The sequence below is a fragment of the Macaca mulatta genome, chromosome 8 (assembly GCF_049350105.2).
Source record: "Macaca mulatta isolate MMU2019108-1 chromosome 8, T2T-MMU8v2.0, whole genome shotgun sequence".
In the NCBI taxonomy this organism is placed as follows: domain Eukaryota; kingdom Metazoa; phylum Chordata; class Mammalia; order Primates; family Cercopithecidae; genus Macaca; species Macaca mulatta.
Genome location: NC_133413.1, coordinates 129583744 through 129655832, shown reverse-complemented (window position 1 = coordinate 129655832; position 72089 = coordinate 129583744). Strand labels below are relative to the sequence as shown.

The 72089-nt window shown below is 39.8% G+C and overlaps 1 protein-coding gene across 2 annotated transcripts; it reads right to left on the bottom strand.

Annotated features, from left to right (window-relative positions):
* Positions 1 to 36033: 36033 nt before the first annotated feature.
* MAL2 (mal, T cell differentiation protein 2) lies at positions 36034 to 71135 on the bottom strand. 2 transcript variants are annotated; one of them, XM_015145917.3, is made up of 4 exons: positions 70954 to 71135; positions 57442 to 57612; positions 41253 to 41408; positions 36034 to 38188 (listed from the first exon to the last, which is right to left on the bottom strand). In XM_015145917.3, exons 1-4 carry the CDS (start codon positions 71083 to 71085, stop codon positions 38117 to 38119), a joined length of 531 nt encoding a protein of 176 aa, XP_015001403.1. In that variant the 5' UTR covers positions 71086 to 71135; the 3' UTR covers positions 36034 to 38116. The 2 variants fall into 2 exon arrangements, with proteins under 2 accessions (XP_015001403.1, XP_077798999.1); XM_077942873.1 differs by having other exon boundaries at positions 70353 to 71016.
* Positions 71136 to 72089: the final 954 nt, after the last annotated feature.

Genomic DNA, 72089 nt, shown 5'->3' with positions numbered 1-72089 from the left:
CCTAGCTACTTGGGAGGCTGAGGCAGGAGAATGGCGTGAACCTGGGAGGCAGAGCTTGCAGTGAGCCTAGATTGTGCCACTGCACTCCAGCCTGGGCAACAGAGCAGGACTCCCTCTCAAATACGAAACAAAAGAAAAAAGAAAACAACAACAAAAAAAACTGATCAGAAGTAACCATTCAGTTCTGCAGCATGACATGAAAAAGTGGAGAAGAGGTAGACTTGTGGGGAAAAAAGAAGAAACAAGTTACACTGGTGGGAGAGAAGAGTGAGATATTCTCTTCTTTACGACATTGTCTTTTTGTTTTGTTCCCTTCTCAGACAACTTTGCTTCTCTAGCACTCCTTCTCAGACAACTTTGCTCCCCAACATTCCCTGTGGCATATTTCCAAGTGGGATTCCCCCAGGTTTATGTGACTGGCCTCTTTTCTTCTCAACCTACACACCTTTAATAAGCAACCCAGTCTCTCCTGTGGTTTGAAATCGTATCTGTATGGTTATAAGTTCAAAATGCACATCTTCAACATCAGCTATTTCCTGAGCTGTAGACACATGCATCCAGTTCCCCACTTGACATTTACATTGCTTCTTTCTCAATTATTTACGTCCAAAATGAAAGTTATGAGCTTCCCTTGCAAACTTCATCCTCTTCTACTTCCTCTATCTCAGTGAATGCTCTGTTGCGCACTCAGTTGTCCAAGCCAGAACTCTGGAGACTATCTTTCACACATCTGTTTTCAACTTTCATATCTAATTAATTACCATGTCTGAATTTATTCTACCTTCTAGCATCTCCTGAATCCTTTCTTCATTTCCACTATTATTAGCCAAATCTCAAATATTTTTATCTTTTGCCTGTTCTGTCACAGGAATCTCCTAAATTGTGTTTTCATATCCCCTATCGTCACATTTGTAAACTGGCCTGCACATGGACTGCCAGTATAGTGTTTGAAAATTACAAATATGAATATGTTTTATCCCCTTTAAAAGCCCTGAAGTAACTTTTCATTGTGTGTCTGGTAATTCTTAGCATTTCTAACTGTCTAAAATGGTCTTCAACATTTTCCCTGATTAACACTTTAGCCTCATTGTTCCCCAATTCTTCCTATTCCTTATTTATCTCTATACATTAGCAACCTTTCAGTTCTTTTATGGCCTGAAATACCCCTCTAGATGAGGCCAGTTAGTGAATCCAAAGGCACTAGGATAGGTGCCTTTATTTGTTTACAATGTCCTTTCTTCTCCACCTGTGAACACATTGTCACTTTAATTATATTATTTGCTTTCTCTGCTAGACTGATAAGGGCCAGGAACATGTCTGTATCAGTCTCCACTGGATCTCCAGTGCTTAGTATAATACTGAGCACTGAAAATAAAATCAAAGATTAATTGCTGAATTATTAAATCAACAAGGATCTAAAATACTGAGAATTTAAATTTCTTCATCAAGCTGTGATTTCAAGCTGTAGGGGAATTTGTATGCTCTTTTAAATGAAAATTCTAGTTATGTCCTCAATGGACATGGTGACTTCTATTTATAGTAAATATTATAGGAGTTTGAAAATACCATCTTTGGTGGAAAGAACACATACAAAGATGGGAAGCTTCTTTCTGTGGGGCTAGATTAAGGCTTTGCTACAAAGCACAAGCTCTTTGTCTCAGAAAGTCCTTTCTTTAAGCTTCATTAAAATAATTTGTCACTGTGTGGGCAAAAAAATAAACATAAAACAATGAAGAGATGGAAACAGATACAAAGCTATTTATGGCCTGAAATACTCTTGTAGATCAGGCCAGTTAGTTAGTCCAACTAGGATAGGAGCCTTTATTCATCTTCAATGTTCTTTCTTTCCCACCTATGAACCCATTGTCGCTAAACCAGTTCAAAACTATTGAGATACTACAAGTAAGGGATGGCGATGTCTTGGATAGGGTTAGTAGTGACAGTGGTGAGATGAGGCCTTATTGTGAATGAACTTAGAAAGTAGACCCAATGGACACAAGGTTGTTTATAAGAAGAAGAGAAGAGTCAAACAGCTTCAAGGATTTTGGCTTGGGTAACTAGGATTGAATTGCCATTTATTGTGTTATCTTTCTCTGAGAAGCATCTCTGAGTTTAGACACCACCAACATCATAGGTTTTCTTACTGTGAATTGTAATTTTTGGTTTCTTTATCTATTATAGGCCTAGTCTTTATGTAAGGGAGTACAGGCCTTGGTCTTATTTATCACTGTACTTCTAGTACCTAACATATTATCTTGCAAAAGTATGTAGTAGCATCACATTAGAATTCATAAAATAAAATAAATATCTGAATTCATACTTATAAGTAATTGAATAAATAAATGATTGATTGATAAGGGAGAGCTTTTAAAAAGGCATAGCAATTAATAAATATCTAAGGGATGAGAGAAGTGGAAAAATTATTGTTAGGCAGAAATGACAGTAATAATTTTATAGGCAAGTGTCATTGATAACACTAAAATTAGTGAAAAAAATATTAATATAGAAACTTGCCCTACTGTTTTTGCAACTGTTCTTCAGTCCAAAATTATTTCAAAATAAGAAGTTTAAAAACATATGTGCTTAATACATATTTGTTAACTGGACTGATGAATAAGATATTTTTGCCTGACATCTTCAAATACCTAGAATCTCTTTCAGACTGTCTACAACAGGTTTTTCCTTTGTTAACCTACATTTCTCACTTAACTACACTTACCTTTTTTTTCTAATTCTGCTGTTCCCCACCTTGATGTATAGCTAGCTACTCATTTTTCAATTGCCTTCTAATTAATATTTTCCAGATTGGCCCTCCTGCTTTATTTACCACCAATTTGCTGCTACATGGAGATACAAAGCCTAATGTTATTCTCATTCATGACACACCCAAATGCCTATGGGCTACATCACGAAAGCCTTAGATATTTATCTATCTTTACCTTTATATGTGAGGTTATTTTTTTTAAAGTAAAGCCAAAAAAAAAAAAAAAAGTAAAGCCAAAATATTAATCTTTACAACAAAGTTCCCAAGAACAAAACAAGCCTAGATGGTACCCTGACCTTTTATATGGCAGCTTTCACCAAGGAACACAACACATTTTATGGAGATGAATTGTGGTAACAAGGGTTGGCACTTAGGACAAATCCTGTAAGGCTTGTTTTTATGAAGGGATAAAATGCTGAGCCCTGAATTTGGGTTTTTGATCCAACACTTACAATAAACTGGCAGCAGCATAGGTGGTGGAGTCTGTCTTCTGACCTCCATTTCCCTTCCCTCATTAAGAGTTCAAACCACTCTCCCTTTTTTGAGATTCTTAATCTATAGATTGATGGTCCAGGGTGACCGATTCTGAGAAGTCATCAGAGAAGTCTTTGCCTCGTCTTGCCTCCCAGACACAGTTAAATGAGATGTGGAGGAGATTACAGATTTGCTGGTCACTCAACTCTGAGCAGCTCAGTTCTTCTACTCAGAAAGTGGCCTACAATTCATGTTTGCAGTCCGTTTGTTCTTGTTCTCAAGGAGACAGACTGTTTTTCTTTTCTCTTCGTTGGTGAAGTGCACTCTATTATAGGCACTACTTCAAAGGGAATAGTTGGATCAGGCTACCCTGAAAAATCTCTAGTAACCTGTCATAAATTTAAAACCTTTCAGTACAGTCAATATTTTTCAAATGCTAAAGATAGGAAATGTGGCAATTTTTTAAAAATCAGCAAATGTGTTCCCTAAGGAGAACTAGTGACTTCTCCCTGCTGCCAGCCCTGGCTTAGTCTAAAGAATCTTTTTCATCTTAAAAATGTTGACCATAGGAGTGAGCCAATAGGAGCTAGCTCCAGATAGACAAGATAGATATCTAGACTATGGACCCTCAGATACATACCTAAATAAACCTACTTTTGTTCATTTTATATCACTGAACCTTTCTAGGAGCAGTAGTGTACCAAGGATTCTTCCTGTTTTGTTTTTTTCAGACTGCAAATACTGCAACCTAACAATTCCAAAGCAAATCCCTTCTTATTTTCTCATAGAAAGGTAACATTTATCTCCACCAGAACAAAGTGTATAGAAATGAAGAAAATCTGTAAGATGGCCACTACAAATATGTTCTTTGTGAAATTTAGACAAACCAGACTGGGGTTTTATAAGAATCACCCAACAATCTTGCTAATAATACAGATTCCTTGTCTCTAATATCTGATATTCCAATTCATGGATTCAAATGCATAGCAAGGCTAGGAAATTATTACCTTGAAGAAGAGAAGGACTAAATCATATTAGTGGTTTATGAACCTGGAAAATATCTTTTGTTTGTTTTTCCTTTCATCTACCCCACCAGTCTAATCAATTTATATCTGTTAAAGGTTTCCGTATAAACTCTTGATATATGTTAGGAATAAAACTATGTGCTAGGTGCTACATAATTATATATTACTATGTGCTCAATGTTGCATGAGCATATATTGCATTAATATATAATGATGACCTAAAGGGGCATTCAATCAGAAGGGAAGATGTACTGGAAAATACGCAATTATGGTATGGTCCATTAAAATTAGTGATAGGGGCATGCACATAGTGAAATGGAAGCCATAACAACAGCATTGAACCTAGCCTTGAGAAGTTGTACAACATTTCTAGGAGTCAGTAAACTCTGCTCTGGGTTCCAAAGAAACTGATCAGTTCAAATTAGTAAAGAAAACTTGGTGAAGAGGAGTAAGATGATGACAAAGTGTGCACTAAGGCCCCAGAAGTGAAAAGAATGTGATGTGAGATTTCTCATAGCTCAGCATTAAAGCAAGAGTACTGGAAGGCAATAGGTGAAGTGGTGAAGGGTGGGGTTAAAAAGTTGGAGCAGTCTCATAATCACATATCCCTATTTGCCTGTGACAGTCCTGGTTCAGGCTTGTTGTCTAGATCAGTTTTAACAGCCTCTTCTTTCACTCTCAAAATATGATACATTTTACAACTGGACGATGCATTGTGTGATTGGCCACTTATAGCCAGTCCCAAGGAGTCTAGCTTTTTGGCCAGAGGAAACTGTCTTGGCTTTCAAGGGTTTTGGCAGGATTGTGAATTAATCTGTTTCCTGGTGTGACTATCTCACTTTGTTTGCAGTATAGAAAACAGATTGTAGAGGGATAGGATTGAGCTCAGTGATGGGATTGATATATGTTGGATCTGTGTCCCTGCCCAAATCTCATGTCGAATTTTAATCCCCAGTGTTGGAGGTGGGTTCTGGTTGAAGGTGATTGGATCATGGGGCTTGTTTCTAATGGTTTAGCACTATCCCTTTGGTGCTATTCTCATGATAGAGTTCTCATGAGATCTGGTCACTTAAAAGTGTGTGGCAACTCCCCTCCCTCTCTCTTTCTCCTGCTACAGCCATGATTCCCCTGCATATTTTTCCATGAGTGTGAGTGTGAGTTTTCTGAGGCTTACAACTAGAAGAAGAAGTAAAAGCTGCTATGCTTCCTGTACAGCCTGCAGAACTATAAGTCAATTCAACCTCTTTTCTTTACAAATTACCCAGTCTCAGGTATTTTTTATAGCAATGTGAGAATGGAGAATACAGAAAATTGGTATTGATGAGTGGGGCATTGCCCTAAAGATACCTGAAAATGTGGAAGCAGCTTTCAAACTGTCTAAGGGACAGAGGTTATAAGAGGAGTGTGGCAGGCTCAGAAGAAGATAGGAAAATGAGGGAAAGTTTGGAACTTCCTAGACACTTGTCAAATTGCTGTAACCAAAATACTGATAGTGATATGGACTATGAAGTCCAAGTTGAGGAGGTCTCAGATAGAAATGAGGAACTTACTGGAAACTGGGGCAAAGGTCACTTTTGTTATACTTTAGCAAATAATTTGGAGGCATTGTGCTCCTGCCCTAGGGATCTTTGGAACTTTGAACTTGAGAGTGATGATTTAGGGTATCTGGCAGAAGAACTTTCTAAGCAGCAAAATATTTAAGATGTGGCCGGGCTGCTTCTAAAAACCTATGCTCATATGTGTGAGCAAAGAAATGACCTGAAACTGGAACTTCCATTTAAAAGGGAAGCAGAGCATAAAAGTTTGGAAAACTTGCAGGCTGACCATGTGTTAGAAAAGAAAATCCCATTTTCAGGGAATCAATTCAAGCTAACTATAGAAATTTGCGTAGGTAAAAAGGAGCCAAGTGCTAATAATCAAGACAATGGGGAAATGTCCTTGAAAGCATTTCAGAGAACTTTGTGGCAGCACTTCCCATTACAGGCCCAGAGACTTAGGAGGAAAGAATGGTTTGGTGGGCCACGCCCAGGGCCCTTCCATCCTGCACAGCCTTGGGACACTGCTCCCAAAATCCCAGTTGCTCCAGCACCAGCCATGGCTCAAAAGTACAGCTAGCTGCTGCTTTCTAGGGTGCAAATCATAAGCCTTGGTAGCTTCCACATGGTGTTAAGCCAGTGGGTATAAAAAGTGCAAGATATGAGGCTTAGAAGCCTTTGCCTAGATTTCAGAGGATGTATGGGAAGGCCTTGATGTCTAGGCAGAAGCCTGCTGCAGTGGTGGAGCCTGCATGGAGAACCTCTCCTAAGGCAGTGTATAGGGGGAAATGTGGGGTTGGAGACTTGTTGAACTGTTGCAAAACAAAATGCTGATAGTGATATGGACAGTGAAGTCCTGGCTGAAGAGGTCTCAGATGGAGATGAGAAACTTATTGGGAACTGGACAAAGGCCACTCTTGCTATTCTTTAGCAAAGAGACTGGCGTCATTGTGCTCCTGCTTTAGAGATATGTGGAAGTTTGAACTTGAGGGAGATGATTAGGGTATCTGGCAGAAAAAATGTCTAAACAGCAAAGTATTCTATATATGGCTTAGCTGTTTCTGAAAGCCTATGGTCATTTACATAAACAAATAAATGACTTAAAACTAGACCTTATATTTAAAAGTGAAGCAGAGCATAGAAGTTTGGAAAATTTGCAGCCCAACCATGGGGTAGAAAAGAAAACCCATTTTCTGGGGAGGAATTCAAAGCTGCTTAAATTTGCATAAGTAAAGAAGAGCCAAATGTTAATAGCCAAGTCAATGGGGAAAATTCATTCAGGGCATTTCAGAGACCTTTGCGGTAGCCCCTCCCATCACAGGCCTGGAGGCCTATGAGGAAAGAATGGATTCTAGGGCGGGCCCAGGGCACCGTTGCTCTCTGCAGCCTTGGGACATGGCACCATGTGTCCCAGTCACTCCAGCTCTGGCCATAGCTAAAAGGGCCATTGCTTAGGCCATAGATTCAGAGGCTGCAAGTCCCAGGCTTTGGCAGCTTCCATGTGGTATTGGGCCTGCCAGATGTGCAGAAGGCAAGAGTTGAGGTTTGGGAGCCTCCACCTAGATTTCAAAGGATGTATGAACACCTGCATGTCTAGGTAGAAGTCTGCTGCAGGGGGTGGAGGCCTCATGGAGAACCTCCACTAGGGTACTGTGGAGGGAAAATGTGGGGTTGGAGCCCCCACACAGAGTCCCCACTGGAGCATTGCCTAGTGGAGCTGTGAGAAGTGGGCCACTATCCTCCAGATCACTGAATGGTAGATTCACTATCAGCTTGCACTTTGTACCTGGAAAAGCCACAGGCATGCAAAGCCAGCCCTTGAGAGCAGCTGTGGGGGCTGACCCCTGCAAAGCCATCCTGCCCAAGGTCATGGGAGCCTGCCCTTTGCCCCAGTATGTCTTGGATGAGAGACATGGGGTCAAAGGAGATTATTTTGGACCTTTAAAATTTAATGGCTGTCCTGCTGAGTTTTGAACTTGCATGGGGCCTGTAGCCCCTTTCTTTTGGATGATTTCTCCCTTTTGGAATAGGAGTATTTACCCAATGCCTATACCTCCATTGTGTCTTGGAAGTAACTAACTTGTTTTTGATTTTACAGGCTTGTAGGTGGAAGGGACTAGCCTTGTCTCAGATTAGACTTCTTTGGACTTTTGAGTAAATGCTGGAACGAGTTAAGACTTTGGGGGATTGTCAGGAAGGCATGATTATATATTTGTGATGTGAGAATGACATGAGATTTGGGAGGGACTGGGGGAATTCTGTGGTTTGGAGGTGGGGCCTGGTGGGAAGTGATTGGATCATGAGGGTGGTTTCTAATGGTTTAGTATCATTCCTTTGGCGCTGTTCTCATGAGAGAATTCTTACAAGATCTGGTTGTTTAAAAGTGCACACCTCTCCCCTCACTCTCTTCCTCCTGCTATGGCCATGTGAGATGTGCCTGCTTCCCTTTCACCTTCTGCCATGATTGTAAGTTTCCTGAGGCTTCCCAACAACAGAAGCTGCTATGTTTCCTACACAGCCTGCAGAAGCATGAGAAAATTTAACCTCTTTTTCTTATAAATTACCCAGTCTCATGTATTTCTTTATAGCAGTGCAAGAATGAACTAATATATGGATATTGTTTTGTGGGCAGTTGTAGAAATACTGGCAAGAGGTAATAGTGGGTCTAACAAGATAATGACACTGGGTAAACAGAAAAGAATGGATTTTGAAAATACTAAGAATAAGAGATTTACCACTTAATGTGTAATCTTGGACAAGTTACTTACTGTTTCTTCCTTTGCTTATAAACATTTATGCCTCATGCCTATAATTTCAGAACTTTTTGGGGCTCAGGCTTTAGGATCATTTGAACCCAGAAGTTTGAGAATAGACTGTGCAACATACAGAGATCTCCATCTCTACCAAAAATTTAAAAAAAAAAAAAATAGCAGGGCATAGTGGTATGTGCCTGTTGTCCCAGCTAGTTGGAAGGCTGAGGTGGGAGGATCACTTGAGCCCAGGAAGTTGAAGCTACAGTGAGCTGTTTCTGCTACTGCACTATAACCTGGATGACAGAGCAAGGGCCTGTCTCAAAAACTTTTTTCATCAATTTCTTCTTAGAACTAACAGAGACAATTGGTTAGAATGTGCATAATTCATCCTGTGAAGCCCTCAGTGATTGTCTCTTTTCTTTCCAAGCAAGCCCTTCAATACCTACATGGTGATCTCCATAGCAGAGTTCCCAGGTCTACCTCCCGTGGTCAATTCTCCGTTCTCCAACATTATGTGTCCCTTATCTTTCTCCCAACTTCCTAGTCCTTATACCTCCACTTAATTCCCAGATTGCAGGTGAATGTCACCAAGGATAGCCTTATTTACTGGAATATGTGCTTGATAGTTCTAATTACTTGAAGGATGCATTTAGCTATTAAAATAAGGACAGTCACAAAAGACCCAACAGATTTAACCTTAAAGCATGTACCTCGAAACTATACGTGTAAGCAGTGTGGCCTACGGACATGGTAGCCATGCATCCAGGATCTCCTGCAACAGTTTGGTCATGGGCCCTGCGTTTTATTGGTTCAGAAAATATGGTATCTTTGGGCAAAAATCGCTGTGTGTTTATTTATTTGACCCAGAGTCTTGCTCTGTCACTGGACTGGAGTGCAGTGGCGCGATCTTGGCTCACTGCAACCTCTGCCTCCCTGGTTCAAGCAATTATCCTGCCTCAGCCTCCCGAGTAGCTGGGGTTACAGACATGTGCCACCACACCCAACTAATTTTTGTATTTTTAGTGGAGACGAGTTTCTCCATGTTGGCCAGGATGGTCTCAATCTCCTGACCTTGTGATCTGCCCGCCTTGGCCTCTCAAAGTGCTGGAATTACAGGTGTGAGCCACTGTGCCCGGCCCCGATCACTGTGTATTTGAATCAGCTTTACTGTCCACCATAAGTACCCCTTTCTTTTTTCACTCTCCCTTTTCTTTCATTTCTTTTTTTTTTTTTCCTTTTTCTCACTTTTACCCTTCTGCTGTATATATGATTGCCTCTAATGACACCCCCAAGCACCTTGACTTTTTTAGTTTGGTTTTAGGGTGCTTTGAAACCAGTTCTTCTCCACCAAGGGAGGCTTTTTAAGTCAATCCCTTTCCTGAAGTATGACATCCTTCCTTTCTTGTCTCTGTGCTTATTTACGTTAAGATTTTACCCGTAAAAGCTCTGTGTCTGAGTTGATTCTGCTAAGCTGAATTTCCATATTCTCCAAGGAGTGCTTTCATTCTGCACTCTAGCTTGAACTTGGCACTCTCCTTCCCTCTCTTCTCCCAATTTAAAATTGTCCTCACGATGGACAATATCCAGCCTGATATCTTTCTTGCTTTTCATTATTATTTGAGTTACTTCTCTCGCTAATTGGTATTTGTCCTTAAATCTGAAGGTCATCTATATTCCTGGTTTATCTCAAGTAAAAGTATAGGAAGAAAAATTGTAGAATTCACTCTAGTATCCTAGAATTCTGAATATTTAATTTTTCTTAATTTGTAAAGATAGTTAAACAATGTACAGTTATTGGTGGAACAATTCAGTATGATGTATTTTCTGTGGTTTGAATGTATTCCTTCCAGAATTCTAGTATTGTCAATGTGATAGTATTAAAGAATGGGTCCTTTCAGAGGTGATTAGGCTATGAAGGCTCCTCACTGCTTACCAGAATTAAGGACCTTGTGAAAGAGGTGTCATGCAACATTCCACTAGCTTGCTCTCCTGTCCATATGCCATGAGAAAACATGAAGTTCTTCCTCTCTGGAGGATGCAGCCCTCACCAGACAACAAAACCTGCTGGTGCCTTGAATCTTGGACTTTCTGGAGCCTTGAATCTGGAACTTCCCAGCTTCCAAAACTGTGAGGAAATAAATTTCCGTTCATTAGAAATCACTCAGTCTCAGCTATTCTATCATAGCAACACAAAAAGTCTGCATTCATTCAGGCTATGGGTCATAAAACATAGTACAGGATACTTTTTTTCTTTCTTTTAAAAATACTTTGGTTCCAGAGAAGTTTTAGGTTCCAGTAAAATGGAACAGAAGGTAGAGAGCTTTCTTATCTGCCCTCTGTCCTCACATTCCCCATCAGAATGGTGCACTTGTTATAATTGATGATCACACTTTAATATATCATAATCACCCATTGTCGACACTATGGTTCATGCTTGGTGTTTTACATTCTTTAGGTCTTGGTGAATATTTAATGAAATGTATTCATCATTATGGTATCATACAGAGTATTTTCACTGCTCTAAAATGTCCTTTGTGATCCATTGATTTATCCCTCCCCATCCCCCGCTACATCTGGCAACCAGTGGTTTTTTTAATTTTAATTTAATTTAATTTTATTTTTTATTTTTGCTTTCTCCATAGGTTTGCCACTTCCAGAATGTCATATAGTTTGAATTATATAGTATGTAGAATTTTCAGATTAGCATTTTTTTAACTTAGTAATATAAATTTGAAATTACTCCTTGTGTTTTTGTGACTTGGTAGCTCATTTCATTTTAGCATTGAATAATATTTCATTGTTTGGGTGTACCAGAGTTTAGCTATCCACTCACCTACTATAGAATATCTCTGTTGCTTCCACACTTTGGCAATTATGAATACAGTTGCTATAAACATTTGTTTGCATGTTTTTGTGTGGACATAAATTTTCAACTCTTTTGGGTAAATATCAAGAAACACAATTGCTAGATTGTATAAGAATATGTTTAGCTCTGTAAGAAACTGCCAAACTGTCTTCCAAAGTGGATGTCCATTTTGCATTCCCACATGTAAGAAATGAGTGTTCTTGTGGTTTTGGATTTTCATCATTCTAATAGGTGTGCAGTGGTATCTCATTGTTTTAATTTGCATTTCCCTAATGACATATGATGTGGAGAATGCTTTCATATACTTATTTGCAATGTGTATATCTTCTTTGGTGAGATGTCTGTTTAGGTTTCTGATTCATTTTTTAGTAGGATTGTTTATTTTCTAATTGAGTTTTAGGAGTTTATTGTATATTTGAATAAGAGCTCTTTATGAGATGTGTTTTTTACAAATATTTCTCTCAGTCTGTGATTTATCCTTGCATTCTTTTCTCATTATCTTTCACAGAGCAGAAATATTTAATTTTAATGAAGTCCAGGTCATTTATTTCTTTCATAAATCATGGCTTTAGTGTTGTAACTAAAAAGTAATTGCCAAACCCAAAGTCATCTAGATTTTCTCCTATGTTATAATCTAGATGTTTTGTAGTCTTACATTTCACATTCAGGTCTGCAATCCTGGAGTTTTTGAAGGGTGTGATATCTGTGTCTAGATTCAATTTTGTGTGTGTGTGGATGTCCAGTTGTCCCACTATCATTTGTTGAAAATATTGTCTTTTGTCCTTTGTATTGCCTTTGCTTCTTTGTCAAAGATCAGTTGACCATATTTATGTGAGTCTATTTCTAAACTCTCAATTCTGTTTCATTGATTTATTTGTCTACTCTTTCACCAATACTACACTGTCTTAATTACTATGGTTTCATAATAAGCCTTAAGGTCATGTAGTATTAGTCTTTCAACTTTGTTCTTCTCCTTCAATGTTGCATTGGTGATTCTGGGTCTTCTGTCTCTCCATATTGATGTTAAATTAATCAATGTCCATAAAACTAAATTGCTGAGGTTTTGCTTGGATTTCCATTGCTGGGGTTTTGATTGGGAATCCATTGATAAGATTGGAAAGAACCAATATCTTGACAATATTGAGTGTTCTTATCTATGAACATGAAATATTTCTCCAATTTATTTGGTTCTTCATTGATTTCTTTCATCTGAGTTATATAGTTTTCTCTTTTAGATCTTGTATATATATTGTGTGATTTATACAGAAATATTTAATTTTGGGGTGCCACTTCAAATGGTATTGTGTTTTTAATTTTAAAATCCATTTTTTCATTGTTGGCATATAGGAACATATGACTTTTGTATATTGACCTTTGTATCCTGCAACTTCACTGTAATCACTTATTAGTCCCAGGAGTTTTTGTTGATTCTTTCGGATTTCTTACATAGATGATCATGTCATCTGTAAACAAAGACAACCTTATTTCTTTCTTCCAATCTGTACTCCCCTCCCCTCCCCTCCCCTCCCCTCCCCTCCCCTCCCCTCCCCTTCCCTTCCCTCCCCTTCCCTTCCCTTCCCTTCCCTTCCCTTCCCTTCCCTTCCCTTCCCTTCCCTTCCCTTCCCTTGCTTTCATCATTATCTAGCACTTCTAGGATGATATTAAAAAGGAGCGGTGAGAAGGGATATTCTTGCCCTGTTCCTGAAGGTAGTGGGAAAACTTCTCATTTCTCACCAATATGCTGCTTTTTGTAGTGAAACTTAATGACAGCTAAACAAATAAAGCAAAGCCTTCTTTTCCCAAACCGAGCTAAGATTGCTATTGTTTAGTCACACTAACCTTTCCTCTGTATAAGTAATCCTTAAGGTAAAGGGAAATCTTTGTGGAAAAAGATGGAACAGGAGCATAGTTATACAATTGCCTTCCTTAAGCCCCTTATTCATTTTCACAAATATTTATTGTTTGTACACTATGTACTAGACACTGCTCAAGGCTCTAGAAACTGAAAAACAAAAAAGTTATCTCTGCATTTTAGGGACTTACACTCTAAAAGGAAGTGATAGGCAATAAATAAGCTATGAATGGTCATCATAAGAGTGGTAGAAGAAGCTACTAAGGTGTTATGAGAGAAAATAATGGGGTGTGGACTACGTGAGATTGGATAAGCAGAGGTGTCTCTGAGAATATCATATGGACCAATTTGCAAAGAGCCACAGAAAGAGCTTTCTAGGTAGAGAGAATGGCTTGTGCAAAAGCCCTAAGATATGAAAGAACTTTGACAAGTTCAAGATACAGAAAGAGGTATGACATAGCCAAATGGAAGTAGGAAAGGGGAGAGTGGCATGGAGCAAAATTGGAGAAGCAACAAGCCAAAAACTGAAATGAAAATAGAAATGTCTAGGCAGATAATTTGGAAACTGAATAAAAGAGTGAAGTTTCCTTTCGCGAGAAGACGGACATAATCAGTCACTGTTGCTGTCTTTATACAACCCTTGCCCTTTTCCTCCTAAGCCTGAAACTGTCTTGTCACCATTGGTTTGGCCCATCTGAAGAGTGGTATATGAGTTGCCTTGTCTAACTTAAACCTACTTCCATTGATTTTACTCAGGCAAATTCTCTGTTTTGGAGGCCATGGGAAGACACTTTTCATATGCAAATAGGGCAATTATTCAACAAAAGTGGCCTAATTTAGTGTAGACAAACATGTTAAATGTTATCCATTCTCCCTTGGGGTATTTTGCGATCAAAAACTTTCCCTTTGGTTTATGTATTCACACAGATTTGAAAGCAAACCATCTGGATGATCCTGATTCATTTACATTCCACTCATTACCATGTCATTCTTTTATAGTGGTTTGAAGCTTAAAAACCTTTTGTGACTTATTTACCTAAAAAAATAATTTTAAAAGGTCTTTTTAACTCTTTTTGTTCATAAGAACAGGAAATATTATAAACACAAAAACAGAAAAGACCAATTCCAGATTTCAGTTTACAGCATAAAAATTTATGATACTGGTTTAAGTTTCAAATTAGCCAAATGGATTTACACATCTATGATAGAGTGAGGAAAATCAGACTTTGTTGACTTTGTTAACATGAACAATGGATGTCTTTTACATAGAGTAGAAGACTACAGCATATCATTGAGAGGTAAGAGTTTCACTCTGCTTATTTCTTTAATTCAGTAAGCTGTTGAATTCAGAGGTACCAGACCTTTAGGAAAAAAAAAATCATCAAATTACATACTGACAGTGTTTGAAGAGACACTATAAAAGGTCATTTTATTGGGTAAGGCCCTGCTGTTTGCATGTGACAGAGAATTCGCTAGACTGGGCTTAAACAAAATAAGAAACTAATTGTTTAGGTGGCTGAAAAACTCAGAGGTAGAGTGGGTTTCAGCTATGGGAGAATTTAGAGATTCAAACAGTGTCATCAGAACATGTCAAATACACAATGTCAAAGACAGTTCTGTGTCTCTCCACCTCTGATCTATGGTTTCCTCTCTTCATGTGATGGGAAAATGTTTTTAAGTAACTTGAGACCGTGTACTCCTAGTTTCCTGAGGCCTGATGGGGGATTAAAATGATATGCATATGCTCCTCTCTCAATAATTACATCAAAACTCCCTAGGTGTCTGATTGGGTCAAGAGTTCATTTATGAGCCAATCACTGTGCTTGAAAGCTGGGGTTTTCTGATTTCTCAGGGCCGAGTTATGAGCTACCTGGTGGAACTAAGGGTTTGAGTGAATTCTACTTGAAGCACTGGGAAAGAAACAGGGGAGGAGATATTGCAAAGGAAACTTGAGGTATCATCCCCAGAGGAAAAGATGATGAATATTGGATAGTAAAACAAGCAACCCAACTAGCAAACAAAGTGAAACAAAAATGTCCATTGCACACCTACTGCCCCCATTCCTCTGATGCTCGAATCTCTTGATTGGTAAAGTGAAACCGCCGCCTGGATGGACATCCTAGCTTTGTCGTAAATTACCTAGGTGATGTGGCCAAATCCCTTCACTTCTCTGTGCCTCTGTATCCTCATTTCTAAAAGTCAGGGATTGAACTCAATGCTCTCTCCAAGTTTTCTTCCAGCTCTGAAATGGTAATGATCCCAAGCTTGCCAAATGAGAATGGGAAGATCCCCCTGGCCTAAGATTTCGTGGAAAAGAAAACGGAAGCAGGCCCAGGTGCAGGGCAGAAAAGGGAGCCAGCAGACCCTGGGCCATAGAGCGAAGGAAGCAAAAAGAATTCTCAGGAGAGCAAGGTCAACTCCAGGACAGGACATCTCTCTGCAAGCTGAGGAGCACCCTCCAGTCACCGCCGATTGCTCTGTGAGCGAGTGCACTGGAGCGGTGGTGATAGTTGCCATAGAGAAGGATAAATAGACTGTTGTTTGGTGCAATAACTTGGTTTCCACCAGAAAGTTTCACACTCAAAATAAATATTACATATGGCTCCCATCAGCAGTGCCTAATCCAGAAAGAAAAACATATATTTTCTGAGGTGTTATAAGTGTTATAATTCTACATGTCCATAATCTCTCATCTAGAGGCTTTGAAATCATACGTGTTTTGGAATTCAATTTTTTTAAATTCTAAGAAGCAAATAGAAAACACGTATCATTTATGGTATCAAAAGTGGGATACAGTGTAGCACCCTTTAATCATATATATTGATATTACTATAGTAAAATGTATGAATGTTTACATTGAGAGAGAGAAAGATTACAAATAGTTTCCCATTAGTTCAGGTCATGTTGAATTTTTTCAAAAATTCAGTTTCCAGAGCTTTCTGGATTCTAGAGTAGTGGACAAAGGATCTGTAGGTACCAGAGGTGATTGAGATCATCTTGGATAAAATAAGAGAGATGGGAATAAGTTGAATTGTTTTTATTAATGTTAAGGTAGATGGAATTTACCTCCTTGTCTTCTTCCTCTGTGCGAGTCTATAGTAGGTGTTTAATAACTATTTGTGAAATGAATACTTCCTATCCATTTTTGGCTCACAGGTTGTGTTTTCATCTCACTGTTCCACTCTCTCTACTGAATGGTCACATGACATTCATGAATGGCCTCTATAGCATTTGATGGTTAGAGCGTTCTCCCTGGGTCTCTCTTTTACTGATTTTCATAAAGCCACATTGTATCTCAATCTCTGGAGGGTCCTGCTTGATTTCTCTCTTGGGCTACTTTCCCTCCACCTGCTCCTTGTTTATTGGTGTTCGCTACTCTTGTTCCTCTGCATATTTTTCATTGGTAAACTGCATAGATTAGATTACTCACTTAGGATTTTTGTGATAGATAACCCTAAGTGGATAATCTGTCTCCCAGGCTGGAGTACGGTGGCGCAATCTCGGCTCACTGCAACCTCTGCTTCCTGGTTCAAGCGATTGTCCTGCCTCAGCCTCTTGAGTAGCTGGGATTAGAGGCACACGCCACCACACCCAGCTAATTTTTGGATTTTTAGTAGACGGGGTTTCACCATGTTGGTCAGGCTGGTCTCGAACTCCTGACCTCGTGATTCGCCTGCCCCAGACTCCCAAAGTGCTGGGATTACAGGTGTAAGCCACCGTGCCCAGTCACTTATTTGGATTTTCTAAGATCAGGAGTTATGGTTGACAAGATGTTTCCCAAACCAAATATGCTAATGAGTTACAATCAAATTTATTATGTTCCCCTCCTTCTCTTTTCCTGCTTCCCTCCCCGTTACCCCCCCCCCCCACACACACACACAGAGCATGCCTCAGTGAAAACTACCACCCTCTATTCAGGTCCCCAAGACAGATTCCTGAGTTATGAAGTTTGATCTGTTGCACAGTACCTAGCTTATATCTTTTTTATATATTTCTTTTTCTCCATCATTTACTCTGTGACTATCTTAATTCTGAACTTCGTTATCCTTTGCATGAATTACTCAGTGGCCTCCTAACTCACTTTGCTGTTTCTAGTTAACAAGCTCTATAATTCATTATCTCCATTACTATTACAGACACCAAGTCATCACTGTGCTTCAAGTCTGTGACTTTCCTCACCCTCAAGATCAAGTCCAAACTCCATTATTTGATACTACGCTCCATATCACCTGGCCTCTAATTTCTAGACTCACTTTTGGTTTTCATTCTGTGTCCCAGTCATAGGAAATTATTTATAGCTCTCCAAACACGCTCAAACCATTTTGTCTTGTTTCTTTGCACATGGTATCCTCATTTTCTAAAACTGCTCATCCTCTCAAATAACTAATTTATATTTATGATTCAGACTCAGCTTAGACACCTGCTTCTCCAGGAAGTTTCCAGCTGATCATGCTCAGCTGGAATCAGTATCCTCCCCTGCACACCTATAGCACACTGTTTATAATCCTATTATAAATACTTTATAATGTTGATTTTCTTTCATAAGATTGCTGGCTTTATGTCAGCAGAGGCCAAGAAGTTTATATCCTCATTGTCTAGAATAATCTCGGACCCATTTTTGTCAATAAACTTTTGTTGAATGGAGGAGTAAATGAACACACACACACACACACACACACACACACACACACTCACTCCTCTTTCTCACATATTAAGGCTCTCATAAAGCATTCAGTATGTTTTTATTTCCCTGAAGTTTACATATTGACTCATTACTGCTAAGAAATGCTGTTCTGATTTTTGTGATTCAAACTAGTAGCGTGTCATTCAGATTAAGTAAGGTTATAAGCAGTAATAAACAATCTCTAATCTTAGAGGTCATATGGCCTCAGTTACGTGGGCCCCAGGCAGGACAAGCCTACCATGTGCCTAGAATCCTGGAAGATTTATAATATTTGATGGCCAGCAGAACTTTAGATATAAAGACCTTTAATTTGTTTTATCACATTTAAAACTTTACATTCATGAAAAAATACACTGTTTAACATCACAGGTTGATTTTGAAAAAGCACCTTCTAGATTGATATGTATTTGTTTGATTTTTCTTCTCCTTCCATATCAGCATGTGAAGCACTGACTTTCTGAGCGTCTAAATCGTAAACACTCACCCTGATGGCCATGTGTCCCATCACCAAGGGAATCCTTCCCTCCTCTCCCTGCCGTCCTTGCCCTGGCCTTCATCTCTTCACGTCTGGAATATAGCATTAGCTTGCTGACTGTTCCGTCTCCCCTCTTTCATTCTGCTCCTACACAATGCAGCTTGAATAATCCCACTAAAATATCCTTAGGATTTCAGTGTTTCACCAGAGGTTGCAGAATAAAATATTAAGCCTACAGCTTATCACCCAAGGCCTGTTATAATTTGTTCCCCACCTCCACTGTGACCTCATTTTCTCATTATCTCCTTGTGAAAGTCTTTGGCTCATGCAAAGGACGCCCCCCCCCACCCCACACTTGAGCCTTCACTTTCTTATCTGTACTGGTTTAATAATGACAGTCTCTGTCTCATAGCCTTGTCATGAAGACTGAATAAAATGATAAAAGCCCTGATCACACAGTCGTGACATACAGTCAGCCCTTGATATTATTGTGACACGCGGTTAAAAATACATTTTACCCCTTTCTGGCACTCCCATTAGAAATTCCTTGTTAATTAGCAGTGCCTTTGCAGTATTCCAAAATCATTCTTTATTGTTTAGGATTCTCTGAGAATAAAGAGTTTACTAACAACACACAAATGCCCATCATTCATACCGAAAAACTAAATAAATGGCTATAACCAAGTTCTTTGCAATAAGTTATTCCAGTTCTTATGGTTTTCTACTCCTTAGTCTTGCTAGGTTTCACTTTGACTACCAACAGTTAAGCACCGCCTCAATGGTGTTATTACCTTGAAGATCAAATAATCTGCCTTTTTAGCTGCTAGAGTCCCCTCATGGGCTAGCTCCATTACACCTTTGACATAAGAAATTGCAAAAATCTTTGGTTACCTTTGGGGCGGGATGGTGTATTATAAAACTATGCTTTGTAGGATTAAGGGTGTTCAGAGGTTGTCACACCCAGCCACTGGTGTACCTGCTGAGAACATGGATTGGGGGCTGGTACACTTGTTGATTCCTTATAAATGCACCCTGATTTGAATTTCTGGAAAATGGGCTGTAAAAGTGATTCAGTGCCGTATAAAGAGTACTGGACTAGAAGTCTGAAAACTTGGCTTCTGAGATCTGTGTAGAACTAATGGTATGTCCCTTTAGCATCAATATATTTCTTGGTAGAAGATGAATAAAGTAATATCTGTTTCCTTAGAAGACTGTTATAAAATAACAAATCATGTTTGTGAAAGTGTTCGGTTAAAACTGATCATTTTATTTCTGCATTAAATTTACACATACAAAATGCAAGACAATATGCAAATAACCTAAGAATAGCTTTTGGTACATTTATGGTATTTGCTGAAAATATTTTTTTTAAGAACCAAATTCGGTTCCTAAGAGGTAACTGCTACACATACTTAGAATCAACTGCAACTAGTAATGAGAACATTATTATTTTTTTGCTATTGTTTTTCATTGTTTATGGTATTCACATTCCTAAAGGGAAGGAAAGTATGTATAAGAAGATTTTATATAAAGAAAGAAATTTGAGAAATAGGACTATCTGGGGAGGGGGGGTCAAAAACCCCAAAGTTGAATTTTTACCTTTTAATAGTGAAAACTGGCATGTTAGGTAAAAGTCAGAATTATTGGACTTGTATTTGTATTACCAGAGCAAAGCAAAGGCTTAGCTACTCTTTGGAAGGAAGTCACTGGTTAGCATCCGGCTAATTTGTTCAAAATAACGACAAAAACAGCAGCAGCAGCTCCTGCTTCAATTCTTACTTCTCAGTAAGATCAGAGCAATGATGATTTTGCTGGGGGAAAAACTGATCCAGAAATTATGAGACTTGCCCCAAATCTTTTCACTGAGCCAAACTATAAAACAAGTTCTACCTGGCTCTAAACCCTGTATTCTTTTTAAGGAACCACCTGATAAAGTTGGTTGTGAGAAAAACTGTGACTTCAATGAAGAAGGCAAAGACAAAAATAGAAAGTTTACTATAAGATGTAGCCTTCTTTCTTTTACTTTTGCTCCTTGCATGGAATATCTGATAGCCTTAAGCCCATGTTGTTATTAATAACTCAATCACTGCTAAGGTTTTTTAGTGAAAAGTGAAAGAGCTATGCCCAACCTCAGTAGAAGAAGCCAAGCTTTGCAAATGGAGCCCAGTTTACATGTTCCGAGATTGTATTTTGATTAACAGAAATATATTGCAAGGTGTTGAAAAATAACTTTTAATTATAACACAGTGAGTGTCTCAAGGACACAAAAGACACTGATATTTTCCGTCTGATTCACCCTCAACCCCCTGCTTCATGGAAATTTACATTCTGATTATATTGATCTGTGCTTTTAATTTAATTCTGATTACGTTTATTGCCATCTGTGCTTTTAATGAGTAAGCTTTGGCTAGTGCCTTAAAAGGAGCCATAGCTCTCTGCTGTTATTTAGAACAGCATGTTATATATGGCTTTAAAATTTGGGTTTTCATGTTACCCTGAGAAGAAGGGACTCAAGGGTACCTCATATTAAAATGGAAAATCTTTTTGAAGTTTCCCACCGTCAGCAGCTGCCTATAGTCTCTAAAATGTACTCTGACTTCCCTCTCCTGGTTGGATGTAAGAATAGCAAGAAGAGGAGTTACAAACACTGGTTTTAGCATTCATTGCATGCTCTTTGACTAATCTAATTTAATAGAAATGGAAATTACCTAGTGATCAAAAGAGAAAAACAATGGGGCAGAAAAAGAATTCTCAGATGTGACTCTGCAGTGCAAACATAAATCCTGACTCAACAGATTCCATGAAAAAGCACCCCAATCTTGGACTAAAGTCTGGCTTTAGGACCATTTGGTTGATAGGATTGTCCCACAGTTATCCATTATAAGTGGTCAGATCTCATCCAGGTTCTGGATAGGTTTGGTTTCAGCCTCATAAACTGTAGGTCAGAACCCAATGGAAGCTGGGAGCACCAATGTTGCATTTGTTTTAATTCATTTATGTATTTTGTAGCCTGGTGCCCTGTGGGGTGTCTCAGTGGCAGATAAAGAGACTGGTATCAGGTTGAAGTACAAAAACAGAGGTAGCTGGAGAACCATGGAAAATGTTGTGTTTTTCATTGTAAAACACTCCAGCATTTCTCCAGCATTCATCTACCAAATTCATGACTGATAAAACCTAAAATGAATATATCTACTCAACTCTTTGCTTCTGGTTCAGAATTCTGATGTTTAAAAATGCAGTATTTCCTGGTCTTTTGTACCAGATTTCTTGGGTTTGAAATGCATCTGTGCTCCGAGCTGTGTTACCTTCCATAAGTCCCTTAATCTCTGTGTCTTCAATTTCTACATCTGTAAAATGGTGATCATGAAAGCATGTGTTGGATTATTATTAAGATTAAATGTGATACATTTAAAATTCTTAGATAAGCAACTAACACAGAATAAATGCTCAATAAATGAGAGCTGCTTATGTTATTCTACAGTCAAAAGAGGGGTAGGATCAGTAACTTGGTAAAACCTCCGTTAGGCAGAGGAACCATAAAACCGTTCCTTGCCACCAACGTATCTAATGTCTAATAGAGATTCGATGTGTCTAGTAGAATTACGTTGACCTAAAAACACTCTATAGATCTTTGTTCCTCTCCTGAGATCTGCTGTATATACCTTCTTTCCTAATTGTGACCCACACAACACACAAATGGAGTTTTTTTTTTTTTTCTGCTGCTGTTTTGAAGTAGAAGAAATTCTTCATTTAAAATATCTTCAGGCCAAGTATCCAATGAATGGCCCAAAGTGTCAGAAGTAACTTGAATTTTTATAGGTTTATGGGAAATTTTCTGAAAGGGATTATATAGCTGTTCCTTTTATCTAATGATGGACAGGAAGAAAAACTTCACTATTCAGATGGTAGGGAAAACACAAATTCACAATGACCAGGCAATAGTAAGTACCCCTTGAGTGCTCCACTCGCTGCAGAACTCCAACAGGTGCTTGCCTTCCACTTAGCATCATTCCAGCAGTTCTGACTAAAGAAGACTGGACACATAATTATACTCTATCAGATATGCACCTTTGCTCTTAAATCTGTTAGCAAAAATGGAAAAGGAATAGGAATTTCTGACCATTCTTTATTTCAGAAATAAAGAGATAGTTGTGAACTAGAATGTTGCCAGGTTAGAATACCAGGTCACAAAATACCTGGCAGCAGATTAGGGGATTATGAGAGTCAGTTAGTGGAGAGAAAGGAAGGTAAACTTAAAAATAGGACCTGCTACCTCTAAGTGCCTGTGAATAAACTGCTGTATGCTTCTGAAACAAAGCATTAGAATTCCTAGACTAGAGTGATCTAGCCAAGACAGTTGAACAAACTCTTCCAGGGCAGTTGGGAAAACTTCAGCATTCATAGTGGTTAGGTTAAAAAAAAAAATAGTGTATAGGTAAAGAAAGAAATAAAGAGAAATAGCTGGTCAGGTGCAATTTGGTTTAAAGTAGCTTCAAGTCTCATAGGACAAAGCTCATACTCATCAGCATGACACAGAAGGGTCTTCATAATGGGCTCTTGCTAACAACTGTAGAGTCATCCCTGCATCCATCACCATCTTACCCTCCACGCTACAGCTGCATTGAACCACCTCCTTCCTGAACACATCATCTCTTTTTCTTTTGAGCCTTTCTGAGTCATTCTGCCTGGAATGCCCTTTCCTTATTTTCTTGATTGACTCTAATGTATCCATCAGATCTCATACATGTCATTCCTTACTCCAAGACCCAGTTAATTAACCTTTCCCTGTGCTTCCAATAGCATCTTATATTTATATCTAAAATTAACTCGCTCTATGTTAATTGTACGTTTATTTGTAGATCTCTCTACTTAGGGACAGTTGTTGGGTCTTATTCACCATTATAGCCCCATCTCTTGTACGATGTCTAGCCTACAATATATTCTCAATGTGTATTTTGAACAATTGAAAGGATTCCCTTACTTTCTCTAAGAATCATGCAGAGCTTCCACTTGAGAAGTTCTCTGAGTGGTGATTTCACTTTAGTGGTGTGGTAAGCTTTGGATATTGCTTTAATGAAATGTTAAAGAGTCTAAAAGCTCTCAGGTCAACGACCAACCTAGAACTCTTTTCTCTTTTTTTAAAACATTCTCACCAGTGTGTAACTTTTCATTATTTGTATACATCAGCTGCCCCAAAGCAAGCTGACATTTAGCTTTAAATACAAACTGGTGGTATACTAAAGCATATTATATTCCAAAAACATTCATGCCAAATACATGATTGCTGAACTTAGAACAGTGGACAATATGAGGAGCTTCAATTCGCATGGTTCTTGAAACTTCATGGGGGTCTTTTACATTCATTGTCCCATTAAAATCTCACAATGGTCCCTTCCAAGTGGAGATTGTATTTTCCCATCTTATAGAGAAGGATATTATGATTGCTTTGTAGTTTTTCCAGGCTTATCCAGTAAATAAGTGGGTGCCAGAGTTGACAGCCCTAAACGTTTTAAACTTGGATCTTTCATCTGGATTCCAGACTTGTATATCCAACTACCTTCTCAACATGGATGTGTAAGGAATCTCAAACTTACAAACATATTTGACATGTTTGTTACAGTTTGAACTGTGTCCCCCAGAAAGGTATATGGAAGTCCAAACTCATGGGACCCAGGAATCACCTTATTTTTAAATAGAATCTTTGCAGATGCAATTAAGTTAAAATGCAGTCATTAGGATGAGCCCTAATCCAATTTGACTGGTGTCTACATAAGAAGAAGAGACAGAGACATGCAGAGAGAATGCCAGGTGACAATTTAGGCAGAGATTGGAGTGATGCAGCTGCAGGCCAAGAAATGCCAAGGATTGCAAGTCACCCCCAGAAGCTAAGAGGTGAGAGAGGGTTCTATAAGAGTCTCAGAGGGAGCAAGATCCTGTTGACACCTTGATTTTAGACTTCTGCCCTCTAGAACTGTGAGAAAATATTTCTGTTGTCATAAGGTACCAGATTGTGGTGTTCTGTTAAGGCAACCCTAAAAAAACAAATGCAATGTTCAAAACTTAACTCCTGATTCCCCTCCAAAACATGTTCTCTATGTGCAAAGTGACCCCCAAATGCAGAAGGAGCTGAGAAATCAAAGAACAAGACAGACAAATCCTGTTTGTCAGTAGAGGATGATTTACTGGAGATGTTATGAACAGAGGCATACTCTTGGACAGCAGTAAGACAGGTAGACCTCCACATCATGACTCCCCAGACCTAGGGCTGTGTACTATAGAGAAAGGGTGTACATGCTCAGTAGAGACACTTCAAGACAACCTTCCAGAAGAGGCAAGAATGCTACGTGAATCATAGCCTACAGTTTATGTGATAACATCAAGTTTGTTTTGATCTAGGATAGAATTTATGGAGAATACTAAGGACAGTAAATAAAGTAGGAATCAGGCATTTCCAGAACTGGGACAACTCACATGTCAACATGGTAGATTAGTATCCAAGATGAGGTCACCTTTGCCTGCACACACCTCCTTCCATAGTCTCTTATAAAGCAGTAAATGGCAACTTCATCCTTGGTCTTAATCTTGTTTTCTCTCTTTTGCTCACACTCCATACTCAATCTATCTGTGCATTCAATTAGCTTTACCTTCACAACATATCTACACTCTAAGCACTTATCACCACCTCCACTGCTGACACTGAGGTCTAGCCCATCATCATCTCTCTCCTGGTCTATTTCAGTAGCCTCTTCATGAGTGTCCCTGTTCCTCCTTTTGTTTTCCTACCATCTATTCTCAAGCCAGCAGCCAGCACTGTCCTGTTAAAACATGTCAGATTATACCACACCTCTGTTCAAAACTCTGAAATGTCTTCCCACATATCTCAGAAAAATGTAGGGTCTTATCATCTGATGTCAAGGTTTTATGTGAGCTGCATCCAATAGCATAGCTTCCTGCCTCATCTCACGCCATTCCTCCTACTCACTTCTTTCTAGATACACTACCTTCTTTGCCGAACTTGATCACATTACCATGGTCTCAAGTCAGTCCTTCTAAAGGATTCTTCCTTCTCCTAGACACCTACATGACTCCCTCCCTCCCTCAACTTCAGAATTCTGCTCATTGCTTCCAAGTTAGGCTTTCCTTTTCTACCTTATTTAAAATTGCAATTCCCCCTTCCCTGGCATGTCCACACTCTTTACCTTACTTTGCTTTTTTCCTTAGCACTCATGAGTATCTAATACTTCATGTATGTACTTTGCAATTATGTCTTACCTCTCTCCTTACACCAAAATGGAAGCCCTATGAAGACAGGGACATAATTTTCTTCACTCTCTGTCTCTGGAGCATATAGAACACATAGTAGACATAGGAGTTCAATAACTATTTGCTGAATTATGTGGATGAATGAAAGATCTCTTAAATAAGTCTCCTACTTTTTCCATTATACACAAATGAGAAAAAATGTGTAGTGCAAAACAAATGACTGATATGGTTTGGATGTGTGTCCCCTCCAAATCTCATATTGAAATGTGATCCCCACTGTTAGAGGTGGGGCCTGGTGGGAGGTGTTTAAGTCTGGGGGGTGGATCCCTCCTGATGGCTTGGTGCCATCCCCTTGGTGGTGAGTTCTTCCTCTATGAGTCACTATTAAAGCTGGTTGTTTAAAAAGATTGGCACCTTCTCCTCTCTCATTTGCTCCCTCTTTTGTCATGTGATACATCTGCTTTGCATTTGCCTTCCACCACGATTGCAAGCTTCCTGAGGCCCTCACCAGAAGTAGATGCTGGCACCATGCTTCTTGTACAGTCTGCAGAACCATGAGCCAAATAAACCTCTTTTCGTTATAAATTCACCAGATACTTCTTTAGAGTAATGTAAAATGGATTAACAATGACGAAAGTACTCAGCTTTTTAAAAATGAGCAAGTACGCTCAATACTATTTATTTGCACTCCCCCAAATTACCACACATGACATAGTTTAACAATTTAAATATCCATGTTTGATTTACCTGAAATGACCAATAGATTCAAAAGTGGAAGAGGTTAAAAAAAAAAGAAAAGGAGGAGCACTTTTATATTTTATCCAGACAAGAGTGTTATTAAAATATGAACAAATACCACAAGTAAATTTAGGACTAAATGATTCCAGATAGTGTGCACTTGTCTGAAGGAGACTCATGCTAGTTTGTGGGAATCTCTTACATTATTCCTTGACTTTGTTTTAACAAGTCATTTGGATTCCTTTTTCTATATTTGGAAACCAAATCTGAAATCCCTTTGGACTAAAAAAATACTACGAGTAGTTATTGGAAGCTTGGTAAACTTTGCAATGATACTCTACGTCAAGTAAAATAGTATTCTTGCAGGTTAATGGCAAGAACATTTATACATTTATATTAAGTTTTATAGTAACAGTCAGTGGAACTGATAAAAAGCCCAAACACCTTAATGGTAAATATAATCATCCTAATTCCGCTCTACAGGGGAATGTCAACATGGAAGGGAACACTCTGGCCAGTGTGATGATTCAGGCCTTTGAAAGTATGGAGGGAACAATACATTAAATTACAAACAAACAACAAAATCTAGTGATTGGCTATACTGATGCCCTACAGAAGGATAATGAGCAATGGAGGTCCTTAACAAATAGTGCAAGCTAAATATAATAGCCAGGGGGCTTATTTTGTAGTTTATAAAGAGGACCTATCTTTTGCAGTCAAAGAGCAACACAGCTAAAGAGCACACTCAAGATCTGGCAGGTTTATTGAACTTCAAAGATAGTAGAATGCTCTGCCAAGGCAAATATGTAATGCTAAATTCAGCACCCTAGCAGGGAAAGCCTAGGAAAACATGAGATGGGACATTTGAATGAATACCCTCAAATATTGAGACTCTCCAGCATCCCCTGAACATTTAGAGCTGCAGAGGTGCCACTGCTCCCTCCCATAATACCTCCCTATTAATTGCTAGCACTTTCCCCACACACAGGCCTCTCCCCCAGGAGGCAGCAGAAGGCTCTCCTCAGGATATGTCCCCGATGTTCTCCTGGCTGCCAGGCTGATAACTACAGTTAATCCTCAGATATCCCAGCTGAATTCATGCAGGGTATGTTAAAGTCTAAGGAGATTATACCCAAAGCAGTTGCAAAAGTTAACTAGCATGTATTAGTAGGAGCCAGGGGAGTACCAGTGAGATTGGATTTTAAGGATGCTTGGTCAAGCAAAGCAGAACATAGGACTAGATAAGAAAGAATTCTTTAATCCCAGAGGTTGAGGTAACTGGATTACAAAAGAATACATTGCAGGAAGGCATTGGAAAACTCAGCAAAGTTGGCATGTTGGGATAAGATATTATGTGAAGGAACAATACTTTCTAAAAGATTTTATTTTATAGGAAGTGATAGAGGACACATAACCTACCAATACTCTCAGGAAGGCTCTGGTGAGAGGAATCAAGAAGAGCATCCTAATATCAGTGACGGATCCCTTCCAAAGACCACGACTGATGGTATAAAAGATATTAACAGAGCCTGACTCATCAATAATGAAGACGATAAGACCCCAAAATAAGAGTCTAGATGGTGAGGCTTAACCACCCACTTCCAGGGGGTTGCACATTCTGGGAGAGGTAGTCGTAGAGCCTTGGCCCACGGGGATTCATGCAGATGTTTACTAGAACATGGCATTCTTAGGGGCAAGAACAAATGGACAGTGAATGAGGGTACTGCTTATTATACACAATAAAAGAGGCAAGAAGAGATGAGCAGGAAACTTTTGGCAAGGGCTCACATTTTCTTGGTCAGTTCACAAATCTGAACCAGTTTTAAGCTATTGACTGACAAGGTCGGTGGTTTTCCACAAAAAGGAACCCTGCAACACCAGGGCAATTGCATACTATGATGATTCCCTTGGTCTTTTCCCAAAGAGATGTATGACAACTTACTCGAGTGATTGATATTGGGTCAAGGGGAATTATAAGACATTTAGAAGGTTTTGGACACAGGGACTGAGTTGACATTCATATTTGAAGGCCCAAAACATCAATATCATTTCACTGTTAGATTGGGTAGAAAGTCAATAAATAGAACCCTGGTCAAAGTTCATCTTATGATAAACTTACTGAGTTTGTAAACTAAGCTTTGGTCATTTCCCTGGTCCCTAAATGTATAATTGGGTTTACCATAATTGGCAATTGGTATAAACCTTGTATTGAATTGCTAGTCTGTATATTAAGAACTATCATATTGGGGAAGCCCAAGTAAAAGTTTCTGAAACTGTGCAGCCCCTCAGCCAATGTACTAAATAAAATAAACAGTATTACATTTCATGGGAAGGGGGTTGACAGAGAATGGTGCCATCACTAAGGATATTAATGATGCAGGGAAGTTTGTCTTTAATATATCTCTGTTTAATTCAACAGTATGGCCTTTGCAGGAATCAGAAGCATCCTGGAGATTGATCATAGATAGAACACCACAAGCTCAACCAACTGGTGATTCTGACTACAGCTGCAATGCCAGATGAGGTATGTTATAATTCCCTAATTCACATTGAAAGTATAACTATTAAATTTAAAATAAAAAACAAAGAAGACTAAGTCTGGGCAACTTAGTTATCCCACATTGGAAAAGTACATAATATCATATTATGGTATGGTGAAGGAATTTGTTCTATCTTAGTGAGAAAAGAGCATCAGAAACGTTTACTACATGGATCAGACAGCACTAAACATATTGTTCCCTCTGTACTTTCAAGTATTGTTCCCTCTGTACTTACAAAGACCTGAATCATCGCATTGGCCAGAGTGTTCCCCTGCACGTTGACAGATTTGTACTGGGACTGGCATAATTCTCCTGTTGTGTGTCATAATCTGAAGACCACCTGGATATAACTGTAAAACATGATATTGGTTCATTACATCAATAACATTAGGATGAGCAAGGGCAGAGTGAAGAGCTTGGTAAAACGTACACTCCAGAGGGCGTACGATGAACCCTCTGAAGATTCAAGCACCTGCTCTTTCTGTAAAAATTTTAGACATCTACTTGTCAGGGGCATGTTGGGACCTCCCCTCCAAAGAAAAAGGTAAATGGCTGCATTTTGCTTTCTTAATTCCAAAATGGAAGTACCATGGTTTGCAGGTCTCACTGGGTTTTCTAAGGCAATATGTTTCATAGGAATATCCCTTTGGCTCATACATGGTTTGACATAAAAGGGAATCATCTTTGTGTGGTATCTGGAACAGGAAAGAGCTGTGCAGCAGATCCAGGCTGTGACATAGCAGCTTGTCTTGGTAACTTCAGTTTACCATAACAAAATGCCACAGAACTGGGTGGCTTAAATAACAGAAATTTATTTCCTCAAAGTTCTGGAGGCTAGAAGTCCCATATCCATTTCTGGCAGAGTCAGTTCCTATTAAGGGCCTCTTCCCGGCTTGCAGATGGCCATCCTCTTGCTCTGTCCTCACATGACAGAGTCAGAGAGAGTTGCTTTTCTAATGGGTCCACCAGTCCTATGGATTAAGGCCCAACCTTTATAAAATCATTTAACTTTATCTTCTAAAGATCCTGTCTCCAAATACAGTTACGTTGGAAATAGGGCTTCAACATATGAATTCAGGTGGAGGTGTGTGTAAAAATAGAATCATAATTTAGGCCCTAAATTGTGGGTTCTGCAGCAAGGTCATGCCATTTGAAGTGGAGAATTAAATGCCTTTTGGGAATAGTTTCTACACGCCATTGGGCCCTGGTAGAGATAGAACACTGGACCATGGGATACCAAGTGACCAGCCACCCAGAGCTGCCCAATTGAGTTAGGTTTTGTTGGGCTACAATGAAGTCATAAATTTGAGTGAGCACAGTAGTTTATTATAAGTAGAGACATTACTTTTCTGGTGGAAGGCATGAGTAAGCTGCATGAGCAGTTAGCTCAGACTTGCTTGTTAGCCATCACCTCTCCCTATAACTTACACCTTTGCCTCTTATGGGGGCTTCCTTATGTGGGTACAAGCTGAAACTGCATGATAGCTCCATTAGAGTCATATCCAGGAGTGGTTGTGAAGAAAGTGGTGAGCAACATATCTTAAAAATAAGTGGAGCTTAATCATCACCTCCCCTTGTTTTTTTGGAGCTTTTTAAAAATTGAAGTGAAATTCACATATAAAATTAACCATTTTAAAGTGTACAATTCAGTAGCATTTAGTACATTTACAATGTTGTGCAACCATCACTTCTGCCTACATCTTAAATAGTTTCATCACTCCGAAAGGAAATTCAATATCCATTAAGCAGTCACTCTTCAATTCCTCCTCCTTCCAGCCCCTGGCAATTACTGATCTGCTTGCTGTCTATATAGATTTATTGATTCTGTATATTTCACATAAATAAAATCATTCAATGTTTGACCTCTTTGGTGCGTCGTTTCACTGAGCAATAATGTTTTCTAGGTTCACCTATGTTGTCGTATGTATCAGTGCTTCATTTTTTAATGGCTGAATAATATTCCATGTTATGGATATACCACATCTGTTCATCCATTCGTCCATTGATGGGATTTGGATTGTTTCCTCCTTTCAGCTGTTGTGAATAGCCATTTTTGTATAGTATTTGCTTTATTTGCTTGAGTATCTGTTTTAAATTCTTTGGAATACATACCTAGGAGTGGAATTACTGGGTCATATAATTCTATTGTTTGCCCCCCAAAATATTTGGAGGAACTGTCAAATTATTTTCCACAGAAGCTGCACCATCTTACATTCTTACGAGCAATGTACAAGGCTTCCGACTTTCTTTCTTTAAAAAGTTATAGCTAACCATCTTAGTGGGTGGTGAAGTGGTAATTATTGATTTAATTTGCATTTTCCTGATAGCTAATGTTGCTGAGCATCTATTCATGTGCTTTTTGGCTGTTTGTATATCTTTTTTGGAGAAATGTCCATTCAAGTGTTTTGCCAATTTTTAAATTGAATTGTTTTTTGTGGTAAGAATTCTTTATGTATTCTGGATACTGGACCCTTATCAGACGTATTTGCAAATTTTTCCCATTGTGTAAGTTTTTACTTTCTTTGCAGTATCCTTCGATGTAAAAATAGTTTAAAATTTTGATGAAGATCAATTTATCTGTTTTTTCGATTGCTTATGCTTTTAGTGTCATACCTGAGAATCCATGGTCAAATCCAAGGTCACTGGGATTTACCCCTATGTTTTCTGAGTTTATCTGATGAAACTTTTGTGGAATAAAAGTGCTCCGAGGTGAGAATATATACAGTCATGTGCAGTGGGCTTATGGAGTGCTTGCTCCAGAAGCATGAAATCACACTCAACTTAGCATCTAACCAGGGAGATAGCCCCATGACTGCGGTCATTGACCACATCACATAATGCATGATCCAGGATCAACCAGCCTGATAGTGTTGGAATAGCCTGCTGAAAGCACATTTGAAGCACCAGCACAGAGGCAATACCCATGACAGTGGGGTGCCATTTTCCTGAATGCCACATGCACATTGAATTTGAGACTTCTATAGAGTATTGTGTTCCCAAAAGGAAAAACTAATCGGCCCAGGAAAAGAGATGAAAACAGGAGTGGCCTCATTTACCATCACTCCCAATGACTCATTATGGACTTTGTGCTTCCCATCCTTACAATTTGGGATTCTGCTTGGTTACCATTCTGATCTGCTTATTCTTTTCTAGGACAGCAAGGATTTTATTGAACTACAAGCTGTGGCTGCTGTTGAGTCATTTTGGAGTCTTTAAGCACCAAGCGAGCAGGAAGGAGTTGCCCTTTTTGCAGGGGTGATTGATCCTGATAAAAAGGTATGTAGGGCTGTTATTCCACAATAGAAATAGGGAGGAATATGTATGAAACTCAGGTGATCCACATGGGTACCTTTGTGGTAATTCCTTACCCAATTATGACTGTGGATGGACAAGTACAGTGACCCCCCTCCTGAAAAAGTTATTGTTGTCTTGGATTCAGACCCTTCAAGAATGAGGGTGTGGGTCACACCACCAGATAACTCACCCAGACCTGCAAAGGTAGGTGATAGCTGCTAAGAGAATTCAGAATGGATGGTTGGAGAGAGAGATAAATACCAGTTGTGGCCCCAAGACCAACCGCAGTGATGTGGCTGAGTTTGACCCACTAACCTTCCTTTTCTAAAAGTTTTCCCCTCAGGATGAGAGGCCCACTGAGGAGTGGCTCCCAGGATATGCATGGAGAAGTGGATTGATTTGGTACAAGGGGTGAAAAGTGGCAGTTATGAAGTGTGCTATTTAGATCTCCAAAAGATAACCATCCACAGGGAGTGCAGTTATCTGACAGCACCAGTTGCAGATGCCCTCAGGATCTTCCTTCAGTGTCCAAGCCAATGAGCTGAGGCCATTTGTTCTGGGCAGTCCACAGGCAATGACTGCACATGGTGTTGGTATAAGGGCTCATCGTTTCTAGCTAGTGTGAGACTCCTCTATGGGCAATCTTTGTGCCGGAGCTCACTGCTAAATTGGTTGAGACTTTCTCAGAATGAGCACAGTCTGAGGCTCTTCCTACCTAAGGCTTTTAGGCTCTCACTTCTCCTTTCATAAGAGTCAAACCTGCATCAGGGGCAGAAAGATTATTTTTCCTACTTCTGCTCTCTCTCCTCTTTATCCTTTATAGGCATTTTCTCCAACAAACATCTTGTACTTTGAACTGCATCTTGGCTTCTTCTTTCCAAAGGACTTCCTCTCCCAGACTTGCATCATCATCGCTGGTAGATAACTTAGGCTTGAATAAATTAAGTGGCTCACCTCAGGTCCCACAAATGTTAAATGGACTATTTTTTCACAATATTTTTTCTCATACTGAATAATATCCATGAAATCATGCAATTGATGTGCAAGTTATAATTCCTTAATTCACATTGAAAGTATAACTATTAAATTTAAAATAAAAACCAAGACTAAGTCTGGCTAACTTAGTTATCCCACATTGGAAAAGTACATAATATCATATTATTTTGTGGAGAATTTATTTGTTCTATGAAACCATATTTGGCCAAGAGTTAATCTTTGAGATTTAGTCAACGTAGTCATTCTGAAGACATGGAGTACCTATCATCTTACTGAGAAACCAATTTCAATGCTTACGGCTGCCAGCCTCTGTTAGACACTTCATCTTAGTGTCTAACATAGACACTTCCATCAAACAGCAAAGGAGACAGTCCAGTTTTATGCCCTCCAAGCCAATATTCTATTCATATTGTCTCTAAAATGGAGTATGTGCACTTAAATGTGCAAGATAATTACAGAGTGACAAAGGAAATATTTTAACTCTATTTTATGAGCACAAAATTAAACTTTTACTAATAGGTTGGTGCAAAAGGAATTGCAGCTTTTGCCATTACATTCAACAGCAAAAACCACAATTACTTTTGAACCAACCAAATACTTAAAATAGGTGGACACCAGTTCAGATATTCCACATGTATAAAGTATGTATGCTCAAAAATGGAGACAACTGTTAAAACCTGCTGTCTAAAATTAACAAAACACAAACCTTACATTCTAGTGAAGAAGACAACAAATATAAATTAATGCTATATGCATATACACTATACAAAATATAGTATACACTATACAAAATATATCTTTCTGCCCCTGATGCAGGTTTGACTCTTATGAAAGGAGAAGTGAGAGCCTAAAAGCCTTAGGTAGGAAGAGCCTCAGACTGTGCTCATTCTGAGAAAGTCTCAACCAATTTAGCAGTGAGCTCCAGCACAAAGATTGCCCATAGAGGAGTCTCACACTAGCTAGAAACGATGAGCCCTTATACCAACACCATGTGCAGTCATTGCCTGTGGACTGCCCAGAACGAATGGCCTCAGCTCATTGGCTTGGACACTGAAGGAAGATATTTTGTATAGTGTATATGCACTATCCAAAAATGTATAAAAGAAGACAAATATAAATTAATTGTATATTCATATACACTATACAAAATATAAATGTAGAAAAGGAGAACAGGGAGTGCTCTTGTGAGATTCAAGATTAAATGTGGTTCTGAGGTAGGACCTCACTGTAAAGGTGATGACTAAGCAAAGACCCAAAGAGGGTGAGAAAGCCAGCTCAGTAGTAACTTGGGAAAAGAGTGCTCCAGAGAGAGGAACTAGGATTGTCCTTTTGCTAGGGGCACAGCCCAATAAAGGTGTAACTAACATCCTTTTTTATCACAAAGTTGGACATTCAAAACACTAAACATAACTAATTTATGCCGGAGGTTGCAAATGTTTTTTGTGAAAAATCAGACCTTGGCAATGACCTTGAGCAGTAGGATATAAGTAACTTCCACAAACTTAGTGTTCCAGTAATAGAACACTAGGCATAAATGGGTTAAGCATCATTGCTGTCCCCAAACTCTGGACCCCTGCCTGATGAATAAGCTGCCACCTAAGACACTGATTCATCAGTTAAACTTGAGGCATGTTGTTAATGATAGAACCTTCATGATAATGATCCAGAATTCCAGATTCTGGAGTATTCAGAGGTGGAAATTCATAGTCCATGCTCAAGATCAAATGGCACCTCTCAGACTGGAAAATCCTTCTGAAGTCAGTTCCAGGCATCCCTGGAAGCCTGGATAATTTGGGAAAAGGCTGAGTCAATGTAAGGTAATACAGCAGACCGAAGCCCCCATAGTTCATGCCAGAATTGACAAAGTGGAAAAACACTCAGGTAGTCAAGCACTCAGGGACCGTTCTAGATGCAAGTGGCCTAACCTCTTCTCCCTCATGCAAGTTTGGCTTAAATTCTTACAGCTAAAATCATGAGTCCTTTGTTATGAGAAAAATGATATAAGATGTGACATTTACCATAAATAGTTATGTTGTTGAACATTCTGCTAAAACTTCTTTGGGTGAAGAAAAGATCACATTTTTGGATACGGATGTAAAACTTGTGTTTTAGTCTCCAAGCCTTTAAAATGGGATGAGTATACACCCCATAGGGTTGTTATGATGAGGAATAAATGAAGTAACATTTGACAAAATGCTTGAAACATATAAAACATGGTACAAATGCTTTTTAAGTAAAACAGAATTCTCTCTTTTTAGCATGGATAGTTTCGTTTGTTTTTTTGTTTATTTATTTATTTATGAGACAGGGTCTCACTCTGTTACCCAGGCTGGAGCCTCAACCTCCTGGGCTAAAGCCATCCTCCCACCTCAGTTTCCCAAGTAGCTGGGACGAGAGGCATGTGCCACCATGCACCCAGCTAATTTTTTAATTTTTTTGTAGAGATGAAGTCTCAGTATATTGCCCAGGTTGGTCCTGAATTCCTAGTGTCAAGGGATCCTCCGGCCTCGGCTTCCCAAAGTTTTGGGAATATAGACATAAGTCATCACACTCGGCAAAACAGAATTCTCATTTAAACTTCCTATGCAACGTTACTTCCAAAGACTTACCTCTTTCACCTTCATCAAAGAAAAAAGACAATTCCTGAGAGACTTTTACACAGAAATGTTTAAAACACAACTTTTTATACATTATAAGTCTAGAAGCTCTGTCAAGTTTATATCAAACCTTTAACTGAATTTCAAAGTGAATGGTGTAATAGATGACCACAAAGATTATCAAATGAATACTTTATTAGAGACATAACACGTATAAAATAAATTTCTTTTCATCAAGGAGTTACCAGATTTTAAAACCAACCAACACTTTCTCATTTTTACAGCTAAGATATGTTAAATTCTTAAACGCCATAATTTTTGTTCAACTCCTTTGTCATTCAACTCACAAATCTAGAATGCAATTAATCTACAAATCTAAGTATTCACAGATGTGTCTTAGGCTTGGTTTGTAACAATCTAGAAGCAATCCATTTACAAAAATGCCACCAAAGCATTTTAAAGAAATCAATTTAATGCCACCAAACAGAAGACTGCTATACTGGGAAACAAAAAAAAGTCTCACAACTAAATTCTAGCAGACTAAACGATTCCAACTAGAATAGACTATATATCCATATGGCACATTTATGACTTTGTAATATGTAATTCATAACACAGGTTTAGGTGTGTGGTATGGAGCTGGGAAAACCAAGGAAGTAGGATATTACAGAAAATATCTGATGTAAGTACAAAGTCATATGCCTCATTTCCTCATGTCTTCTGTCTTGATATTTTTATCACAAACCAAGATCTAACAGGGTTCTTTCTAGAGGATTATTAGATAGGTAATACTTGATCATTAAGCACTGATCATGCCACTCATTCACGGTTGTTCTATGTTCCATGAACTCTAATAGCCCAACTTATACATGGCACTCCAAGGGGATGCTTCAGCCAGAAAGTAAAGGGCTGAAAGAGTAGAGCAATACAAAAGCCCTAGTGTGGTGGGAACTGTGGCCTCACTCTAACTTGTTCTTCCATTCAAAACATTTTGGCACCTTTCCATGACCAGGATCTCTACAGGTAGGCTAAAATACTTTTCTGTGCTATTTAGCCAGAAATAGTTTTTGTGCTGGCTATGATTTTAAAACTGATTTTGTCTGTCACCAGTGCAAAAACAATATAGATGTCTGGGCTAATGCAAAAACAAGAATCTACAACTTTATTCAAATTTAACTCAAAGTAATGTAAAATAATTAGAAGTAAAAACTTAATTCTTCTGAGAGCTCTATTTGGAAAAGCTTCACATATCCACACACAAATATGGGTATGTTCATGCACAGGGCAAACAACTGTATACTGAAGCATAAACTCAAAGTAAGACATAAGTAGCTAGATACCAGTTCCAGTAGTGGTTAATGGTCTCTGGGGATCCCATTTTAAGCACTCTCAGATGAGGATCTTGCTCAGTTGTTAGACTATCATTAGTTTGATTAAGCGACTAAAGTTTACTTCATAAATTACTTTTGCCTACATCCAGGACTCTGCCTGAGATAGTCTGAGAAACCATACATTCCTCCAAAGGTAAGTATGTGACTATTAACACAAAGGCAATGTGATTATTGCATAATGAAGCTAAATATTATGTGGCTTGTCTATTAGGTTTATAGGTTTTCATGATCAGTTCAAGAAAATGCAGAACATATATAACTAAGGTTTTACACCAGTGGTCGACAAACTATGGCCCACAGGTTAAACCCAGCCTCCCCTTGTTTTTATAAATAAAGTTTTATTAGAACATAACCACACTCATTCATTTCTGTATTGTGTACAGCTGCTTTCATGCTATAGTTGTGACAGACTGTATGGCCCATGAAGCATAAATATTTACCTTCTGGCCCATTTTTTAAAAAGTGTGCCAATTCCTGGTTTACACTAAATTATAGAGTTCAGTGCGAAGCCTATTTGAAATGAGTTTTTTTAGGGAGTTGTAGTTACCAATTAGGTGACTCAGCAACCAAACAAAAGGGATACTAATTTTTTATGAATAATATATTTGTATTTTATGAACATAAAAGGAAACTTTCAGGAAGGGAAGGAGGGGAGAGATGTAAAATAAAAGGCCATTTCTTTAATATCATAATAAAATTAACATTCCATCCATGAAATAAACCAAAATTTGAGCTTTGATAGTCTCTCTCTCTACTAAACAAATTACTTTTGGAATGTTTTTGCATCTGGACAAAATGGTATCCAAATTGATCAGACATATAAAGTAGACAAATGAAACTAACACACGACTGCCAGTTTCTAAGGAGTGTTACGGTCGCCATCTTCGTAAAGCCAGACCCAAACTGCAACCATAACAAGCTGTCGTCATAAAGGCAAAAATCTAAGAAAAAAGAAACAAAAATTCACATCAGATTTACAACACCGACTTAAAAGCAGTGGCCTCAAGAACAAACATATGAAGATTGACCAATCTACCTAAAAACACTTCAACACTTACAAAAATATTTTACATTGATTTATTTGATGATTTGTACAACTTATTTATTCCCTCATACAATTACCCCCCACTTCCTTTAAACATTTTAGCCCCTAATAATTTTCTCATTTGTGGACGACTTTACATTGAACATTTGTTCAATTTGTTCACATTCTGGGCTCACTTATTAAGTATTTGTGAATCCCCAGGCACTGTATTTAAAAATTCAGCATGAAGTTCTATTCATGTAGTGGCTTCACAGCCAAGGAAGCCAGCAACTATCAGAACCTGAGGATTCATCAAATAATTTCTGTGATGATGGAAGGTAACTTTAAAACTCAACTAAGACAAGTGGAAATGAATTGTCAGGTTGGCTTGCTCTTGTATAGGAGACAGTCCTATGCACAAATCTACACTCTACTGTGAATTACTGTCCCGAGAATCTCTTTAGCACCAACTGTGTGTATATCACTGCACTTCGTACATACAAACAGTAGATAGCATCCTCCCCCTTTTAGGGCTTATGACCCATAGAAGACTAAAAGACAAAGAAAAAGCAGTTCAACATGATAAATGTTATGGTTTAGCACAGGGATTCTTAACTAGGAAGCTAGCTCTGGGAAGGAATACTAGATTCACCTATAGACCATTTTCACAGTTTTAATTACTATTCTGCTCTTCTTTCCACCCTTCTGCTGATTGTTTCTCTGATACATTTCTAATCTAGACATTGTTTTCTGAATGAGAGCAATAGCGCTTGATATCTATTATTATGGAAAAGGAATTTTCCTATCTAATGTCCCAAATGGATGGCTGATACATTTTAGTTAGAATAAAACTCAAACTAGAGATTTACTTTGGAGTGAGCACATGGATGAAACGGGATGTAATGCTGAACTCGAAGCATGTAGAGGTTTACTGAGACAGCTTTACTTAGAAAGGGAAGGACAACAGGGACAAAGTCACAAAAGAGAAGCAGCCAGAAAAGAATTACATGATGGAGAACACGGAAAACTAGGCCCTTAGGACAAAGGTGAGAAATGAAGGACCTCAGACAACCATCAAGTATTTCAGCAGCTACTATTCTTGTGAAAGTAGGTTCTAGGGTGACTATCAATAGATGTGGGGATACTTTAATGATCCAAGATATGAGAAACTAGCCTGTACCATTAAAAAGAAGGGACTAGAAGTAAGAAACATATAAAGGCAAATACAATGGGAATTGATGACTAATAGCAAGGAAAAAAGTCAAGTTCCTGAACTTTGCTTTGTAAAACTGCTAAAACCAAGGGTTTTCCAATGTGATTTTTGGATCACAAGGATTCTATGATCCTCAGGGATGATATGGTGGGTAGAGGCAGCTTTATGAAAAGAGAATGAACATCATTCAAGGCCCTCTTCCTCCACTTCAACTACAGCACCTAAACTTTTATTCTAGATTTATTGGGGTTTTAGGTAAGAATTCATTAAATGAAACTTTTATTTCTTTTATAAGCAAGTGTTAAAGTCACTAATCTATACTATAAACCTTTCAAAGCTAAAACCATGACTCCTTTTTGTTGTAATCCCACCTTCAGCCTAATTCTTCACAGGCACTCAATACATTTTGACAAATCCTACCAGAGACTTGGGAAACTTATAATAGTCTTGAAACCATTTGTCTTTTACCCCTCAAAACTCAAACTCTAGACATGTATTGTCTAACATGATAGCCACTAGGCACATGTGATTAAATTTATTAAAATTAACCCTAAAAATTCAGTTCCTTAGTCATACTAGTTATCTTTCTCACTCTTTCTCTCCCCCCACCAGACAGAGTCTCGGTCTGTCACTCAGAGTGAAGTACAGTGGTGTGGTCTCTGCTCACTGCAACCTCCACCTCCTGGGCTCCTGAGCTCCTGGGTAGGTAGTACTACAGACACAAGCCACCAGGCCTGGCCAATTCTTTATTCTGGTTTGTTTTTTGTTTTTCCTTTTTCAGAGACAGGGTTTTGCTATGTTGACCAGGCTGGTCTCAAACTCCTGGCCTCAAGCAGTCCTCCCACCTTGGCCTACCGATGTGCTGGGATTATAGGCATGAGCTATGGCTCCTCAGCCTAGTTAATTTTCAATTGCTCAACAGCCACATGAGGCTAGTGGTCACCATTTTGGACAGCACTTACATGAAATATTCCTGTCACTGTAGAAAGTTCTACTAGACAGTGCTGCTCCAGACAGATTTCAATGACTATATGAGTACTGGGTTATTTATAGGCTACCTGGGGAACATAATAAAACATTAGGGTCACTAATTTGCCATATACTTATATTAAATATCACAATATTTTAGAAAATAATTTGGACTTCTGACATCTTAAAAATGATCTCTAACAACAAAAAATATATTATTTCTTCAAATTATCTATACAAAATGACAAATTAACTCCAGTATATGAATTAGATGATTTTAAAAATTTCATAAATACCCCAAGGAATGTATTTCATCTGCCTATCATCTACTACAATGGCTAGCTATTTGCCTTACTCACCCTGTCCTCAACACCCAGCAAAATTACTTGATAAATGGTAGGCCCACAGTAACTATTCATTGAATAAAAATAAATTGCAAGCAGCTATCGAATACTAAAGAACAAAACCGGGAGATCTCCTTTACCATCTCTGAAAGTTATCAGAAGCAAAAAACACAATTCTTTTTGCAAAGTAGACATTGCTGTGCAAAGCCAAGCAGTTCTAATGGTTCGCTATGATCTTACATGAACATCAACCTCATTGTGCTACAGTTTAATCACCCACAATACTGGGGGTGATCATGGCACTTTGCTTACAGGGTTATTGTACAGATAAATAGCTATTATATATTTAATGCTAATGGCTAGCATTAAAGGAAACGAATGTTGCCTGAGGAGTTTCTTGGAGGCCTTGACAGTAGAGCGGAAGTGCTGGTGAATGGTACTCATTGAATACTTACTGTGGCTGCTACGTTTATGTTATACTGGTTATCACTCAGGAGCGGCTGCAGGGTCATGGTTGTATTGCAGTGCAAATCATGCAGGGATGTGGCTGCTGCTTCCAATAAAAAGGCTCCAAAATAGAAGACAAATACTGTAAAATGGTAGGCAAAATCCTAAAAGAGGAGAGAAAAGACATCTGCAATTAAAAAATACATATTTTTCTGTTCCTTATTTTAAATGATGAAGTTTAGGTTTAGCAAGATCAAAACATTTAATTAAACAACCTTAACTATATTCACTGTTTATCTTAGCTGCTTTAGAAATGTCAGGCTATTAGAATCCAAGTGGAAATCAACCAACCCATCTTAATTGGCACATTGGTAAACCTTTCCATATACTGAATTTTATAATATATAATTTTAATTTGGATTAAGATGCCATAGAGATCAATGTTAATTAGGATAATATAAAAAAGCCATAACATATGCTGTCTTTAAAATTCAAGTAAAATAGCATTTAAATAACATATTTTTATTATGGTTATTATACGTATTCATACACATTACATAATTTTATTTTTGAGCAGTTATTTTTATCATTAGAGATTTTCCACTGAAAGATACAGAAGACTAATAATAGAATTCAATAACACATATTCATATATTTCATTAAAAACTACTAACATGTACTTTGACCAAAAGTATAAGAACTCGTTTATTAGGTTTCTTTGTATGTTGCTGACATTCCTATGAAGCATAACACTATTACAGTTCATATTGTCTTACCTGAATTAATATACTGTCAACACATCACTGTTTTTAATAGCTCCCACATATCAGGTACCTTACGTGCATTGTTACTCATCCTTATAACCACCATTTATTGTCTCCATTTTACAAAGAATTTCTTCTTTCTTTTCAGTTAAATGACTGTTTAAAGCCACACAAATATTAACTTTGGGAGGGAGAAAAACATGTAGTGTGTCTAGTCCCAAAGTCCAGTTTCTTTAGTTTTCAGAAAAAATTAATTGACCAAAATACATATTTATCATGTACACGATGTTCTGAAATATTTATACATTGTGGGATGGCTAAATTGAGCATATATATATATATATATATATATATATATATATATATAACCTCCTATAAATATTTTTGTGGGGAGAACATTTGGAATCTTTTTTACGCATTTTTCAAGAATATAATAATACACTGTTATTAACTATAGTCACCACGCTATATAACAGATCTCTTGAACTTATTTCTCCTAACTGAAATTTTGTATTCTTTGACCAACATTTCCCCAGTCTCCCATTACCCCATACCCTGGTAATCACCATTCTATTCTCTACTTCTGTGAATTCAACTTTTTAAGATTTCACATATAAGTGAGATCATGTGGTATTGGTCTTTCTGTGCTTGACTTATTTCACATAACATAATGTTCATCTATATTGCAAATGACAGGATTTCAGCCTTTTTAAAGGCTGAATTAGTATTGTGAATATATACTGCATTTTCTTCATTCCTCTACGACCCTTAGGTTGATTCCATATCTTGGCTGTAATGAATATGAGAATGCAGATATCTCACTGATTTCATTTCCTTTGGATATATACCCAGGTGTGGGATTGCTTGATCATATGGTAGTTCTATTTTTAACTTTTTGAGGAACTTCCACAATGTTCTCTATAATGACTGTACTAATTTACATTCCTACCAACAGTGTGTAAGGGTTCCGTTTGAAGTCTTTTCTATCAAACCTATTATTGATTTCTATTACTGTTATAGCAATATTACAAAGGAGAGCATTGCACTGCCTTTGTAAATGGCCATACAGCAAATGATACTGTTCATAGAAATTGTTCTCACATCTGGCCAGGCACGGTGGCTCACACCTGTAATTCCAGCACTCTGGGAGGCTGAGGCGAGCAGATCATGAGGTCAGGAGATAGACACCATCCTGGCTAACACGGTGAAACCCTGTCTCTACTAAAAAATACAAAAAATTAGATGGGCCTGGTGGTAGGCACCTGTAGTCCCAGCTACTTGGGAGGCTGAGGCAGGACAATGGTGTAAACCTGGGAGGCGGAGCTTGCAGTGAGCCGAGATTGCACCACTGCACTCCAGCCTGGGCAACAGAGCAAGACTCTGTCTTAAAAAAAAATAGGCCCAAGATGGCTGAATAGGAAGAGCTCCAGCCTCCAGCTGTGAGTGACACAGAAGACGGGTGAATTCTGCATTTTCAACTGAGGTACTGGGTTCATCTCACTGGGGAGTGCCGGACAATCGGTGCTGGTCAGCTGGTGCAGCCCAACCAGCGAGAGCTGAAGCAGGGCGAGGCATCGCCTCACCTGGGAAGCGCAAGGGGGAAGGGAATCCCTTTTCCTAGCCAAGGGAAACTGAGACACACAACACCTGGAAAATTGGGTAACTCCCACCCTAATACTGTGCTTTACCAAGGGTCTTAGCAAAAAGCACACCAGGAGATTATACACCACACCTGGCCCAGAGGGTCCCCTGCCCACGGAGCCTCCCTCATTGCTAGCACAGCAGTATGAGATCTAACTGCAAGGCGGCAGCAGCGAGGCTGGGGGAGGGGCGCCAGCATTGCTGAGGCTTAAGTGGGTAAACAAAGCCACCATGAAGCTGGGTGGAGCCCACCGCAGCTCAAGGAGGTCGGCCTGCCTCTGTAGAGTCCTCCTCTGGGACAGGGCATAGCTAAACAAAAAGCAGCAGAAACCTCTGCAGATGTAAATGCCCCTGTCTGATAGCTTTGAAGACAGCAGTAGATCTCCCACCATGAAGGCTGAGATCTGAGAACGGACAGACTGCCTGCTGATCAAGTGAGTCCATGACCTGATGGGAGACATCCCCCACTAGTGCAGACCAACACATCACATGGCGGGGTACACCCCTGAGATGAAGCTTCCAGAGCAAGAATCAGACAGCAACACTCGCTGTTCAGCAATATTCTATCTTCTGCAGCCTCTGCTGCTGATACCCAGGCAAACAGGGTCTGGAGTGGACCTCGAGCAAACTTCAACCGACCTACAGCTGAGAGTCCTGACTGTTGGAAGGAAAACTAACAAACAGAAAGGACACCCACACCAAAACCCCATCAGTACATCACCATCATCAAAGATCAAAGGCAGATAAAACCATAAAGATGGGGAGAAAGCAGTGCAGAAAAGCTGGATATTCAAAAAAATCAGAGTGCATCTCCGCCTCCAAAGGAATGCAGCTCATCGCCAGCAATGGAACAAAGCTGGATGGAGAATGACTTTGACAAGTTGAGAGAAGAAGGCTTCAGTCCATCAAACTTCTCAGAGCTAAAGGAGGAACTATGTAACCAGCACAAAGAAACTAAAAACCTTGAAAAAAGAATGGATGAATGGATAACTAGAATAATCAATGCAGAGAAGACCTTAAAAGAACTGATAGAGATGAAAACCATAACATGAGAACTATGTGACAAATCCACAAGCTTCAGTAACCAACTCGATCAACTAGAAGAAAGATTATCAGTGATTGAAGATCAAATGAATGAAATGAAGCAAGAAGAGAAGTGTGGAGAAAAAAGTAAAAAGAAATGAACAAAGCCTCCAAGAAGTATAGGATTATGTGAAAAGACCAAATCTACGTCTGATTGGTGTGCTTAAAGTGAGGGGGAAAATGGAACCAAGTTGGAAAACACTCTGCAGGATATCATCCAGGAGAACGTCCCTAACCTAGTAAGGCAGGCCAATATTCAAATTCAGGAAATACAGAGAATGCCACAAAGATACTCCTCGAGAAGAGTAACTCCAAGACACATAATTGTCAGATTCACCAAAGTTGAAATGAAGGAAAAAATGTTAAGGGCAGCCAGAGAGAAAGGTCGGGTTACACACAAAGGGAAGCCCATCAGACTAACAGCAGATCTCTCGGCAGAAACTCTCCAAGCCAGAAGAGAGTGGGGGCCAATATTCAACATTCTTAAAGAAAAGAATTATCAACCCAGAATTTCATATCCAGCCAAACTAAGTTTCATAAGTGAAGGAGAAATAAAATCCTTTACAGACAAGCAAATGCTTAGAGATTTTGTCACCACCAGGCCTGCCTTACAAGAGACCCTGAAGGAAGCACTAAACATGGAAAGGAACAACAAGTACCAGCCATTGCAAAAACATGTCAAAATGTAAAGTCCATTGATGCTAGGAAGAAATTGCATCAACTAGCGAGCAAAATAACCAGCTAATATCATAATGGCAGGATCAAGTTCACACATAACAATATTAACCTTAAATGTAAATGGACTAAATGCTCCAATTAAAACACAAAGACTGGAATGGATAAAGAGTCAAGACCCATCAGTTTGCTGTATTCAGGAGACCCATCTCACATGTAGAGACACACATAGGCTCAAATAAAGGGATGGAGGAAGATCTACCAAGCAAATGGAAAACAAAAAAAAAGCAGGGGTTGCAATCCTACTCTCTGATAAAACAGACTTTAAACCATCAAAGATCAAAAGAGACAAAGAAGGCCATTACATAATGGTAAAGGGATCAATTAACTATCCTAAATATATATGCACCTAATACAGGAGAACCCAGGTTCATAAAGCAAGTCCTTAGAGACTGACAAAGAGACTTAGACTCCCATACAATAATAATGGGAGACTTTAACACCCCACTGTCAACATTAGACAGATCAACAAGACAAAGTTAACAAGGATATCCAGGAATTGAACTCAACTCTGTACCAAGCGGACCTAATAGACATCTACAGAACTCTCCACCCCAAATCAACAGAATACACATTCTTGTCAGCACAACACACTTATCCTAAAGTTGACCACATAGTTGGAAGTAAAGCACTCCTCAGCAAATGTACAAGAACAGAAATTATAACAAACTGTCTCTCAGACCACAGTGCAATCAAACTAGAAATCAGGACTAAGAAACTCAATCAAAACCGCTCAACTACATGGAAACTGAACAACCTCCGCCTGAATGACTACTGGGTACATAACGAAATGAAGGCAGAAATAAAGATGTTCTTTGAAACCAATGAGAACAAAGATACAACATACCAGAATCTCTGGGACACATTTAAAGCAGTGTGTAGAGGGAAATTTATAGCACTAAATGCCCACAAGAGAAAGCAGGAAAGATCTAAAATTGACACTCTAACATCACAATTAAAAGAACTAGAGCAGCAAGAGCAAACACATTCAAAAGCTAGCAGAAGGCAAGAAATAACTAAGATCAGAGCAGAACTGAAGGAGATAGTGAAAAAAAAACCCTCCAAAAAATCAATGAATCCAGGAGCTGGTTTTTTGAAAAGATCAACAAAATTGATGGACCGCTATCAAGACTAATAAAGAAGAAAACAGAGAAGAATCAAATAGATGCAATAAAAAATGATAAAGGGGATATCACCACCGACCCCACAGAAATACAAACTACCATCAGAGAATACTATAAACACCTCTACGCAAATAAAACTAGAAAACCTAGAAGAAATGGATAATTTCCTGAACAGTTACACTCTCCCAAGACTAAACCAGGAAGAAGTTGAATCCCTGAATAGACCAATAGCAGGCTCTGAAATTGAGGCAATAATTAATAGCCTACCAACCAAAAAAAGTCCAGGACCGGACGGATTCAGAGCCGAATTCTACCAGAGGTACAAGGAGGAGCTGGTACCATTCCTTCTGAAACTATTCCAATCAAAAGAAAAAGAGGGAATCCTCCCTAACTCATTTTATGAGGCCAACATCATCCTGATACCAAAGCCTGAGAGAGATACAACAAAAAAAAGAGAATTTTAGACCAATATCCCTGATGAACATAGATGCAAACATCCTCAATAAAATACTGGCAAACCGAATCCAGCAGCACATCAAAAAGCTTATCCACCATGATCAAGTGGGCTTCATCCCTGGGATGCAAGGCTGGTTCAACATATGCAAATCAATAAACGTAATCCAGTATATAACAGAACCAAAGACAAAAACCACGTGATTATCTCAATGGATGCAGAAAGGCCTTTGACAAAATTCAACAGTCCTTCATGCTAAAAACTCTCAATAAATTTGGTATTGATGGAACATATCTCAAAATAATAAGAGCTATTTATGACAAATCCACAGCCAATATCATACTGAATGGGCAAAAACTGGAAGCATTCCCTTTGAAAACTGGCACAAGACAGGGATGCCCTCTCTCACCACTCCTATTCAACATAGTGCTGCAAGTTCTGGCTAGGGCAATCAGGAAAGAGAAAGAAATAAAGGATATTCAGTTAGGAAAAGAAGAAGTCAAATTGTCCCTGTTTGCAGTTGACATCATTTTATATTTAGAAAACCCCATCTTCTCAGCCCAAAATCTCCTTAAGCTGATAAGCAACTTCAGCAAAGTCTCAGGATACAAAATGAATTTGCGAAAATCACAAGCATTCTTATACACCATTAGCAGACAAACAGACAGCCAAATCATGAATGAACTCCCATTCACAATAGCTTCAAAGAGAATAAAATACCTAGGAATCCGACTTACAAGGAATGTAAAGAACCTCTTCAAGGAGAAATACAAACCACTGCTCAGTGAAATAAAAGAGGACACAAACAGATGGAAGAACATTCCATGCTCATGGATGGGAAGAATCAATATTGTGAAAATGGCCATACTGCCCAAGGTAATTTATAGATTCAATGCCATCCCCATTAAGCTACCAATGACTTTCTTCACAGAATTGGAAAAAAATGCTTTAAAGTTCATATGGAACCAAAAAGAGCCCACATTGCCAAGACAATCCTAAGCCAAAAGAACAAAGCTGGAGGCATCACACTACCTGACTTCAAACTACACTACAAGGCTACAGTAACCAAAACAGCATGGTACTGGTACCAAAACAGAGACATAGACCAATGGAACAGAACAGAGCTCTCAGAAATAATACCACACATCTACAGGCATCTGATCTTTGACAAATCTGACTAAAACAAGAAATGGGGAAAGGATTCCCTATTTAATAAATGGTACTGGGAAAATTGGCTAGCCATAAGTAGAAAGCTGAAACTGGATCCTTTCCTTACTCCTTATATGAAAATTAATTCAAGATGGATTAGAGACTTTAATGTTAGACCTAAAACCATAAAAACCTTAGAAGAAAACCTAGGTAATACCATTCAGGACATAGGCATGGGCAAGGGCTTCATGTCTAAAACACCAAAAGCAATGGCAACAAAAGCCTAAATTGACAAATGGGATCTAATTAAACTAAACAGCTTCTGCACAGCAAAAGAAACTACCATCAGAGTGAACAGGCAACCTACAGAATGGGAGAAATTTTTTGCAATCTACTCATCTGACAAAGGGCTAATATCCAGAACCTATAAAGAACTCAATCAAATTTACAAGGGAAAAACAACCCTATCAAAAAGTGGGCAAAGGATATGCACAGACACTTCTCAAAAGAAGACATTCATACAGCCAACAGACACATGAAAAAATGCTCATCATCACTTGCCATCAGAGAAATGCAAATCAAAATCACAGTGAGATACAATCTCACACCAGTTAGAATGGCAATCATTAAAAAAATCAGGAAACAACAGGTGCTGGAGAGGATGTGGAGAAATAGGAACACTTTTACACTCTTGGTGAGACTGTAAACTAGTTCAACCATTGTGGAAAACAGTGTGGCGATTCCTCAAGGATCTAAAACTAGAAATACCATTTGACCCAGCTATCCCATTACTGGGCATATACCCAAAGGATTATAAATCATGCTGCTATAAAGACACATGCACATGTATGTTTACTGCAGCACTATTCACAATAGCCAAGACTTGGAACCAACCCAAATGTTCATCAATGATAGACTGGATTAAGAAAATGTGGCACATATACACCATGGAATACTATGCAGCCATAAAGAAGGACGAGTCCCTGTCTTTTGTAGGGACATGGATAAAGCTAGAAACCATCATTCTGAGCAAACTATCGCAAGAACAGAAAACCAAATACCGCATGTTCTCACTCATAGGTGGGAATTGAACAATGAGATCACTTGGACACAGGAAGGGGATCATCACACACCGGGTCCTACTGTGGGGATGCAGCAGGGGGTAGGGATAGCATTAGAAGATGTAACTAATGTAAATGATGAGTTAATGGGTGCAGCACACCAACATGGCACATGTATACATATGTAACAAACCTGCACGTTGTGCACATGTACCCTAGAAGTTAAAGTATAATAAAAATAAATAAAAAATAAATTGTTCTCACATTTAAGTATGTAAGAACTACAAAGATGTGCTTTCTATTAAGTAACTCTCATTTGTAAACTGATTCACAAATGCCTTCAAAAGATTTAAGAAAAGTGTTACTGGCCACATGTCTAATCTATAGCAGAGATGCTCAAATACATGTGTTTATTCAACAAATATTAGTTGATGAAGGTCAAACCCCAAATTCAAATGTCATCATTTTTAATGGCTAAATGAAATGATGATAGATTGTAGTAAGAAAAATTTAGGCATTCATTTAACTTACTGAGGTGAATCATCAGAAATAGTTGATCTTGTAATAAAGAGATTTGATGACAGGACCTGCAACTCTTGGTATGATCTGATCCCTTGATTTCTCCACCATTACATACCTTTTTCAATGTCACCCACATTCACCTCATTTTGGTCCCTAGGAAGCATTTTATAGCTCAAGGATGCTACTCTTTACACATAGTATTGTCTCTGCCAGAAAGGATTCTGCCCACAAGCAATTACTGCTTGCCCTTTCCCTCCTCTCTCTATTCCTGCCAATTTTGCTTCTTCCTCCCTCCTTTTCAGAAGTATCTGAATTGTGGTTTCAAGGCTTTCCTGTCCAATCCTATTCTTTCGCCTTTCATCTTTTATAGGTGTTACTTCCCAATACACTTCTTGCGCTTCTCACTCCGTATGCTTCGGTCATCCTATCCAGCCAGGGTCATATATACTCTTGGTGTTGGAAGAAAGTACATAGTATGGAATTTACGGCAATTCCAGTGTGAAAATCACGATGGAGGTTCCTGGAGTTTTAGAGCCTCTAGTAACCTGCACTGGAGAGCGACAAGTCTTTGAAAAGCAGCTCCTAGTACTAGACCTGGTAGAAAAGAAACACTTGATCATGAGACACCAGTGGCCAGGCATCCAGAACTGCTTATTTTGAGTTGGGTTCCATGGAAGCCACTAACTCAAAAAGTCAGGTGGGCCAGCAGCTGTCTCCTTGTGATAGGAAGGACACATATATTGACCTGAGCAAGACCAGTTAACAAGAGTTAACTGCATGAGCAGGTAGCCTAGACTCTCACATTATTCACCAGAGTGGAACTGCTCTCCTTCCTCAGTTCATACCTATGGCCACAGGGAAGAGGGGTTTCCTTATGCCCACCTGAAGGAGAAAAAAACCCTGAGCCTTGTTTTTGGAAGAGTTGGCTCCTATGTGCTTGCAAGGTGGAAAGGGACAGCAGCTGTATTGTATGTGCATTATAGCCACATTCAGAGTTGGCTTCAAAAGACTGGTTAGGGAATATTTTCCCAGTTGGTAGAGCTGAGTGATGATGCATGTCACACACTTTGCTCAGAAAGAAAAGTGGCCCATGGCTGGGTGCGGTGGCGTGTGTCTTTAATCCCAGTACTTTGGGAGGCCAAGGTGGTGGATCACTTGAGGTCAGGAGTTCCAGACCAGCCTAGCCAACATGGCAAAAGCCCATCTCTACTAAGAATACAAAAATTAGCTGGGCATGGTGGTGCATGCCAGTAATCCCAGTTACTCAGAAGGCTGAGGCAGGAGAATCGCTTGAATCCAGGAGGCGGAGGTTGTAATGAGCAGGGATCCTGCCACTGCACTCCATGCTGGGCGATAGAGGAAGACGCCGTCTCAAAAAAAAAAAAAAAAAAAAAAAAAAAAAAAAAAAAAAAGAAGGAAAGAAAAGAGGCCCATAGTGAGAATATACATAGACTGATAATCAATAGCAAACAGCCTACTGTACTTGTCAGGGCCATGGGATAAAACAGATCAAAGCTTCAGGGACAAGGAAGGGATATGGGATTAGGCATACTATGTGAAGATCTGTCACTTGGTAATGCTTACCAGAAGCATCGCTTTGGAATGCTATGTAGCCAAAAGGACCCTTCCAGTTGATGTTAGCAATCCTTTGTCATCAACCACTCCATACCTGGCATTATGGGCACATAAGCAGAGTACCCATGGTCAGAGAAAGTGGCCATGGAAAGGCCCAAGAGCATGGCTTCCTTATTGCCAAAGATGATCTACCCACTGCTTCCTCTGAATGTTGAACTGTGAGCAACAGAGACTAACTCTGAGCTCCGGATAAGGGATTATCCTCAAGGGGACCAACCAGTCACCTGTAGTAAGTGTAAACTGAGCTCCTACCTTCCTGGAGGGCAAAATATTTCACTCTCACAAAAACAAACACCCGTAATGGTTATTCTCACGAAAATAGAATTACCTAGGGCATTGATTTATGAATTTGCTTTTCTGACTCTTAGAGCTTGAGCCACCAGCTATATCCAATGATTTACAGACTGCATTCACTCACAGGCTTTCACTCTGTCTCTGATCAAGGAAACTACTACTCAGCAAAGCCTGAGTGGAAATGGGTGCCTACCCCTGGGTTGGTTGCATCACGTACTGCACCACCTAGAAGCTGCTGGCCTGGCCTGATAGCACAAAGGAACGGCTGGCTGAAGGTATAGCTTGGAGGCACTAGTCTGTGAGGATAGGGGTCATCCTTTAGGATGCAGTAGATACACTGAAGAAGAGCTTCCTACATGTTATTGTGTCTCCATTGGAAGAATGGAAATTTAGGGGTAAAAGCAAGAGTTTCTCCAGTTGTCATCACTTCTAATAACCTGCTGAAATCCTTTATGATTTCTGCCTCCACAACTCTAGGTTTTTCATGGTCAAGGGTCCTTGTCCCCAAAGGGGTACTCTTGACAGAGGATACAGCAATAGTCCCATTGAGCTACAAGGTATGCCTACCCCCTGGCCACTTTGGACTCTTTTGCCCAGGGACAAAAAGGCAAGAAGAGGAGTTACCATCTTGACAAAGGTAGTTGCCACTAACATCAGGAGAAGGCAGAGCTGCTGGAAGTCAGGATGGCAGTAAAGAGCATGTATTGCCCTAGTGTATGTGCCACAGGAGGGCGAGAGGAATTATACGTAGACCTCAGATGGATCTACCTGAGATCTTCTCGGAAGTCTCTCTGCCAAATGTGACTAAAAACAAACAAGTGTAGCAACGCTGGCCTGAAGCAGATGTGGTTGCCAGGTGCCCTCACTCTCTCCTGAATGAGAGTTTGGATTCACCACCAGGAAATCACTGAGAACACCAGACAGGAAAGCTGAGAAGAGGAATGTAAAATGGTCAGTGGAAGAGGAAGATGAGTACCAGTTGGCCTTGAGACCAACTCCAGTGAACGGAGATGTCATGTATCCCTCTAGCCTCTCTCCTTTAAGTCTGTCTTCAGGAAGAAAGGCACACTGGAACCCTGGAGGAGCGACTCCCCAGATGCATATGGAGAAATGGATCTGCAGTATGAGATGAGAGACTGGAGCATCTAATTGTGCACTGCACACATTTTCCATCAGGAAGGAACTTGATGTTTAGCTGTGAGGTGTGCAGGTAGCTGACAGCCTCCAGCTTCAGTGGATTTGGGATCTGCTACAATGCGTGAGCCAAGGCCACATTCTTCCTGGATATCCCCCATCCCCACAAGTGACAGCACAGTGGAGGTACTAGTGCTTGGCCACTTGTGCCCAACACACAACTCTTGAAGGACAGGCTGTGCTCTGAAGTTTTGTATGGATTTGGTCAAGACTTTGTGGAGTGTATCATTCTTGGTTTTCTTCCTGATCTTACTTCCTCACTTCCTCCTTTATTTTCTTTTACAAGTGTTATCTGCCCTTTTCCTTAAACAAACAATAACAACAAAATGCACAAAAAGCCCAAACCAAAACTCTTGTACTTCTATATCCATCTTAGAGTCTGCTTCCCAGTGGAGCTGAGACGACACACATGTTTTGGCACGCTAGGCTTTTCCTTTTTGGCAACTAACATAACATTAATTGATGCATTAATTACGTAACAATTTCTTTACTTACATTGTCTACTACAACAAACTCTTTGAGAGCAACTGCTAGATCTCTTTTTTCACAATTGTATTCCCAGGGCCTAGTATAGGGCCAACTACTCAGTAAATCTTCCCAACCCCTGGAGAGCTGTACCTATATTTGTATTTGGCCATCCTGAGTATACTATTCCAATTTGTGCCAGGTGTGGGATGTGCACTGGATGTGCGCAGAAGGGCTTCCACAAGGCTCACTCATTGCATTTGACAGCCCAGATCATTTCTGCTAAGTCAGTGGTTCTCAAACGTTAGCCTGCATCAGAACCACCTGGAGAGCTTGTTTAAACACAGACAACTGAGTCCTCCACCCAGAGTTTCTGACTTAGCAGGTCAGGGTGGAACCTGAGAATGTCCATTTTTGACATGTTTCCAGATGCTGCTGCTCTTCTGGCCAGGATCACCATTTGTGAACCTCTGCCTTAGGCTCCTGGCCTCTACTTACTAGCAGATGAACCCAGCCTCTTTCTGAGTTGCCTTCATGTGCTCTTGCTCTTTCACCAATCTTATCAATGCTCACATGCCCCAAGCACTGCCCACTTGTTTGCCTTTTCCTTAGGCAACCTCAGCCTCAAGCAGAGCTTTTTTTTTCCCCGGGCCCCCCCGCACCCCCCAAGAGTGACTATATCTCATATTCTTGTCTTAAGCCCATGCTTTGCTCTTCGGTTCAGAGTCAAAATTCCATCTACTAGTTAAAAAAAAGAAAAAGAAAAAAGCTGCATTGTGTATAGGGGGATCCTGGTTTACAGTAACAGCAGCAAGTAAAACAGATGACAACCACTTTGAACCTCAGTTTTCTCATTAGTAAAAATGAGAACAAGAATACTGATCCATAAAGAATTGTCATTAAGGTCAAATAAGCAAATGAATATAGGGCCAGAAATTATAGCTGAGGACATGTAAGATATTAAGCAGTGGATAGAGCTGGAGGCCGTTATTCTAAGTGAAGTAACTCACTTATTTGAAAACCAAATATTGTATGTTCTCAGTTGTAAGTGGGAGCCAAGCTATGGGCACACAAAGGTATACAGAGTGGTAGAATGGACACTGGAGACTCAGGAGTGGGTGAGGAGACGGGAAGGAGGGATGAAAAGAAACTACATATTGGGTACAATGTATACTACTTGGGGGACTGTTACACTAACATCTCAGATTTCACCACTATGCAATTCATTCATGTAATAATAAACCACTTTCACGCTACAAGCTATTGAAATAGAAAATATTTAAAAAAATAAAAATATGTTAAGTGATGTCCACAACAGGCAAATGATCAAATGTGTGCCAGTTAGACTTTGGGGGGGATGAAGGGAAACATGTTTAATTGCATAGGATTTTTTAAATAGCTCTATTTTCTAAAATGTATCTTTCCTTAGTACCCTTCCCCTACAAAAGAGACTATGAATTTAGAATCTTCTGTTTAAAGTTCCGCAAAAATGGTATTTTTTCCTCTCCAGAAAAAATAACAGAAACGCTATTTCAAAATCAAAATCTCCTTATTTTCCTGGAATAGAATGAGGCAAGTATTTAGTACTTTATATCTGTTATTAGATACTATATTTTTATTTCACTATTTATATCAAACCTAGAAAGTTCAGAAAAAACTGCTGAAGCTATCATGAATGTAAATTTAATTTCTTCATAAAACCCAGAAGACACAGCAAACTCAATATCCTACAACAAATACATCTAGAAAATAAGTTCTTTATCAAAATGCATTCTTGCTTCCTTCAAGCATGGTATAAAGTGGTAATAAGCTTATCACAGGGGAAAACAACTATTTTTGAGCCATTAACATCTAACAGTTCCAGAATGCAACAATTGTTACCAACTTGTGACAATTCCATTATATACATGGCTAAAAAGTTTTCCTGGGAGAGTGTACAAAATATATTACCAAACCTAACAAAAGTAAGCCATATAATAAAAAATGACTGAATAAAAACACAGAAACAAAACCAAAAATGACACACACACAAAAGAAGAAAAAAAGAGAAATCCTTTCTAAATAGGGAAAACATTTAATAAATTCCTTGAAGACAAGAGTTGGCTCTGAGAATGCATGCCTACCATACAATCAACCCTGTGTATTGCTATTACCATTTTTTGCCTCAGTAACAGTGGACTACTCCAGCTAAAAGACCACAGGTAACCTTTGCGGCTGACCTGTGAAACAAAGATTTCCAATTTCAGCTGTCACTTTCATAGAGTAGCACAATTAAAACAACAGAAACGCTTACATTTAGTTTCCTGAACATCAGATATAATGCTACAAATGGGTGGGAAATGCAAACGTGGAAAAACAAATAAGTTAATAAGGACATGAATGACTGTACTCAATACCAAAGATGATACTACCATTTTACAGAGGAAGAAATTAAAATTGAGAGAGGTTAACAATTGTGCCCAAGGCCACACAGCTACTAAGCAAACCAGATCTATGCTCAAAGCCCATGCAGGACTGTAACCACTGTACCCCACTTCCTTCTTAGCTTTATACTAAGCTGTGCCATTTGCCCCGGGGCTGGCTTAAAGGCCAGCCACACTCCCTACACTTCACCGCTAATAACATTTAGGATTACAGTTCCTCTCATGCCCTATAAATAAAACAAGAACAGATCTTTTTCTCTAACATCTGCACTAAAGCTGTGGAACAATATGCCGTTATACTTGAAAGGAATATACATAAAGCCTGACTGAAGGTCTGAGGTAAGCTTCTAAACACCAAAGTGTGATTATAACCTAATGGGGGTCCTTCCTGAACTTCACTGAAGCACTGTGATCCACTGAGTCATTCTAAAACAGTCTTAGAGAAGGAATGGCTGCAAGCATGACAGACAAGTTCTATATGTTAAGCAAAAAGTTGACCTAATTTAATGGTTCATAATTTTAAAAGTTGTGTTGATTGCAAATTCAATTATTTTATTTTATTTATTTTATTTTGAGAGACAAGGTCTTGCTCTGTCTCTTTGGCTGGAGTGCAGTGGTGTAATCATGGCTCACTGCAGCCTCGACCTTCTGGGCTCAAGTGATCCTCCCGCCTCAACTTCCTGAGTAGTGGGACTACAGGAGTGCAACACCACGTCCAGCTATTTTTTGTAGTTTTTATAGAGACGGGGTTTCACCATGTTTCCCAGGCTGGCCTTGAACTCCTAGTCTCAAGTGATCTTCCTGCCTCAGCTTCCCAAAGTCTTGGGACTATAGGCATGAGCCACCGTACTTGGCCACAAATTCTTTTTATTCATTTTTTTTTGAGATGGAGTCTTGCTCTGTCACCCAGGCTGGAGTACAGTGGCACAATCTGGGCTCACTGCAACCTATGCCGGGTTCAAGCAATTCTTCTGCCTCTGCCTCCTGACTAGCTGGGACTACAGGCACACACCACCATGCCTGGCTAATTTTTGTACTTTTAGTAGAGATGGGGTGTCACCATTTTGGCCAGGTTGGTCTCGAACTCCCGACCTTGTGATTCACCTGCCTCGGCCTCCCAAAGTGCTGGGATTACAGGCATGAGCCACCACACCCGGCCACAAATTCATTTTTAAAAACTCACCAATTCTTTTTAATTTGGGACAGACATTGATTATCAATATGAAACATGCCCTTTTCTAAGTATTTATTTTCTGAAAAAATATATATATATTTAAATATCTGAGGCAGAAATTAATGGAAAATTTCAAGATACATGTGACAACCTTTAGATCCCAAAGGCATTTGTTCACTTGTTTGATAATTGTAATGCAATTCATTTGCTGTATGAAATGAAACAGTTTTTGAGTAAGAGTCATCTAAGCTGTGGGAGTAACAGAATTATTTCTCAGCTATATCAACACAGAGATTTCACAAACTGAAGCCCTGTTGTCCATCAAGGCAGCCACACAGCACCACAGTGGTTTCTGTGGTTGGACCTCTTCTCTCCCATTAGAGGCAACTGGCGGAACTGGGAGTCTGGCATTTCAGAACAGAATAGGATATAGGTTTCTCCCATCCTCCTGCAGTAGACTTAACAAAAAAAGCCCTTACCAGGAAGTTCCAGTTAGCTTCAATTTGAGTCACCATGCCGGAGAGGAACATGCCCAGAAAGAGAAGCGAAAAGAAAAACGCCGTCACGGACACAAACATGACCCATCCTTGTAGCAGAGGTAGAGGAACATTGGAGGAGGCAACCAAAATCCAGACGAGACCCCCGAACAGCTGAAAGAAAAAAAGAAAGAGGGTAATTGGTTTGCTTAAAAGATACCTTTCATACAACAGAATTCAACATGCTTGTATTACCCTCAGTGTTGCCTTCATTTTCCTCCCAGACCCCTGCACATATTCCAGCAACCCCACCCCTTCGATTTTCTCCTTATCATGCAAGATGCCTTCTTTCCTCAGGTGCAAGACCAATCCTTTGGCTTGGAGAACTGATCCATCTCCACACCTGTATCTTCAAGTTGGACTCTCTTCTTCAACCCATGTACATGCCCAGCATTCCTTCATCATTGACAAATACCTTCCTTTGACTTTATCGATTCTCTGACTACCACCTTTTCAATGAAGGTATTTTTTCAGTCAACCACACAGTAAGGGGAACATCACACACCAGGGCCTGTTGTGGGCTGGGGGGAGTGGGGAGGGATAGCATTAGGAGATATACCTAATGTAAATGACGAGTTAATGGGTGCAGCACACCAAGATGGCACATGTATACATATGTAACAAACCTGCATGTTGGGCACATGTACAATAGAACATAAAGCATAAAAAAAACAAAAAAAAAGAAAATCATTGTCTACCCCAAGGCCATGAAGATACTCTGTTAGGTGTTTCTTCTAAAACCTTCATTATTTTTACTTTTCACATTTAAATCTACAACCTGTCTTATACTGATTTTTGCATTTGGTATGAGGTAGGGGGTCAAGATTCAGTTTTTCCCCATATGTATATTCAATTGACCCAGTGTCATTTACTGAAATGACTATACTTTCAAGAGTCTACTGTTGTCAATCAGGAGGCCATATGCTGTGGGTTTGGTTCTGTTCCATTCTGTTCCACTGGGCTATCATTATGACAAAATATTGCACTGTCTTTAGACTAATCCCCTAAGCACCTGACATTTTAAAAAATCAGTAAATAGCATCATTTAAAAACTTCATGTTCTATTTGTCATGAGAATATAAATAATATATACATTTACTGATCTTAAAAAAAAATCATCTTTGCCTGGTCTCCACTTCCTCTCCCTGAAGTTGCTCTTCATATCACTATAAACCAGCTCCTGATCTCATTGCTCCTTAGAGAGTTTGTTAGTAAAAAATGGCTAGAATAATAGTTGCAGCTATTGTATATGGTGGTAAACAATAAAAACTACCATCATTTATTGAGTATCCATTATATATTGGACAGAGGAATAAGTACTTCACATATCTGTAGATCTAAGTATCAGTAAATACCTATTACATTTCAGGCTTTATGCCAAGTGCTGGGAATCAAATGGTAAACAGGTTACACTTGGTTTCTGTCACCACAGAACTCACAGTCTATTAAAGAGACAAGTAAGTAAGTGATTAAAAAGCTGCTTCATAAATGTCACAATTGGGCAAATACTGGGCACTGCAGGTCCACACACCAAGGGCTCTAAATCCAGATTTGAAAATGCTTCCTAGAAGGAACGATTCAAAGCACAGGGCTATGGGGTAAAGCAGAGGGAGGAAAGGGAGGTTCCAGGACGGGAGCTGAGAAGAGCCCCGCACAGGTGAAGAACAAAGCTCAGCAAGACAGGAGGGTCATGCGCTGGTGGGGAATGGAGAGAACTGCACTGGAGACTGAGCGAGGAGGTGCTGAAGCTCGGGCCAAGGAACCGAACTTCACCTAAGGGCGACGGCAAAGCCAAGATCATCTTGAGCAGAAACTAGCATGGTCAAGATTTGCCTTTGGAAATTTTTCTCTGGCTAGAATGTGAGAACAGCCTGGAGAAGAAAGGGTGGATGGCGGGGGAGCACACCTCTGTGTTTCTCTAGCTATATCAACACAGAGATTTCACTAACATGGTGTAACACAGGAGACTGTTACACCAACAGAGTGTAAGAATCAGAACACTGAGGACAGAGAGAAAGGAATAGATTAGAGTGAAATTTAGAAGTAGACATGATAATAGTTGGTAACGGATCAGATGTGAGACACGACAGACAAAGGACAGATAAGGAAAATCCTCAGATTTCTGGCATGGGCCACTAGGCTTGAGGGAACACTGCAGGAGAAATGGTGTGAAGACAATGAGTTTTATGCATCTATCACCATTGGTCTCCTCCATACACCATGCATTCTTTGCATGGCATTCCAAGCCATTTGTGACCTGACATGTCTTTTTCATCCTTGTCTCTTGCCACTATGCTCCTCACATTTTGTATTAGGGTGAGAAAAAAAGACAAAGATCTTTCACATCAGAGTGGCCTGTTACTTGCATGCCGTAAATGTCATTTCCTCCCTATGTGTACTTGAGATTCTCCCACTCATATCTAATCTTGAGCACATCATTTACAACATTTTTCCTGAGATCCACCCCTGCTCAGTTATGCCTCCCTCCTCTGGGCAACCTCCCTATTGGGCTTTGTTACATCAGTGAGATACACTGTAATTAAATCCCTTTGGCTCTCCATCTGCACTACCAGGCCTTCTTGGCAGCATACTGTTTTATATGTCTCTGCATCCCAAGCCATTTATTAATCTATACAATAATCCTTTACTAACCATCAGTCAGGTACTATGCTAGATTTGGCAGCACAAAACCTTAGGCTACATACCTGCCCTGAAGACACCTCAAGCGAAAATCAATCTCTCTCTCTCTCTCTCTCACACACACACAAACACACACACCCAGAGAGAGTGAGAGATAGAGCACGCGCTCAATTATTTGCTTAGTAAACAAGTTAGTGCTCATATGAGAACCGTTTGAGCTCCAAATATTAAAAATCAATACTCATCTTTACACTGCATTTAAGTATCTAGATATCCAAATTACTCCACAAGTCACTGAAAGTTAAAAACACAAGTTTTTAATTATATAATTATATAATTTGTTACTACTTTGAAGAAACATTTTTGAAAGCATAAATGATCACTTGAGCAATGATAAATCACCAGTCTAAAAAAATGTATAGTTGTGGTGTATACCTCGAGTCCTAATGTCAAATCAAAAATTAACAATTGATGCAGAAAGTGTTATGAAATAAATCTAATGAATATCAATGCATCTTAAAAATTTAACCACCACCTTATCAGTGCCTATAAAAGAAACAAACTTGTTCCTGATAAAATATTATTTACCTTTACATACTATTTAATACATAACTGAAGGTGATAAGAATGTCTTCAGTGGATCAATCTTTCCTTTTATTCCACTTTCTTCTTTCTGGTAGCCTTTTCTTACTCTCCCACAAAGAATAATCTACATAACTTTAAATACAGTTTAAGAAATATACATCATTATTAAATATCTCTTCGGAGTTATTTCCTGAGAACCTATGTGCAAATACAGAGGATAATAAAAAGCAATTGGCCGCTGTTTGTTAGGGACAGGCAGAGCCAAATAGATGAACATAATAATATGAGTTAGGGATTATGATACATTCACACCTGTAAGGAGAAGGCTGTATGATCCTTTGGAATTAAACACAGCATTTACTCAACCCAGAGTGGACCTCAAACAGGCCAGCCCCGAACCTACTGCTAGGCACTGCAGACGAACACTCAAGAAAAAACAAAAAAGGCAAGGTTCCATCTCCAGGAGCTCGAAATAAGGAAGAAACAGACACCATTAAACTGATTCAGGAGCAGATTGTAGTGGGTGCTATAAAAAGAGCTCAACACAGTGTGCTCTGAGAGGCTGGGAGAGGAGAGAAGAAATATAATGGGAAGAATCTGGAAAGGTAGGCAGGGGAGGCAGCTTCAGAGTAAGCTTTCAAGACAGACCAAGACTTTGACAGCAGAGGTTATGCTGTAAAGCAGTATAGATTAACTGTTCTTATTGTGCTCAGAATTATAGCCCTTCAAACATCTCAAAGGCTTGGAAAGGAAACTAAGCACTGCATGAACAGGAGTCAGATTTGCCTCCTCACTTGTGGGGTATGTGCTGCATGGAAAGGGGAGAGGGAAGGAGTGTATGAATGTCCCCTCTCTTTCACTCACGTAAATACATATGATACATCCTTAGAGCTGAGATTCTGTGAAATCTAGGCTCGCTTTAGAAGACAGAGGATGGACCAAAGAACATAATTGAGCCCACTTTGGAGGGCCACCATCCTCATTCTGAGATTGTCATACTGCTGTATGGGTCACTCTGGCCTTGACATAGTTATTATTCCCTACTTTGTGATTTCCTTTTGACAAAAGCTACTTTTCTTCTTGAGCTTCCCAACTTGGTTCCAACTTAAAAAACTGAACTTAAAAACTTGACAGGACCAACGCTCAGTATATTCACTTCATCTAATTCTGGGCATTAGTGAGCTTAGAGTGTTTGCAAACCAGTGTAATTATCAGCATTCCTGTTTAGCGGAGATGACTCCGGAGGTGGTCATATTTTTAGAGGTAAAAAGCAGAACACAAAAATGGTTAAATCTGACAGAGAACAGATGATAAATACCGTAGCAACTGCAGAGTACACACTGTGAAGAAAGGTATTTGGAACTATTATATGTTTCGCCCACATTCTCATCATCTTGGATCTGAATCCACATTCTGACCCCTTCTCTACTACTGCCTTCCACTGCTTTCTAGTGTTCTAAAAAATCCAATAATTCTGTATAAAATAGCCAAATGCACCTCAATTTGAAATTTCTTTAAGAAACCAAGTCAGTGCTTATGACTTCAAACCTCGAGCTCGAACAAAGACTACCTTTGCTTCCAGGCAATACAAAGGTAAAAACCTCCTAGGAGTAGGTATCAGCCTTTCCTGGCGACTCGGTTGCCTTTTATTTTCTTAACCCAACTTTAGGTGTACTGGGTACATACCAGAAGTACTCAAATATATTCTGAATTTCAGTTATTAAATTGCTACACATTCCTAAAACAACTGATCTTCTTTCTGGTTTAACATACATTTGTTACGTGTGCGTGGCCTCTGCAGACCAGAAAGGTATGACTTGGCTGAATCCCTCCCATAAGAAAACCACAGAAGTACTTATCCGCCAATCACACTAAACTGAACCCTCAGAGTTTGATGTTAAAACATGTTTTCACTAGAAACTGTGGAATGGGAAAAATACATAGTCCCACGGGAAAACATGCTCTTGAGCAAGCAGCAACTCTTGCAATTCTGGGTGCATGAATTACAGACTTCACTCATCTCCTATTTGGACGGTCTTACGTTCCCAAAGGATTCCTTTTGCAAATGCCCTTTTTCTTTTCAAATGTCACTTATTTCCTAATTATCTGCTTTTAAACATACCCTCTGACACTTTTTCAAACCAATGTGACACCTCCATCTTAGTATACCCACAAAGTAAACAGGCTAATTTCTACCGTAACCTATTTTCAATGAATGTTTGGAATGAGAAGAGGAAAAGGTAAGTGAATTTGAAAGGATAAAGACTGGCTCAACTATCCTATAAGGGAAAACATTGTTTAGAATTTTCCCTGTTAAGCTCCCTCCTTCTAATTATATTATCTATATGTTGGATATTTCACTATTCTACTGCAGTGAGAATGAACAACCAGCAAACGTAGAGTAAAAGCGAAAAAATATTTGTCTTTCAGTCTGACTTGTAGAGTTAGAGTAAGAGGTTGAAGCTAATGATGATAGCAGAAATATTACTTAACATTTACTGAGCTCTTATGTTATAAGCACTGTTATAAGGGTTTTATTTGTGCCAATTTAATCCTCACAAACCTTGAGAGAATATTATTATTCCTACTTCATAGATAAGTTAATTGAGGTACAAATCCATTAATAACTTGTCCCTTATAGTTATATAGTTAATAAGTGTTAGACATGAAATTTGAACTTGGCAATTGGCTTCCAGAACTTATGATTTTAACATCCTGCTATTCTGCCCCTCTTATGGTTTAGTGTTCATTCTAAAGCAGGGTTTCTACCCATATTCCACATGATTCCCTAAAATCATATAAAATAGGGTAGACAAGTACATATGCATTTTTCTGAGGATACAGTCCACACTTTTCATCAGAATCACAAAGGGGCATGTGGCTCCCCCACCCAAAAGTTCAGAACACTTTATCTACTTGTAACCCCTTCTATTTTAATGGATGTTTACTTCTGGGGTGCTGCACAGGAAACATCATGGTTATAGAAGTGTTCAGTATGTACAGAAATTTATCAGCTAGAAAAAAAATTACCTGCAATTAGCTCCATTTTACATACAATTTGCATTTTGAAAGATTTCTTTAAACTAGCAACATACTTCAGCCAACAGATACAATATAATCACTGGTAGATGTATTTACAAGGCAGTCCACACAAGTGTGGATTCATTCACAATGTGACTATAGATCACTGGTACCACTACGAGGCATACTGCTGCCCCCTCCCCAAGCTCATCATCTCCCCTGTAATGCTTCTTTTCCTACTACCCTCTGTCTTTGCACTCCAGCCTCTGTCCCTCATCCCCTGAGCATAGAGAAATGATCACACTTGTCCATGCTTCTGCCTAGCATGCTGACAGTAAAAATTTTGCTGGATAACTAAACTCCAGTTACCATGTTTTCCAGAAAGACTTCCCTGGCCAGGTGCCATCTCTCGGTGCGTCCACGGTTACTGACGCTTGTATTCTCCACAGCAATTACAACTGGATTGAAATCATGGATCCACATGCCCATTTCACCCACTAGACTGTGACGTCAGAGTCAGTGACATTGCCTTCACATCTCTGTAGGCTCAGAACCCAGGATGGTGCTTTCTACAGAAGGTCCTCAATCCATCCTCCTTGAAATGAATGGAAACCAATCAATGTGTGTAATGAATGGTTCCAGAAGAGAATGCTCTAGGAGTGCAGCTTTCTAGGGATGCTAGGAACACACTCGTGTCTGGAGCCCAGCTCATTCCCTGGTTCATGGTGGATGTCCAAAAATAGGCATGAAAACAAGTGAAGCGAGAACATGTACTTCTCAATTCTCAAATTATTACTGGTGATACCCACCACCTAGCACCAGATCTCAGGAGGCTGAGATGGAAAGTTATGGGAAACTTTGTACCTCTTGCCAGTTGAGTTCATGACACCCAACTTTTAATCTTTTCTCAGCCCCAAATTTGCCCACATGACCTATTTCTACTGTAACTGCCACTGGAACTTTTGACCAGGGTAAATCTTGTGCTTTCTCCCAGTACCTCCTGCTCCCCTCATCAGTCCCCATCTGTCCCCTAACCATGATGACTTCCGTCCAAACTACTTCTGGACTGTCCCTGGCATAGGCCTATATTAGAGATTCAAGGCAGCAAGGTGTTTATTTATTTATTTAATTAGGAAAACAGAACAAATTCTGGGATGTAATGAGAAGTGACATATACATAAGAGGCTTATGACCAATATATCTTAATACTCATTGCAAAAGTTGTTCTACTTTTTAGCTTTACATTGGAAGGCTTTAAAAATATGTCTGGGAGTGCTAAAGAGTTATACTTTCTTCTTCCCCATGTGACCTAAACCTCCAATTCAGCTGCTTAAATAGCTGACACCCTAAAATGGACAGGTCATATTACAGGGAGAAATATGTTCTGGTTCTTTTTATTCTTCTTTATAATAATTCCTCTTGATCTTGAAAATTCTCTTTTCATGTTTGTAGGTAACTAGTTATCACTTTTAGGTTAAAATCATTCCTGCGTGCCAATGCCCTGATATTGGCCAGACCTGTATAAATCACTGTCTCTTTTCTTTCTTTTTACCTTCCTTCTTCTCATAGCTATTATACAAAAGTGGAGATTGTCATATATGTTATCTATAAAAGGACATGCTGTCTCCAGACTATTTTCACATACTGCTCAGTTTGTACTATAGAACAAACAAGTAGCATTTGTTAAGTACTGCACGTGCATGATACTGGGTACACCAACCTGGTTCCTGTGCTTTGTCATTACAGGGTCATTTCTATTCAGCCATATCATTGCAAATACACCATGTCCACAGCTCCTACCCCCATATAAAACATTTCTATCAGGCTCTACAAAACAAATCTGTTCTCCATGACTTTCTCCTTTGGAGCTCAAGGTGAATCTTTTCAGCTATTTTGTTTAAAGTTTTCCGTATTTCAGTTCTTCATATTTTTTTTTAAAGGACTGCCAGTCAGAGCAAATGATTGTTGATAATAATCTCTGGCAGGGGTATTGGGTTGTTTTCCCTTATGAACCTTTAAAGGTTATTTATTTATTCATTTATTATTTTGGGGATATAGTTTCGCTCTTGTTTCCCAGGCTGGAGGGCAATGGTGCGATCTCGGCTCACTGCAACCTCTGCCTCCCAGGTTCAAGCAATTCTCCTGCCACAGCCTCCCAAGTAGCTGGGATTACAGGCATGCGCCACCACGTCCAGCTAATTTTGTATTTTTAGTAGAGATGGGGGTTTCACCATGTTGGTCAGGCTGGTCTCGAACTCCTGACCTCAGGTGATCCACCTGCCTCAGCCTCTCAAATTGCTGGGATTACAGGCATGAGCCACAGCGCCCAGCCTAAAGGTTATTCTAATGTGGATGAAGATTTTTAATCCAGAGGCAAAGGAAAAAAAAATACAGTTTTAAAACCCATTTAGGAGACAACTATGTCCATGGACAGCTCCCTCCTGCACACTGCAAATAAACAATGTCCCTTCACAGTCAAAATTTATTTTCCAGGCAATAAACTCTGCATCAGAACATATACATGTTCCTAGTCCAAAGTCAAAGCTTTCAGTTGAAAATAACCTGAAGTTCCTTCCATAGATTTATCTGCATGACTGAACCTGCCTCCCCTAAAGCCCCTCCTTCACAATCATCCTTTCATTAACATTTGTTTTTCTGGCATAATTCCTCTGAGTTACATCTTATATTTAAGTTTAATCTAGGTATCATTTTGGGGCAAGTCAAACTTTATGTACTTAGTTGACTTCCCAAACCTCAAACCTCTCTCTCTTTTTCTCCATCCTTCTTTCATTGGTTCTATTTCAGGTTCTTTTCATCCCTTATCTAAATTATTGCAATAAGCCCCCAACTGCTCTCCCTGCCTTCAGTCTCTTTGTTTTACAACCAAACTTCATCACTCAAAGGTTTCTAAGACACAAGTTGGATCAAGTTTATCTCCGTCCTTCTGCAGCTTTCCATCAGACAATAAATCCAATGCCTCGGCCTAGCATTTCTCAGCAAACCAGAACCTGAGTCCTACCTGCTGTTTTTCCTTCTTCTGCCACTGCCCACCAAAATCTCACAACTGACGGAACATTCTTGCCATTGTCCTTCTTGTCTCTGTGTTTGTGCATGTCCTTGTTTCTACCTGGAATTCTCTTACCCATTTTCTAATGAACCATGCCTCATTATTGAAGGCTAACCTCAAATGTCCCCGCCTCATTAAAGCTGCCTGTTCTGGCCTCTCCAGAAGTCAGGTGGACTCTATCCTGCTTTTCCACAATACTTTTTATAAACCAATATTAGCAATTCATACACAGCACTGTAATTCTTTCTTGACTTTATATTCTACCAAACAGTAATTTCTTTTAAGGGCAGGAACTATGTTACTTACTCTATTTTCAGGGTATAAAAGAAGGCTTGATGCATAGTGTGTTCTTAATTATAAGCTGAGTAAATGAAAATTACTATGGCACCCAAAACACTACAGTTAGAAGTAAGTGAATAAGAATCCTAGAGTGTCTCCCACAGAGATAAATGTGAATGAATAACTTGGGGAATATAAGTAGTTTCTTAAACACTAAAACTGCAATATAAAACACAATGAATTCAATGATTATCTGTATTCTTTTTCGTGATTAGTACCAGTAAAACTTCAATTTTTCTTGTGCATTTTACAAGATAAGCTCATTGGGAGCAGGGACCCTAAATACCTTGTTCAGCCCAATAGTGCAGATGCTCCAATGTTATTTTTTAAAGTGGATAGACCCACCTGGAAAATGTTTTAGCTGCAGTTCACTTCCCATACTTAATTATTTCTTCCCTGAATGGTAGTTACTTTTGTGAATATACTCTCAACTAGGTTATAGGTCTTTCTGGTGAGGAAGGGTTTAAACATTTTTGTTCCCAAAGGAGTGTCTTGCACATAGTAGGTATTCAGTAAATGCCCGATAAGTGATTTTTATAAAATATTCACTCAGAAAACTGTGAGATTTTGAAAATGAGAATTTTGAAGGTGATGTCTTCCATTCTAAGCTAAAAGGCTTAGCTTTGCAATATTAACTTAGGATTAAACTCTGTGGCAAGCACGCATTGGTAAGTATTGCTAAGCCCAAAACCAAAAAGTTAACAATAGGTACTTGGGAGTGGAACACACCTATCTCAAAAAAAAAAAAAATCACTATGCATGTGAGATTATAATATTCTCCACTTAAGAAGTCAGTGTTATAATGCTTTTCCTGGTGCTGGTAGGCTGGCACTATTTATATATTTTGTAATATCTCCCCAACAAATGGCTTTTATCTGACAGGCTGTGAATAGAATACATTAAGGGGGATTGGGAATGAATTCTTTCAGCCAAGTTAAATGATTAGTGTGAGAACCGAACTCCAAGAGCATGGTGTCAATAGCGTAGTCAACTATTAATAGCCCAGTCCTCCTTTGTCAGGTACAATATTCACATGATAAGTTTCAGAAGGCAATGGGACAGAATGAAGAACTCTTAAAGACAAACGGATTTGAACAGAAGATCAAAATTAAAATGGAGTTTGAGGATATCCAGAAACACGGGCAGAGGTTAAAATAATGGGTCCCCAGAATGGAGATCACTTAGCATTTAGGACAGTGCCTGGGAAAGTCTCACATTTACTTTACAGGTTGAGGAATTTCTTAAGAAGGAGCCATGGGATATGGCAAATTTTAAAAGAATCAGAAAATTAGATGGAAATTGAGACATCTAGGAGCTAAGTTGCTTCAAAAGTGTTCACTTAGCTTCTATCCGTACATCCACTCAAGATGGGTATTCTAAATGTAGGGGTAACAAGGAAGCTTTGATCTCTGCTCTCTCAAAGCATGTAAACCAGTATCTCTAAACAGTCCTAAAGGATGAGAGCCGAGGAGCTATAGTTTGACTCTAGTGTGGTCGCTTATTTCTCTAAGGTCACCAGTTTCATTGGAACATTTTGGTCATTTTTCAATGGGGTGGGGGAGATTGATATTCAAGTAAAGGAGATAAAGGGTGCCTAAAAATGTAAACTTACTGAGTTGGCCATAAAAACAGAGAAGCAAACTAATAAGCTTTTGGAAGTGATGCTGTTCTACCTAGCCAAGAGTGAGACATGTTTCAGGATGTAAGAAGCCAGAGGAAATGAGATATAAGGATTAGATTGGACACTTCTGTGAGTCTGGGATCCCACCTAGGTTGGGGAGTGGTGGTCGTTTTAGCAGATAGGGAATTCACATCTGTGAGAGCAGAGCTGTCTTCTCTACTGTGTGTCCCTGCTGTATATCAGAATCTGAGTATTAGAATCACCAGGGAGGCTTTAAAAAACAACTAGTGAACTCTGGCACTCCCCCAGAGATTCTGATTTAATTAGTCTGGGCTGGCAACAGTATTTTAAAAAGCTGTTCAAGTTATTAAGTACAGAAAGAATTGAGAACTAACCACTGATCTAGATTTAAAAAAGATATAATGGGGAGGGGGAGGGGGAAATTGACTAAGTCACTTTCTACTCTTTTCCCTCAGAATTAGGCCTTGTTTTCTAATGACTACAGGTTCTTGAGATGGTATTTGATTAGAGGGCATATGGATAAGCCTTCTTTGCATATACACAGGAATATATATTTACATATACACATACATGTATCCTTACATACATACATATATTTGAATAAACATTAGAAATATATAACCAGAATATCGAATTTGAAATTTCATGTATATTATTGCTTAAGAAGAGGCAAAAGTACTGAAGTTTAGAAAGTATGTCAATGAACTGTCTGTAAATTCTAGTACAGGTGGAATGCAGATATGACAAAAACTTCTCAAAGAGGTAGGCAAAAAACTGGAGCTTGCGGAACACGGAATAAAGTAGCCGAGAACCTAAGAAATCGTTCTTTGCAGATCTTCCAGTTCTAAACGTGTCTCCCTCCCACAGCAAGGCAGGCAGCCCAATGCCATCGTCTCTCCGCTCTTCCCACATGGATGCCTGCACCTCATCCCAAGCACTCAGATGCTTCTGGACCAGGCTCAAACTCAAACTAGACTCGCAGTCAGGATCCCATTACTGATGTCATAGCCTGCAACTCATTCACGTCTCCTCTTTCAGATTCAAATCTGGGCTAAACTTAACTTAGGGTAGTGTGGCTACCTTGGCATAATAGAACAGTGCTCACAAGGTGTTCCAGCTCCACAAGCACAAAAGTGAAACCAAAGCGACCCAAATCCAGGTTATGCAAGCTCAAAGGCGAGGGTGAGGGGAGAGATGAAAATCCTAAACCGAGCACTTTTTATTTGCCATTCTCAGAGCATGATGCAACCTCAGGTTGCCCAATTTATATTTGCACATGTTCTCCTTGTCCACAAGGAGCTTCGAAAGTTTCCAACTCCATAAAATTCCATTGAAAAAGTTCAAGAGCTACCTAAAAATGTTGCACGACAGGCAGGTGACCCCACCTTTACTTGGACCCAACAAAGTGTGCTAAAAAGGTTTGGAGTTGCGTAGGGAGGCCAGAAGTGAGAAGTTGCAAAGGCAGGCAGAGAAGAACTCGACAGCCACGTTTCCACCTTTCCCCCACCATTCTCACGCCCACTGGATTAGAAACAGCCAAGGACATGGCACATAACTCACCTTTCTCCTTGCCCTGCCTCCTGCCCAGCTCCTCTTTCCAATCCAAAGGGCACTAATGATGGCAAGAGTGAGTGGGCAAAAAGCATACTGAAGTCCGCAGCCCTCTTCCTCTTCCTGTTGCCTCCCCCTCCGCCCCGACTTTCCACAGCGTGGCAGCCTCCAGGTCACACAGTAATCGGCTACACCTTTGCACCACCCAACAAAATGGCAGGTTAGCAACAGGCGAGGCCGAGAGCCAGACGCTCGCCTCGGCCAAGCGCGGCCCCTGGCCATGCTCTGGGTTTCTAAAGGCGCCTCCGAGCCCCAACACCTTTCTTTCCTCCACATTCCCAATGCTCAGCTCTGCCGGGCCGCCTGCTCGCCCTCCCCAGGCCATTTCCGTCGCCCGCCGGGGAGCAGGTGCCCGCGTAACAGGTGCTGGGCGGGAGGGCCCGGGTGGCGGCGCGGGGCACGGAGAGGACCCCAGGAAGGAGCGCAGGAAAAGGCCACGTCGAAGGGAAGGAGGCCGGGGGCGGACGCAGAGGAAGACAGCCCGGGGGACAAGGATGCCGCCGCCTGTCCTCGCTCCCCGCGCGACCCTCGCTCCGGGGGCCCCACTTACAATCTCCAGGCAGACGAAGGCGCCCGAGTAGGTCCGCAGGATGTCGGGGCCGGCGGGCAGGGTGACCCGGGGCGCCGGGAAGGACACGGCGGGGTTCGGGGGCGGCGGGACTGACGCTCCGCCGGCCGACATGCTGCCGCTGCCGCTGCTGCGTCTCCGCGCGCCGCCGCCGCCTGCCGCCTGCCGCCTGCCGCCTCCCGCCTCTCGCCTCCCGCCTCCCGCCTCCGCCTCCCGCCTCCGCCTCCCGGGCTCCTGCCGCAGCCGCTGCTGCCGCCGCCGCTAGGCTCCGCGGGGTCCGGGCGCGCCGCGCGGGAGGAGGCGTGGCCGTGGGGGTCCTGGAGCCCCTCCCCGTCACGTGGGCCCAGGTGAGCGCAGCTCCGCCCGGTTGCCCGAGCTGCTCGCGATCACATGCACAGGTGCGGCCGCCGCCGGGCGCGGTCCTACCAGCTCCGCCGTCCTCGGCTTCTGCTTCGCTGGCCAGCGCCAGCGCTCCCCGGGCGTCTCCATGCGCGGCCCCACACACCTGATCGCTATTTTTACCTTCTAGCCCTCCCCTTAGTTTGCATCTGTGCTCTCTACCTGTCTTTTCCCCAAGTCTCAGAGCGCGCCCTCGCCCACTGTGCTCAATTTGACAGATACACAGGTCTTGGGGCTGTGACTCAGAAGGTAAAATCGAGGTCACCAGTCACACTTAAAAAGTGGGGTGCATATGTTCTAAATGGGACTCGAGTGGGATTTTTTAAACGCCACTCGGGCAGCGTCACGCGTGGGAGTTGGATGAGTCAGCTGCAGCAGCCGCTGGCGCGGGGTCCCTGTAGGTCACCGGAGGTGTCCTCGTCCGTGAAACGGGGATGTGAAACCCACTGGCATAGATGCTCACATTAGATCACGTAACATGAAAAGAGTTTAGCGCACAGTAAGCTCCTTAAATGCTAGCTGATATGACAGCTCTTTTCCTTACACACGCGCGTATCACTGCTCAGTGGACACACGATGTTTCATGGGTTATATTTTTTTACGTAGAACTTTTAATTATTGATTTCACTGGTATAAAACTACTTGCTTATTGCCTTTAAGGGCTTAAGGGGATTTTTTTTTTTTTTAATTCTATGAATGGTTCGAATTCCCTGCTCTAG

Coding starts and splice junctions, on each gene's coding strand:
- MAL2 (XM_077942873.1), bottom strand. CDS start 70,679: ATGTGGAGGAAAGAAAGGTGTTGGGGCTCGGAGGCGCCTTTAGAAACC. Junction 57,613..70,352: donor GAGGCAGGGCAAGGAGAAAG/GTGAGTTATGTG, acceptor TTTTTCTTTCAG/CTGTTCGGGGGTCTCGTCTG. Junction 38,189..41,252: donor ACATAAACGTAGCAGCCACA/GTAAGTATTCAA, acceptor CTTTTTTCTTAG/ATTTTTGCCTTTATGACGAC.